Source organism: Bos mutus, chromosome 7 (assembly GCF_027580195.1).
Source record: "Bos mutus isolate GX-2022 chromosome 7, NWIPB_WYAK_1.1, whole genome shotgun sequence".
NCBI classification, from domain to species: domain Eukaryota; kingdom Metazoa; phylum Chordata; class Mammalia; order Artiodactyla; family Bovidae; genus Bos; species Bos mutus.
Window position 1 is genome coordinate 104,095,884 of NC_091623.1, and position 72,089 is coordinate 104,167,972.

General features: G+C 40.5%; 1 pseudogene; it reads left to right on the forward strand.

The window, feature by feature from the left end:
- Nucleotides 1-33,047: 33,047 nt before the first annotated feature.
- LOC102284918 (large ribosomal subunit protein uL22-like) lies at nucleotides 33,048-33,513 on the forward strand (annotated as a pseudogene).
- Nucleotides 33,514-72,089: the final 38,576 nt, after the last annotated feature.

The window sequence follows — 72,089 nt, forward strand, 5'->3', positions numbered from 1 at the left end:
AGCTCTAGATATACTGGAACCCTGTCTCTAGTTCACTGTGGTATCCCCAAACCACAGCACAGGGTCTCAGATATTGTGGAATTGTAGAACTCGAATAATTTTTGCGGACTAGTACAATTAACTTCATTCAGGAATGTGCTTAAGGAAATGCCCTAAGGATTGAGGTAATGAGATGACCCCTGAAGAAACTGCCAGTTACAACCATGACCTGTGTTACTAGCTTGCCATATCATTTTCCACTACTTAGAAAAAGCAGGCATCATTTGGAAAATGAAAACTAGCCTGTACTCCCCTACCCAACCCTCAAAACTACTTTACCCTACTTTATGAGTTTTGTTATGTATATCTTTGTTCTCATATGCATTTGTTTTACATCCATTCCTTCTTTATTCCAAATACCCATTGGAAAGCCAGTGCCACAGAGATCCAGGCCCTCAGAGACCATTAGAAAAAATGAAAACCAAAATGAATTACCAACAGTATTGGCAACAAGACAGTCTCTGAACCAGACTGGCCCCAATCTTCTCAGTCACCAAGGCATTTCCACCCTGATGACTATGATATCACCATTCCAGAATTTGAGTTCAGGTGGGGCCCAACTCAGAAACCTGAACTTTAGGAAAACAAAGAATCTATTGTTATGCAAATTGCTTTAAACACTGAAAAAGAGAGGAAATGAAAAGATAAGCAAACACAGACTGCATAATGCCACCTGGCTTCTAAAATAGTTCCCTCTACAAAGTTTCAATAGGATGTCAGCTCACTGGAAACGAAGTCTCTAATCACAGAGAAAGTGTTTGACTCAAATGATTTCATTTTCTATTTTGGTAGCTCTTGCAATGGTGCCATTGTGCTTTCAGAGAAAAGAATAACAGGAGACCCTGAATGTTTTCCTTGTAGGGAGAGAAATTTCTACTTCTGTTGCCAAATGGGCAATCAGGCCCTGTGCTTATTCAACCAGCACCGATAGTGTATCAGGCACAGTGCTTGGTCCTAGGGCATAAAGTATGGAGAAGAAACAGAAAGGCCTTGTTTCCCTGGAGCTGGCAGCCTCGTATGAACACAGTCCAGCTTAGACATCACAAACACGTTTGCCTTGCTGTTGTAACACATGCAGTATGGCACTTTGTGCTTCACAAAATCCTCTCACATATAGCACATTTTTTTTTTCCTTATCCAACAACCTTGTAAGAACAGCATGAATGTTAAGACTTCCTTCTTTTCTAAAATGAAAGGAAGGCTCATAGCCTAGAAGAACTGGCCATAAGTCACATCAGTCATGTTCTTTCCATTACACCAATAGCAACAGAAAAGCAAATGTTTAATAGCATTTATAAATGCTTTTTCACACAATATCATAGTGAATTCTTGCAACAAATTTATGATTCTCAATTTAAAAAACAAAGGAAACAGGCTTAGAGGTTGAATAACTTTTTTAAGTCATTCAGGTTAAAAAAAAAAAGAGAGAGAGAAGGATTGAAGTAGAGATTTGAATCTAAGCAATGTGACTGTATGTGGCATTTAACCAGTAATTGACTGACATCACAGCATAAGTTGGTCATATCCCTTATTTTAATTGGAGCAACTATTATTACAGTCAATTTAAAAATAGAGTACTGAGGTGCACAGAGGTTTAGAGCCACATTCAAGGTCATACATTTCAAAGTGTTGAAGTTAAAGTAGCATCTCAATTCCCAAGATGTGAATTCAACTCGCTTTTCCACGCGACCAAAGGTTCTCACCCATGCACAATTGAAAGAGAAGGAGAGAGACCATCAGGTCTACACGGCTGCTTCATTTCATGGTGAATTGAGAAGTCCCCTCATACTGGACCTAGACTGTCAGCACTCTGGGTAAAAGTAAGAGCTGAAAGTAGAACATTTATAGTCAGAATGCTGTGGTCCACCCAACACCTCAGAGGTACTGGAGCCCCTATTCTAAATGAAATTTGAGTCTCACCAATGTGTCAAAGTTTGCCAATCGAAAGAGGTTGACAGCTCCTGCCCTTTCAAAGAAAAATGTTAATAGAACAGCTCTCATTAGTAAGAGTGTAATTAACTGGAGCTACATTTGGGTAGAATGTAGGGTTAATTCAAGAGAGAATCAGCTTTCCAGGTGGCTCAGTGGTAAAGAATCTTCTTGCCAAACAGGAGATGTGGGTTCGATCCCTGGGTCCAAAGATCCCTAGAGAAGGAACTGGCAACCCACTCCAGTATTCTTGTCTGGAAAATCCCATGGACAGAGGAGCCTGGTGGGCTACAGTTCATAGGGTCACAATGAGTCAGACATGACCAAACCACTAAACCATCAACACCACCAAGAGAGAATCAGGAGATAAAATGCAGAGCAAGATTAACTCCAAATCATCCATCCATCCAAAAAAAAAAAAAAAAAAATCACTACTTTCTAAAAGACCAGAACTGTTTAGTCCTTGGGAACAAAGATGAACATGAAAGAAATAGTCCCTGACCTCCAAAACCTTACCATTGAGTACACCATGAATATACAACTCAGTTTACACTTCTTTTTCTGCAGGTGCTAGAAAGCTGTTGAAGGTTTCCAAGAAGGAAATGATTGGATGGCAGCTATTCCTCCCACAGACTCAGAAATTCTGAGTTGAAAAACTTACAAGTTATAAATACCCTCCCCATTGGCGTTCATAGCTGCAGTCACATATGGCTGTTCAACACTTGATATGCAGTTAATCCCAGATGAGATGTGTTCTAAGTGTAAAAAGCACACTGGATTTTGAAGATTTGTTATAAATAAAAAGGTAAGATATCATTAAAACTTTTGAAAATAATGATTAACAATAGATATGGTAGCATTTCTGGTACACAGCACTCCCTCATTATCTATGGAGGGATACCAAAAACAGTACAGAAAGCCAAAATCTGCTCAGGCTCAAATCTCCAGTTGGCTGTCCATATTGACAGATTCCAAATCCATAGATTCAACCAATTGTGGCTCAACACAGCTCAAGATCTGAGGTTAGCTCAATATGTGGATGTTGAACACAGAGTTTCAGAGGACTGACTGTATGGGGTTAAGTACATCACTAAAATTAATTTTATCTGTTTGATTTTTTTTAATGTGGCCATGAGAATATGTCTAGAATATGTGGCCACTAGAAAAGGAAAGATATAACCATTGGAATGCAGTTTCAAAGAATAGCAAGGACAGATAAGAAAGCCTTCCTCGGTGATCAGTGCAAAGAAATAGCAGAAAACAATAGAATGGGAAAGACTAGAGATCTCTTCAAGAATATAAGAGATACAAAGGGAACATTTCATGCAAAGATGGGCGCAGTAAAGGACAGAAATGGTATGGACCTAACAGAAGCAGAAGATATTAGGAAGAGGTAGCAAGAATACATAGAAGAACTATACAAAAAAGATCATGACCCAGATAACCACAATGGTGTGATCACTCACCTAGAGCCAGACATCCTGGAATGTAAAGTCAAGTGGGCCTTAAGGAGATCACTATGAACAAAGCTAGTGGAGGTGATGGGATTCTAGTTAGAGCTATTTCAAATCCTAAAAGATGATGTTGTCAAAGTGTTGCACTCCATATACCAGCAAATTTGGAAAACTCAGCAGTGGCCACAGGACTGGAAAGGTCAGTTTTTATTCCAGTTCCAAAGCAAGACAATGCTAAAGAATGTTCAAACTACTGCACAATTGTACTCATCTGACATATTAGCAAACTAAGGCTCAAAAATCTCCAAGTCAGACTTCAACAGTATATGAACTGTGAACTTTCAGATGTTCAGGCTGGATTTAGAAAAGGCAGAGGAACCAGAGATCAAATTGCCAATGTCCGCTGGATCATCAAAAAAGCAAGAGAATTCCAGAAAACCCTCTGCTTTTGCTTCAATTATGCCAAAGCCTTTGACTGTGTGGATCACAAACTGGAAAATTCTTTGAGAGATGGGAATACCAGAGCACCTTTCCTGCCTCCACAAAAATCTGTATGCAGGTCAAGAAGCAACAGTTAGAACTGGACATGGAACAACAGACTAATTCCAAATAGGAAAAGGAGTACGTCAAGGCTGTATACTGTCACCTTGCTTATTTAACTTATATGCAGAGTACATCATCCAAAATGCCAGGCTGGATGAAGCACGAGCTGGAATCAAGACTGCCAGGAGAAATATCAATAACCTCAGGTATGCAGATGACACCACCCTTATGGCAGAAAGTGAAGAAAAACTAAAGAGCCTCTTGATGAAAGTGAAAGAGGAGGGTGAAAAAGTTGGCTTAAAACTCAACATTCAGAAAACTAAGATCATGGCATCCCATCCCATCACTTCATGGCAAATAAATGGAGAAACAATGGAAATAGTGACTGACTTTATTTTTATGAGCTCCAAAATCACTGCAGATGGTGACTGCAGCCATGAAATTAAAACATGCTTGCTCCTTAGAAGAAAAGCTATGACCAAACTAGACAGCATATTAAAAAGCAGAGACATTACTTTGTCAACAAATGTCTATCTACTCCGAGCTATGGTTTTTCTAGTAGTCATGTAAGAGTTGGACCATAAAGAAAGCTGAGCACCGAAGAACTGATGCTTTTGAACTGTGGTGTTGGAGAAGACTCTTGAGAACTCATCGGACTGCAAGGAGATCTAACCAGTCCATCCTAAAGGAAATCAGTGCTGAATATTCATTGGAAGGACTGATGCTGAGGCTCCAATACTTTGGCTATCTGATGTGAAGAACTGACTCCTTGGAAAAGACCCTGATGCTGGGAAAGATTGGAGGCGGGAGTAGAAGGGGATGATAGAGGATGAGATGGTTGGTTGGCATCATCAACTCAATGGACATGAGTCTGAGCAAGCTCTGGGAGTTAGGATGGACAGGGAAGCCTAGCATGCTGCAGTTCATGGGGCTGCAAAGAGTCGGACACGACCGAGCAACTGAACTGAACTGCTGCTGCTGCTAAGTCACGTCAGTCGTGTCCGACTCTGTGTGACCCCATAGACAGCAGCCCAACAGGCTCCTCTGTCCCTGGGATTCTCCAGGCAAGAATACTGGAGTGGGTTGCCATTTCCTTCTCCAATGCATGAAAGTGAAAAGTGAAAGTGAAGTCGCTCAGCAGTGTCCGACTCTTTGCAACCCCATGGACTGTAGCTTACCAGGCTTCTCCATCTATGGGATTCTCCAGGCAAGAGTACTGGAGTGGGTTGCCGTTGCCTTCTCCGAACTGAACTGAGAATATGTCAATTAACATATGTGGCTTCACTGTGTGTCTTTCAGACAATGCTGTTCTGTAGAATTCCTGATAAATGTTCAACTAGGCTTTCTTGAAATCTCTCCAGACTGAACATCCTCCTGTCCTTGAGAAAATCCATTCTGTGGCTTCAGGCTGCATATTAGAAATAATTTTTTTTTAACAATAAAATGTCTTTCTGCATATTTTATACATTGAAAATCATGATGCTCTATGTCAGTGGTCCTGAGCCATTTTAGCACCAGGCACTGGTTTCATGGAAAACAAATTTTCCACTGACTGGAGGGCATGGGGGTGTCGGGTAGGCATGATTTTAGGATGATTCAAGCTCATTACATTTCTTGTGCGGTTTGCTTCGATCATTGTTACATCAGATTCACCTCAGATCATCAGGCATTAGGTCCCAGAGGTTGGGGACCCCTGCTCTATGGCGTTCTTCCAACAGTAACCCTCAACTATCTTTTATCTCCCCCCACTTCCATTTTCCCCAGGTCATCTAATCTTCCCTTGTTCTAAGCAAATACCTCCAATTAGTTTATTATTCCTTGCACAGTATGTTTTCTGGGTCTCTAATGATCCCCATCACTTTTCTCTACACATTTTCTCAATTATCAGCATTCCTTCAAAAAAAAAAAAACAAAAAAACACAACTTTTCTAGTTGTCTCATTGGAGGTAACAATATATGATGGTAAAATGACCCTTAGATTAGAAGTTAGAGATAAGTTATTTCTCATCTCACCCACCCTGTGCAACCTTCTATAAGTAATTTCACCTTGTGGGCAAAAGCTTATGAAAGTGAACTTAACAGGGAAGCCAAACTAGAAGGAAAAAAGAAAAAATAAATAAATAAAAAATGCTCCACATACAACCTCAACAGTGAACCTTTATTTTTAATAGCTGAGCATTCATGTCTCCTGCTAATAGAACCCATCTTCTCCACTTTCAAACTGTGCCATTTTTCAGTTGTTGGAGGGAGGAAGAGTAGGTTCACCCTGTCCCTCAGCTTCAGGGAAGACTGAGGCCAGGATTGGAGAATCAGAGGCACAGAAATTGGTTCAGTGACCAGCACAGTACTCAGCTGAGGCAAGTGCATTACATGGAGATAGCCTGCTGTAGGAGGATGCTAACAAGGGAAGCAGAACTCCAAGACTTTGGGGTGGAGGGAAGGACCCGATGATGCAATTCACATTACTGCAACCCCTGCTTACAGCTGTGCCTCAAGTAAAGTACTTTCTGGCCTTTTTTTTTTTTTTTTTAAAGAAACTGAATTCATGTATTTCTTTTTTCCCCTAACATCAGTTTGAGTCTACAACCAAGAGACCTGTCGCACTTTTTTCAGGAACTAAAATGCTTCCAGATCCTCGACCTCATTTCCAGACTTTTGATTTGTTGTGTATGTACCTGGCCTCATGAATAAGCAGTGATGTTCTGCATATCAATATGGAAGTTTAGGAACTTCCCTGGCAATCCAGTGGTTAAAACTCCATGCTTCCTGTATAGGGGGCACAGGTTTGATCCCTGGCAGGGAAACTAAGACACTACGTGCAACGTAGGCAAAACAAAAAATACACACAGAATGACAGACATGTTGAGTGGTAAAAGTCAAGGATGGTAGAATCCTGATTCTGCGTCTCTTAAGCAGTGTTATCTGTCAATCTTTCTCCCATGTCATGGAAAAGCTACATGGTCAATGCTTCATTTAGTCAGCTCATCTTTTCATATTAAAATGATACTTGCTCTATAGTGTGGCAAGTAATTAAATAACATCACAGCATGCCTTGTTTTATACAATCAATGTGTGTGCAGAAACAAACTGACTTCCATTAGGATTCACAAGCCACTTGATTTTCACTTCTCATGGATCTTCAGTAGGCAACATCTTCCAACACTGCTAGTTCTCTCCTCTGCACCAACCACCACCCCCACCCCCTGCCCGGCCCCAGGTCCTAACACAGGTTTTATTGCAGCATTCGAGATCTAGAAAGGGCTTTAAGACATGGTTGCTTAATGCCATGACTTTATACTATCAGTGTAAAAGGATTTCTAGAGAATGGGAAGAGACTTTCTCAATGTACAATACAGTTGGAAACAGAGCCTAGATAAGACTTTTGTGCTCCCAGAATACGGTATCATATAGCAGCTGTATTCTAAGCGGAGTCATCTGGTTAGAGGCCTCTTTGGGTAAATCATTTCCCAATTTTCTTCTTTCACAAGATCATTTAACTGCATCTCAGTGTTTGTTTATAAAGTGGGCTTAACTCTGTTTGGGTGCATAAGCTGTTATTATTAATAGGTGCATGATGAGTGTGTGTGCTCAATCGTGTCTAATTCTTTGTGACCCCATGGACTGTAGCCCCCTAGACTCCTCTGTCTGTGGAATTTCCCAGGCAAGAATACTGGAGTGGGTTGCCATTTCCTTCTCCAGGGGATACTCCCAACCCAGGGATTGAACCCTTGTCTCCTGTATCAGCAGGTGGATTCTTTACCACTGCACCACCTGGGAATCCCACTAATAGGCCTAATCACTATTTATGGACCAGGCATCTACTACGTGCTTATGAATCCAATCTGGCTTAATCGTCATAAGTATCTCTGAAGTTGGTATTCTAAGGTTTCTCTTTTTTATAGAAAAGGAAGTTGAGATTTAGAGAGGTGATAGAGATAGCCTAAATCAGATATCTGATAAATATTGTCAACAGGATTCAATTCAATTTCTAGATCTGACTCCAGAGCCTGAATTTTTAACATGAATATTCTGTCTTCTCAGAAAGATTAAGCAAATTTTTTCATTAGAACATGTCTGGAAACCGACAAGGCTGTAAAATAGAGTGATCACTTTCTGAGCCCTCATTGACCTGTAAAACATTTCAATATATCACCAGCTATGCTCAAGAACATCCCTGTTCAAGCCCTCTGACCCCCTATTTAAATGTATAATAAACAAAAGTCCATAATTCACTTACATCTTGCTATGTGTTCAATAGCTACAGAAGTTTTTACAGAAATTTTTAAGAGAGACAGAAATGTAAAACAGGAGGCAGAAGAGCAGAAGCCTCTCATTCCCACCGCATCTTCTGCCCTCACATGTTGCAGATACAGTTTCTATCTAGCTGAGTGTCTCCTTTACAACAGACTGTACCTAAAAACCCTAGATTGGCTGTGTGGTCGTTATCTACTGCTGTGTAACAAATTATCCCAAAGCTTAGTGTCTTAAAACAACATTCATTTTTGGCAGAAAGTAACAAACTTATTTTAGAATTCATATGGAAATTCAAGGGACACAGATATCCAAAATGATCTTGAAAAAGAAGTTGGAGGATTCACAATTTCCAATCACAAAACTTACTACAAAGCTAGAGTAATCAAGAAAAGTCTGAAACTGGCATAAGGATAGCCATATAAATCAATGGAATAGAACTGAGAGTCTAGACATAAATCTCCCAACTCAGTCATTTGATTCTTAATAAGGATGCCAAAACAACTCAATGAGGGAAAGGGCAGTCTTTTTAACGAATGGTTCTGGGGCAACTGGATATCCACATACAATAGACTGAAGTTGCGCCAACTTCACACCATTTATGAAAAGTAACTCAGAATGGATCAAAGGCCTACTATTTTATAGCTACAACTATAAAATGCTTAGAAGAAAACATAGGTCTAAATCTTCAAGATCTTGGATTAAGCCATGGTTTCTTAGATATGACAGAAAAAGCAGTGAAAGAAAAAAGAGATAAACCTGACATTACCAAAACTGTAAACTTTTGTGCTTTAACAGGCACCATTAAGAAAGTAAAACAATACTACCTGAAAGTAAAACAACCTGATAAGGGCCTTATATCCAGAATATATAAAGAACCATTACAACTCAGAAGTAAAGACAAAAAAGTGACCAAGGGTCTGGATAGACAATCCTCCAAAGAAGATACACGGTCAGTAAGCACTTGAAAAGATGCTAAACACCATTAGTTATCAGGAAAATGGAAATGAAAACAACAGTGAGATACCAATTCATACCCACCAGAATGGCAATTATCAGTTGGACAGATAAGTGCTGGTAAGGATGTAGAGAAGCTCAAAATAGGCACTTTGGAAAAGTTTGGCAGCTCCTCAAAAAGTTAAACATAGAGACTTAGCTGTTTCATCCATACACACACACACACACAAACAGACCCAAGAGAGTAAAACATATGGAGCAATACCCATCTTGCTCAGAAGTCAAAAAAGCTGAAAGAAAAAGTAATTTTAGTTGCTACAGGCTCACCTGCTATTCCGTGCCAACCTGCAACAGCTCAGTCTAAAAAGGTAAGATAGTTACAGTTCTGACTTCCAAATCTCATTCAAAATGTCCTGCGGTCCATGCTAATCCACAACTAGGTACGAAAGGAAACTCCTGGAAGTTTTGTTTCAGTTTAGCTAGATTAGCATAACAAAATTAACTTCAATTATTATTAAAGAATTTGTGACTTGGAAATGGTGTTCAGTACACAAATTGTATTTCTGCAGAGTTATTTTTTTGCCAACAAAGGTCCATATAGTCAAAGATACAGTTTTTCCAGCAGTCATGTATGGATGTGAAAGTTGGACCATAAAGAAAGCTGAACACTGAAGAACTGATGCTTTTGAACTGTGGTGTTGGAGAAGACTCTCGAGAGTCCCTAGAACTGCAAAGAAATCAAACCAGTTAATCCTGAAAGAAATCAATCCTGACTATTCATCTGGTGACTTTGGCCACCTGATGCAAAGAACTGACTCATTAGAAAGACCCTGATGCTGGGAAAGATTGAAGGTGGAAGGAGAAGGGGACGACAGAGACCAAAATGGTTGGATGGTATCACTGACTCAACGGACAGAGTTTGAGCAAGCTCCAGGAGTTGGTGAAGGACTGGGAAGCCTGGCATGTTACAGTCCATGGAGTCTCAAAGAGCCGGACACGACTGAGTAACTGAACATCAACAAGAAATGGAAACTTGTATTAAATACCCTGGTATAAATTTTTCTTAAATATTAGAAAGCTGCAAAGGGTATATTCTTTAAAAAGGGTTTCTCAACCTCAGCACTACTGGCATTTTATGTTTGGTAAATCTTTTTAACAGGGGGCTTTCCTATGCATTATAGAGTGTTCAGCAGCACCTTGGTATCTACAAATTAAATGGAGTTCTCACAATCAAAAATATCTTCAGACAATGCCAACTATTTCCCAGGGATCTAAAATTGCCTCCAGTTGAGAACTACTGCTTTGAATGATACTAAATATTCCAAAACAAAGATGCTATGTAAACTCAGGTCTAGCTGAAATTAGATTATATGTTATGCTGCTTATATATTTAATTCCTTGTGTGTGTGTGCTTAGTTACTAATATTAATTCACTACATTGGAAGAGACGCTGTCTGGTTGACTTTAAGTCAAAGCTTAATAGCAAGGCTCAGTTGGTCAAGGTCACTAGTAAAAACTATGGATGTGTTAGCTTTAGAAGATCCTGTCTTTTATCTCAGCAAGGGGAAGGAGGCAGCAGCTCACAGATGGCCCAAGGCAAATCTATGCCTGTTTCAAGAAGTTTGACAACTAGTTCCCTTGGTACAAAACAGTACAGAGATGACACTCTTTCAATAGTGAATTGTCTTTCTTGACCATTTCAAATTCTCTTTCATTATTATAAGCAAATTATGTTTTTCTTAAGTAAAATGGTTGGACTCAATCTTGTACTCTTAAATGGCCCACCCTGTAGAAGTTTCACCTATTTCAAAAGTGACTAGCTGTGCCAGATATCATTATCAAGAGAGAAGATTCAAGTGGTTACAACTTACCTTTTGTCAAATCATACTCTAATTCAAGGGCAGAAAACTCAAATATCTTCAGGGATCAATTGGAAAAGTTAAACGCACAGTGGTTCTCAGCAACTATAGTAAACTGGAAAGTCTGTTCCCCCCCCCAAAATGGTATACAAACTCTGCTTAGAGATGTCATTTAGGAAAATGTGATTTTTTTTTTTTAATTTTATGAAGCCAGGAGTCCATATATGTATATGAAATTAGTTGGCAATTAATTCAATTATGAAAAATCATTACAAAACAATACCACATAGGGAGAAGCATGTGTGTGTGTAGGTACATGCCTGTAAGTAAAAGCAGGGCTCAGTTGGTAGAGATGGTGTGTATATATTTGTATGTATGTATGTATACATGAGGGCTTCTCAGGTAGCACTAGTAAAGAACCTGCCTGCCAATGCAGGAGACTTAAGAGATGCAGGCTTGATCCTTGGGTCAGGAAGATCCCCTGGAGGAGGGCATGGCAACCCACTCCCGTATTCTTACCTGGAGAATCCCATGGACAGAGGAGCCTGGCAGGCTACAGTCCATGGGGTCACAGAGTCGGACACAACTGAAGTGACCACATGCACACATGTATACATGTGTGTATATACACATGTGAGTTTGCCTGTAGGCTGCATTCACCCATCAAGAGACTAGATTATCATTTTTATTCTTATCAGCCAACTGAAAGGCAAAACAACTTACTAGTAAGGGAGGTGGAAAAATTAGTTATTTCAGAGGATGTTTCTCTTATTTTATCCTGTGACTTCTCAATACCATCAATAACTCATTGTTGTCCCACATTGTCAAAATATCCATGGTAAGCTTAAAGTTATTCAGACCAGTAATAAAAACTCACTTACACTTTCACGACAGAAAACTGAGGATCAGACAGTTTACATGACCTCAGGTCACAAAGCCTAGAAGGAGTGAAGCCAAGGCTGAAACTCGTCTCCTGAAACACACACCCAGCACCCTTCGGCTACTACGTAATTATGTCTAGGACCTTGTGGAAATCATCTGCCTTAAGTTAACATAAATCTAGTAAGTATTTGTGTGCAATCTTCATTTTTGAAAAAGACTATTTTATCCTTGTACGTCCCCAGGTGGAAATTTGACAAGTGTTGTGCTGAAAACAAATTATGCTGTACTGTGTGCGCATTAATTTCTTGGCTAATATTTCAGTTCACTACATTGTAAGCCCCTTCACAGTCATCATGATCTGGAAGCATATGCTTTATTGCTTCTAAATATTTGAATTCCAATATGAAGGCCTGTCAATCTACCCAGACTCATAAGTTGGCTTAACCTGATTTTCTCTGCTTCGTGACAACATTGTTTAGTATGCGCTGGGTTGTACCTGACATAAGGAAATCTTATATTACATTTAATCAAATAGATTGAAAGCAGCTAAAATGCTCACTCTTCCCAAATTTGCAAAGCATTGCATTTTTCCCCCTTTTCTTTTTTGACTCTGGTGAGTCTGCTATCAAAGTATTTACAGAATTTATGTACATTGGGAAGCTGTCCAATGCATAAAACCCAGCGTGGTGTGAATCTCAGTTTTTGAAGAAAATATTGAAAGAGTTTCCTTTATTCTCCTGAGGACCCTCTCACAGAAGAAATTCTTAGGTCTGTAGGTAACTTGGTTATCTAGTGGCCTATATTTATAGTGTGTGTTATCTTCAAACCAAAATATAAATTTTACATTTATCCCTACCCTGTCCAGTAACTTTCCATGTCTTTTTCCTTTCTTACTTTTTAACAGAAAGAAACATGTTAAAAAAAAAAAAAATTGTTCTCAAAGCCTTGACTCCATGAATAATGGAGAGGGAAATCTCAGTAAACCCTGTCTGTTCCAACTTTAAAATAGCTCTCAAGCTCACCCTTTTCTTCATCTCTAACTTTTTACTCCATCATCACCCCAACTCTCCCTTGTAGCTTGAGCCAAAAACTTCAATCTTCTAGATTTCGATGGTCCCTCTCATTTATACTTTGTCATCTCCAATCCACTGCCCACACTACATTTGTGGTGGAAGCTGCGCTTGCCTTCCCAGTAAGCACCCTTGTGTAGTAACAGAAATTCGGTTTTCTTATGAATAGCACTACAATCAGCTTAAAAAGCTCTATTTCCTGATCTCTCCTGCGGTTAGCAGGAGCTAATTATTAATATTTGGAAGTCAATGAACCAAAGTTGCAGGAAATGGAACCAGGACCAGTCCAACAGCTATCACCCCCTCCCCTGTCTCCCCACTATGTGGATGATGGAAAGGATGCTGGAGTTCTAGCGCCCACTGTGTATGGGTGAGTATGCACACCAGGTCTAAAGACAGTGGAGCAAAAAAGCAGGAGCCTAGGTCCCTGATGACTTCATCAAGTTCCCATGTCAGCCTCAGAATGTGTTCTCTACAGTTTTCCCCCTGTGTATCTAACCCCAGTATGTTTATTGTCACTAGAATTGACAATAATATTCTTTATTCAAGCAAAAAAAAAAAATGATCACTTAAGAAAGTAAATCAGACCAAGTTATGAAGTTTAGTAAATTGTTCAGATTCTCACCTTCTTGCCATGGCTTACACATCTCTGATTTCATATGAATCGCTAGCCAAACTACCTTCACACCACCCCTCTGGCTGCCTTTCAGTACCTCACACTATTTTGTACTTTTTAAAGCTTTCCTCTTCACACTCACTGGCCTCAATGCCTTGACAGTGTGGTTAATTCTGTCCCCATTTTTCAGATATTGCCTCAAATAGCAGTTCTTCTGAGGGGCACTCTCAACTTTCCCAACAAAAAGTAGCTTTTCAACATCACTTTTATCTTGCTCCCGCCCATCAGAGAGTGTATCGCAGTCCTTAATTATCTCATTTACTCACTTATTAGTTGTCTGTTTCCACAGAATAGAAGCCTTGCTTTTTATGGAAGCATATAACATTCACCTGATAGATTTATCACAATTTTAAGTGAATAAAGTTTCCACTTCTCCTGTCTAAAAAGCTTACCTCAAACCCCCTTGCTTTGGTCACATCTTAAACTCCTATACTTATAAAATAAATTCCATCCCCTAGTAAATACGTTCTTTTGGGACATGGCCTTTTATCTAGCCTCTACTACCCATGCTTCTTGAAATGTATATTTTATTCTGATTTGCATGTGCATTTCAAAATCACCTGGCTGGATCCTAATTCCTTGAAAATCTCTCCAAGGCATCACCTTCTCCAGAAGACTTCCTGGAGTTCAACTCTCAAATCTGTGTTTGTTGTCTCTTCTTACAGAGGTATGGAGATTGTTACATAAAGCATCATACTTTGGGAGCGAGTGTTCCATCTTTAAAGTCAGATAATTTAGGTTTAGATCCCAGATCTGCCACTTGATTATGCCAAATGATTATGTGCCTGAGAGCAGTTTCAGTTCAGTTCAGCTGCGTCCGACTCTTTGCGACCCCATGGACTGCAGCACACCAGGCTTCCCTGTCCATTGCCAACCCCTGGAGTTTACTCAAACTCATGCCCATCAAGTTGGTGATGCCATCCAACCATCTCATCCTCTGTCATCCCCTTCTCCTCCTGCCTTCAATCTTTCCCAGCATCAGGGTCTTTTCCAAGGAGTCAGTTCACATCAGGTAGCCAAAGTCTTGGAGTTTCAGCTTCAACATCAGTACTTCCAACCAATATTCAGGACTGATTACCTTTAGTATGGACTGGTTGGATCTCCTTGCAGTCCAAGGGACTCTCAAGAGTCTTCTCCAACACCAAAGTCCAAAAGCATCAATTCTTTGGTGCTCAGCTTTCTTTATAGTCCAACTCTCACATCCACACATGACTACTGGAAAAACCATTGCTTTGACTAGATGGACCCTTTTCAGCAAAGCAGTGTCTCTGCTTTTGAATATGCTGTCCACGTTGGTCATAACGTTTCTTCCAAGGAGCAAGTTTCTTTTAATCTCATGGCTCCAGTCACCATTTGTAGTGATTTTGGAGTCCAAAAAGATAAAGTCACTGTTTCCACTGTTTCTCCGTGTTTTTGCCATGAAGTGATGGGACTGGATGCCATGATCTTAGTTTTCTGAATGTTGAGTTTTAAGCCAACTTTTTCACTCTCCTCTTTCACTTTCATCAATAGGCTCTTTAGTTTTTCTTCACTTTCTGCCATAAGGGTGGTGTCATCTACATATCTGAGGTTATTGATATTTCTCCCGGCAATCTTGATTCCAGCTTGTGCTTCATCCAGCCCAGCATTTCTCAAGATGTACTCTGCATAAAAGCTAATCAAGCAGTTTCAGTCATCATTAATTTGAAACCTAAGATGACTTCAGCCTGGCGCAGTCTATGTAATTGTCATAAGATAACATGTGTAACATACTTGACAAGGTAAATTTTCAATCAAGGGTGACTACATCATCATTAATAATTACCTAAGGTGGCTCAGTGGTAAAGAATCTGGGTCAGGAAGATCCCCTAGAGGAGGAAATGGCAACCCACACCAGTATTCTTGCCGGGAAAATCCCATGGACAGAGGAGCCTGGTGGGCTAAAATTCATGGAGTCACAAAGAATCAGACACAACTGACTCTTAATCAACAACAGCATTCAACACCCTACGTCAGCTACTATCACTTTAATAAATGTCATAAATATGTCCCCTTGCTTCTTTTCCCACTAGTGAGTTCAATAAAAGATTGGCTATGCTTCTTCCTAACTCATAACACTGAGCCCCAAACCTTGACAAAGTAAGTGTTCAAGTAATCACTGAAATCTACTAAGATGGCGATGAAATTAATTAAAACATTATGAAGTTCAATTCTATACCTGACACTGCTCAAAGCATAGCAGCTGACAGACTGGAGCTCATCTTCATAGATTCATAGTCTATTACAAGAAGATAATCCAATGAGTCTTTGCAACTATGAGAAATGTCATGAAGGGGAAAGCACAGGATGCAGCCATGTGGACACACATACAACAGAAGGATGAAACTTTATCTAAAAGGGCAAAGGTTCACTGCCTTTTGCAATTTCTAAGACCACCCACCACAAGGCCCCACATGGCAGGTATTTATCAGGTGTTTTCAGTTTCTTTGTAAGACATGTCTAGTGTTTGCTCTTCTGTTTAAGGTTGTTCCCTTCAAACATCAGGTCTCCAAATACCCCTCAGACTTCACAAACTTAATCAACTTTATTGTTCAATAGATGATTAAATTTCCTCACAACAAGGGAAGAGTAAAATGTGCAAACAAATGCAAGCATCGTTTAACTTGCTTTTATTTAGAAGTCCATTATCCTGCCAGATCAGAGGAGAAAAAAATAAGGAAAATTTAACATTTAACATCTACTCTGACCACAGAGTAGATGCTGGGGGAGTGGGGAAAAAATACAGAAAAGAGAAAAAAGCATAGAGAAATGACCAAAACAAAGTGGAAATCCTGATGGGGTAGGGCTTCCCTGGTGGCTCAGATGGTAAAGTGACTGCCTGCAATGCAGCAGACCTGGGTTTGATCCCTAGGTTGGGAAGATCCCCTGGAGAAGGAAATGGCACCCCACTCCAGTACTCTTGCCTGGAAAATTCCATGGACTGAGGATCCTGGTAGGCTGCAGTCCATGGGGCTGCAAAGAGTCAGACACGGCTGAGCAACTTCACTTTCATTTTAATATGCTAGGACAGTCTCATGACAAGCAGTTTACATTCTCAATCTCTATAAACAAGTTATAGAAACAAGTAATTATAAATATTTGCCAAGGAATAGATTTCAGGTTTTGGAGTTTCCTCCTAACCAAAGATTATGAAGTCACACAACAAGCCCGTTCATCTAGGCTCTGTTCTGAGCGATGAGCACAGACAATAGGATTATGGGTTGAAAATGCACACTTCGCTTTATAATAGCCAGGACATGGAAGCAACCTAGATGTCCATCAGCAGATGAATGGATAAGAAAGCTGTGGTACATATACACAATGGAGTATTACTCAGCCATTAAAAAGAATACATTTGAATCAGTTCTAATGAGGTGGATGAAACTGGAGCCTATTATACAGAGTGAAGTAAGCCAGAAGGAAAAACATCAATACAGTATACTAATGCATATATATGGAATTTAGAAAGATGGTAACAATAACCCGGTGTACGAGACAGCAAAAGAGACACTGATGTATAGAACAGTATTATGGACTCTGTGGGAGAGGGAGAGGGTGGGAAGATTTGGGAGAATCACATTGAAACATGTAAAATATCATGTAAGAAACGAGTTGCCAGTCCAGCTTTGATGCACGATACTGGATGCTTGGAGCTAGTGCACTGGGACGACCCAGAGGGATGGTATGGGGAGGGAGGAGGGTTCAGGATGGGGAACACATGTATACCTGTGGTGGATTCATTTTGATATTTGGCAAAACTAATACAATTATGTAAAGTTTAAAAATAAAATAAAATTAAAAAAAAAAAAAGAAAATGCACACTTCACTGTAAACCAGAATTGGCTTGAATTCTGGTTGTGATACATACTGGCTGTGTGATAAAATTACTTCTGTCATATCTCCTCTGAAAAACTGGGGTAACCTCTAGCTCCTAAGGCTGAACCCAAACCTGAAAGAAAAAAAAAAAAATCATAGAAACCTATAGTGCGGGTTAAATTTCTTGGCAATGAGGCAAAACAGTTTTCTCTGAAATCCAAGCTCTGTAGAGCACAGCAGACCACTTTCCAGCGCCCATGAGGCAGTGCCAGGTGAAGCAATTACCTGGTTGATTGCAGGGGCTGAAATGTGCTGGAATGAGTCACTGATTAAGAGATTTATTTGGATTTCTGTTTGAGCTGTGTTTGATTAGCTTGTCCATGAAAGTAAGCAATTCCATCTCCATGGACACATTCTACTGGACACAGAAGAGCTCTGTATCCCCAGCCCCAATTGTCTTTCAGGAAAAAGGCATGAGTTGGTATCATTAGCACATGTTCATTTGTTTTAATGGGGCATTAAGACTGATTTATATGGTGGCATTTGAGGTGAAAACTCATTCCAGAATTACACCTGTATAAGAACACTTAACATTAGCTTGCCAATGGGCCTTCCAAAAGGATGAAGACCAGTGTTCCTGATTTAGGGAATTTCCATTTCACTTAGCCATCAAGAGGATTGGTCAGAAACAAATGAACAAACAAACGAAAACCAGGAGCAGCAGCCCACAAAGAATCATCTTGTGAGTTTCTCTTTGGAAATCAAGCTCATGTTAGTGCTGCAGAACTCCAAGGTTGGCAGAGAGCAAAGTTAATATTCATTTGCTCAAATTTCTGTATCTATCCTAAAGTGAAGTGAAGTGAAATCGCTCAGTCATGTCCAACTCTTTGCGACCCTGTGGACTGTAGCCCACCAGGCTCCTCTGTCCATGGGATTCTTCAGGCAAGAATACTGGAGTGGGTTACCATTTCCTTCTCCAGGGGATCTTCCCGACCCAGGTATTGAACCCAGGTCTCCCGCATTGGAGGGAGACGCTGTAACCTCTGAGCCACCAAAGGTGACTGTAATTCTTTTTACTAGAAATGCTTCTCTTTCTTTCATTGGTAACACTAACACTTTGAGATACTGATATAATCATTATCGATTTTGCTATCATTCATCATGACGGCCTTAAGAGAGGTCAGTTCCCTATTTCTTTACAATAGCAAAGTCAAGAAAAACAACACTGCAGATTATCATCCTTTTTATACAATTTTCCCCTCAACATTAGTTCCTCTCCAGGTCCTGTTTGCTGTTCTACCTCCCGTTCCCTAATGACTGTCCCTTTATCCTCATCATTAATTGCTGGTGGTTCTGTTGGCAAAGAGAAATGGAGGGGAACATTATAAAAGTCATTCCAGCTAATATCAGCCTCATTCAATTGAAAATATGGGGAAAAATAACTTTCTACAGAGGACTTTGAAACAATCAGGAGAAAGAACTTTTTCAATGCCGGCACTGGTGTTGATGTGAAGAGAGGTAAATATTTAGTGACTTAATACTTAGTGATTTATTTGTAGGTTATTCCTTTAAAATCTGACTTGTTAAGCTTAAGCTATGAAAATAAGATCTGAGTCTCAATATTCACCAATGAATCTCCAGTTTTTTTTCCGTCAGTATTTATCACATAGGGTTTCCCAGGTGGCTGAATGGTAAAGCATTTGCCTACCAATGCAGGAGATGTGAGTTGAATCCCTGGGTTGGGAAGATCCCCTGGAGTAGGAAATGGCTACCACTCAAGTATTCTTGCCTGGAGAATTCCATGGACTGAGGAGCCTGGCGGGCTACAGTCCGTGGGGTCACAAAATAGCTGGACTTGACCTAGCGGCTTTAAAAAAATAAATAAATAAACTCACATAAGGTGATTGATAAATCCATCAAAGTAATGGATAAGAAGGGAGCTTAGTTTGCCAGGACTATTCTTACCTGTTCACTGTCAACCCTCCTTGTTAGGAGAATAAAATTAACAGGCAAGTATATTCCTATCTGTCTTTATTCAAACCTTCCTAAGCTCATGGGATGAATACATAGCCTTGCAAGTGCATCTCTAGACCTTGATGCAAGGATCCATCCATTACACAAACCAACAATATTCATAACAACACAGTTTTCAAAAAGTAATTTTAGAATTTAAGAGCTGGAAAAGGAAGACAGTGCTTAAAATAACAGCACTATTGAAGTCTCTACTTGCATTCTGACCCAACAGGATAAAAACTTTATTTTCAGCCCAGGTATGAAATTCAAACTAAATATTAAAAAAAAATGTATTTACAAAGGCATTCACATTTCAGTACAAGATTCTCTCCAGGTTACTATTTATTATCAAGGCAAGAATATTTCAAGAAGTGGGACATGCTTCCTAAGTGAAACCACCTTAAGCTTGCTTTGAAACTCTGGGGATGTACCAGTGTTTGTATTACCAGCACCTCATCCTTCCAAAAATAAATGCAATCAGGCCTCCAGATACTTCTAAACATATTGCACTTTTACTTTCTACCTGAACACAAAACATCTCCCAGGTGTTTGTGATCTTTATGTTTTAAAAATAAGGTTTAAGGTGTATATCCATCCATCTCTCATATCTGATTTCACATCTTGTTAGTCTGAACTGAATTCTTTATTTTATCTTTCAGTCTAACACCATCAGTAATTTCACATGAGAATCAACTCTAATATGTTCATATCTCATCAAGAAGGATAATGGTCCTGCCAAAAAGATCTATTTCTTTAGGTGTGCTTCTGCAGTGAAGGAGAGCTTTGCACTTGCAAAGCAAGAGGCTAGAAAGATGTTTGATTTTCATGGGTGTAACTGATCCTGTCATATTCTCGGGAACAATAGCTGTCAATCAGAAGAACATTAGATTTAAATTATTTATTTTGTATCACTTCCTATGGCTTCCCTTTATGCCAAACACCTAGGCTGATGAATTTATTAATCTGTAGCTGGTGGTTTCATCCATGCTGCAGAAAGAAAACAATTCAAGTGAGTAATCCCAGGGAACAAACTGTTCTATCATCAAACCTACATCTCCCAACCATCATTTTAAGCACTAAAGTCCTTTGAACTGTCAAAACAATGGGGCAATATTCATGATTTCTCTCCTATTTATAGAAAACTTGTCATTTCATTATTTCCAAGAAAGAAACTGTGCATATCCAAGTAGATTGAGGCAAAAAGGGAGATTTTCAGTGAGAGAGAGGCAACTGGCCATATCTAAATAGTGTGTTGGGGGCGGGTTGGGTTAATAAAACCTAATTTCTTATTCTATCAACAGGACTGATATTCAGATTGAAGTATCAGGTTGATTTTGATGAACTCTAGAACATGACCTCCCAACTCTACAGAGTCAATCTATCGTTTAAAGGGTAAATCTATCGTTTAAAAGAAAAAATCAGGGAAAGGTAAAAATCATGGTTCCCCTAAAGGTATAAAAATTAACATGTGTTAAAGATTTTATTCTGGTTGGATGGCATCACCAACTCAATGGATTTGAATTTGAGTAAACTCTGGGAGTTGGTGATGGACAGGGAGGCCTGGCGTGCTGCAGTCCACGGGGTCTCAAAGAGTTAGACGCAACTGAACTGAACTGAACCTCTTCCAGACCAGACAGAATCCACATGCCTACAAGATATCTGCAATTTACAGAATTTTAAAATAATTCCCATAGAATCAGAATATAAGACAGAAGGCAGAAGGGTGCCGTGTAGGCAATGTCTTCTTTCCCACAGGAGCACAAAGTGTTAACTAGGAAAAGGGCTAAACATAGCAGGCTGCAAACATCCTCACTGGGTAAAATAGGAAGCCTGCCAGCTCATATTAATTGCTTGCCTTGCGTCTTGACTAGCTGTAGCCTCTGTTCCACATACACTTCAGCTATTCCTCCTCAAACTAGCATGTGGCATTTTTCTACTTGTGCTGAAACAGAGAAAGACAGGGAACAGACTCTCCATACATAAAACCCAGTGAAGTTGTTCAAAAAGGCCTCCCTAAGATGTACTGGGTTGACCAAAAAGTTCATTTGGGTTTTTCCACAAGATGTTACAGAAAAGCCCCAGTAAACTTTTTGGTCATCCCAATACTACTCTGGCATGCGGATTTTTTTGAGCTAATGGCAAGGGAGACCATGTGGGCTCGAGACAAACCATGGCTTCTCTTAACTACTGAGAAAAATTTAAATTGGGTTATCTTCCCCAGAAAGAGAGTTATGACCAGAGGTAAAATTTAGATGTTGGCCCATCAGTATGGCACAACAAACGTCTTTTCTTCTGCTGTGAATAACCCTCTTATTCTTGGAAGCCTCAGGGCCCTATCTCATTCCCTAGCTCAGGATGGTGTACAGGTGACTCTTACTAAACTGTGTCAAACCCACAGGTTTGAACTCTGTGGGTCCATTTATACAGGCATTTTTTTTTTCAATAGACACACACCGCAGTACTGCATGATCTACAGTTGTTCAAAAAATTGTGTTCCAGGAATGTGGAACCACAAATGTAGAGGCCAATCTGTAAAATGACATGCCAGTTTTCAACTGTTTGGGGATTGGTGCCCCAATTCCCACATTTTGCAGGTTCAACTGTATATACTTCATTTTACATTTCTGTACCTGAATCTCTCATATTTTGGGGGGCCCTCTCTTTGTGTGGATCACACTAAACTGTGGAAAATTCTGAAAGAGATGGGAATACCAGACCACCTGATCTGCCTCTTGAGAAATTTGTATGCAGGTCAGGAAGCAACAGTTAGAACTGGACATGGAACAACAGACTGGTTCCAAATAGGAAAAGGAGTACATCAAGGCTGTATATTGTCACCCTGCTTCTTTAACTTATATGCAGAGTACATCATGAGAAACGCTGGACTGGAAGAAACACAAGCTGGAATCAAGATTGCCGGGAGAAATATCAATAACCTCAGACATGTAGATGACACCACCCTTTATGGCAGAAAGTGAAGAGAAACTAAAAAGCCTCTTGACGAAGGTGAAAGTGGAGAGTGAAAAAGTTGGCTTAAAGCTCAACATTCAGAAAACGAAGATCATGGCATCCGGTCCCATCACTTCATGGGAAATAGATGGGGAAACAGTGGAAACAGTGTCAGACTTTATTTTTCTGGGCTCCAAAATCACTGCAGATGGTGACTGCAGCCATGAAATTAAAAGATGCTTACTCCTTGGAAGGAAAGTTAGGACCAACCTAGATAGCATATTCAAAAGCAGAGACATTACTTTGCCAACAAAGGTCCATCTAGTCAAGGCTATGGTTTTTCCTGTGGTCATGTATGGATGTGAGAGTTGGACTGTGAAGAAGGCTGAGCACCAAAGAATTGATGCTTTTGAACTGTGGTGTTGGAGAAGACTCTTGAGAGTCCCTTGGACTGCAAGGAGATCCAACCAGTCCATTCTGAAGGAGATCAGCCCTAGGATTTCTTTGGAAGGAATGATGCTAAAGCTGAAACTCCAGTACTTTGGCCACCTCATGCGAAGAGTTGACTCATTGGAAAAGACTCTGATGCTGGGAGGGATTGGGGGCAGGAGGAGAAGGGGACGACAGAGGATGAGATGGCTGGATGGCATCACTGACTCGATGGACGTGAATCTGAGTGAACTCCTGGAGTTGGTGATGGACAGGGAAGCCTGGAGTGCTGCGATTCATGGGGTCGCAAAGAGTCGGACACAACTGAGTGACTGATCTGATCTCATGTAAGTGGGGTTCCCATGCATACGAAATTAAATTTGACTTTTTCCTATAAATCAGTCTCATGTCAACTTAATTCTTTGACCAGACACAAGAACCTAAAAGGATAGTTTTCTTCCTCTGCAACCCAGGATTCTAATAGCTGACATCTATAGATGACATTTAAATAATCAATTATTTCATGAATCTATATCAAGTGCCTGCACCAACACCCTCTCTTCTAGGTAATGGAATCAATGTTATACGATGAAGATGGAGGATCTCAGGAGACTTTATTAACATGAATAGAAGAAAACATCTAGTCACCAAGGCTTCCTTAAATCAAAGGACATTCATGAGGAATCATACACAAGTCACTAGCCAATACATTATGTCTTTTTTAAAAATTTCCTCCAAACTTCAGTTTCCTTCCATCATCATCATAACCAATGTCTTGTAATTAACAGAATAACAGCTATGGTTTTCCCTTTCTGGGCTATTTGTGACATCCCATGACTTAAAGAATGTTTAATTTAGACTTGAGGGTGGGAGACATTGCCAGCCACTCTAGACCTTCCCATTTTCTTGCCATATTCAAATCTGGCACTGTGCTTTAAAGACTCAAGTTATGAATATATTATACAGCAGGTAAAGGAAGCTAGATCTAAAATATAACAGATGAAGGAAATTAGATTTTTATCAGGCAGCCATAAGAAGGCACGAATTGAGAAAATAAAAAAAGTTAGCCAAGTATTCAAAAGCAATTTCCTAAGGAGACAAAGAGAACAATGAAAGACAATTAGTGAAAGAAAAGACTTTCAGTCTATTCCTGACCAGAGGAAATAAATTCTGCTCTAATACTAGGCTTCTAAATTAGTAATATTAATACGAGGATTTAATAGTAACCAATCAAGCCCTAAATCAGTAGTTTTGAACTGGTAAAAGACCTTTTTAAAATTTTTTTTTCAAGTATGCTTCAGTTTAAGGGCTTCCTTGATAACTCAATTGGTAAAGAATTCACCTGTAATGCAGGAGACCCTGGTTCAATTCTTGGGTCGGGAAGATCCACTGGAGAAGGGATAGGCTACCCACTCCAGTATTCTTGGGCTTCCCTGGTCGCTCAGCTGGTAAAGAATCCGCCTTCAATGTGGGAGACCTGGGTTTGATACCTGGGTTGGGAAGATCCCCTGGAGAAGAGAAAGGCTACTTCTGTATTCTGGCCCAGAGAATTCCATGGAGTGCGTAGGCCATGCACATAGGGTTGCAAAGAGTCAGACACGACTGAGTGACCTTCATCTTCACTTTTCAGTTTATTTTAGCAAAAATTGATTTCAAACCAGACAACACCAAACCACAAGTGTTTAGGAGTGCTCCACCAACAGAAGCTCAGTGAAGAACATTTACAGAGAAAAGGAAGAAGAAAATGACTATTGATGGCTATAGCCTAAACCCTACTTTGCTGTTGGTGATCAGTGGCCCATAGCTTTCAATTTCATAACCTTGACCTATTTCCAGCCTTATTTACTGCTTATTAGGCCTCCATGGCCTGAAAAATGCTTATTAGGCTTCCATGGCCTCTAGCCTGGAAAATCCCATGGACGGAGGAGCCTGGTAGGCTGCAGTCCATGGGGTCGCAAAGAGCTGGACACGACCGAGCGATTTCACTTTCACTTTTCACTTTCACTTTTCACTTTCATGCATTGGAGAAGGAAATGGCAACCCACTCCAGTGTTCTTGCCTGGAGAACCCCAGGGACGGGGGCTGCCCTCTATGGGGTCCCACAGAGTCTGACACGACTGAAGTGACTTAGCAGCAGGCCTCCATGGCAGTAGAGCCTCCTTAGTCTCATTGCCTCCTTGTCTTATTTAACAAATCCGAGACAAACTGTCCCTATATCCTTGCCCCAATCACTTATATTTTTCTTAGCTCACATTCTGTACTTTGCCCTCTGATCATCAGCAAGTCCATGAGAGGTGAGGGTGGGGAGAGAAGAATTAGACATTGTGAGTGTCTGACAAAGGATTAGTACAGTAATGCCACAGATTTATAAACAAAATAAGACTCTGGATGATCCTATTCAAGTCTTACATATCTTTTAGAAATAACGTTGGAGAAAAATGGTAATTTGGGAAGATTGCTTGACTGGGAGCCATAAGACCAGGGCTCCAGGGCCAAACATGCCTCTAATTCAGGTGAGAATTTGAGCAGAGATAGGCCAGTCTTAGTTGCCACATTTTTCTGAAACAAAGTAAGGTTTTGGAGAAGTATGGAAAGGATGATGACTACATAAGTGTTCTAAAGACCCTCATGGTCACACGTCTATGCCCATGGGGCTGTGGGCCAGGATGAATAGAAAGTCCACAGGCAGAGTTACTGACCTCAAGCCCACTTACACATGAGCAGAACAGTTGTTACTCTTGACATGATCTGCAAACTTCTGCTTGATCTTCCTCCCAACAGCCACAGTGCCAGTCCCTCTCTTCTTTATCTTCTGTTCTCTAGTTTCCCATGCTTCCTTCCACTTTCACTGGTTCTTATAGCTACTCCCAGTCACCGTGCTTAATAGAACTCTGTGCTGAAAAATTGAATCCAAGCAGGACATGGACACATCAAGTCACTCTGCTGAATAGAACTCTGTGCTAAAAATTGAAACCAAGCAAGACCCTGGGCACAGAAGCCTCTCTGTGTCCCCCTTTCTTATTTGCAGGATAAAAGCTTCACCCTCCTACCATAGAACAGATTTAAACAGTTCCTAACCAGGGAAGTAGGAAAAAAGGGCAAAGAAGGAACAATATTGCAGCTATTAAGACAGAATCCTGATTCCTCTTCAAGGGATATAAACAGCATGTTTTAGTTCTTCTGAAGGAAGCAAGGCTCTCATCCAGATGGAGGGTGGTCATTTCAGGCTGAGCACAAGATTCCTGGAGCACCATCCTGTCACCCACCACCAATCAATGAGAAGAAAATCGTATGTCCTGCAGGCGTCAGCCCACAATTTGCCTATAAATACTTTTCCCGCAGACCATCAGGGAGTTCAGGTTTTTTGAGCATGAGACACTCGGTTTCCTTGCTTGCCCCTAAAATAAACCTTTCTCTGCTCCAAACTCTGCCATTTCAGTTTGTTTGATTTCATTGTGTCAGGCACATGAGCTTTTGCTAACAAAACAAACCTTAGAATAAACTTCTCACTCTTGGGTTTATGTTCCATCCCATTGCCATGGCCTGCAGTCCTTACATGATCTGGCATCTTCTCACTTCTCAATTCATCATGCACTGCTTTTCCTCTCATTTTTAAAACTTTATTCCATACTGTTCTAATTTCCATTTTACAAACATGACAGGCCACTTGAACCTTGGGCTCTTCTGTCCTGCCTGTGTGTGCAACTCTCCTTACCCCTTCTTCATCCAGCTAACAACTACTGATCCTTTATATGCCACCACGAATGCCTCTTTGGGGAAGCCTCCTTACCATGTAGGAAGTCTGCAGCTGCAAACAATAGCACTCTATAATTTAAATAGTTTAAACAAAAATAAATGTATTTCCTCACACAAAAATCCACCTGGGGATAGAGTTCCAGGGCTAACTCCATTGTTCAGTCAGCTCATCAGGTCCCTAGGTTCTCCCCACTGGTCTGCTCTTTCTTAGGTTCCTGAGACAGCTACAAGAGTCCCAGCCATCACAGGGAGACCCTTAGCATCCAGAGAATGGAGAGGTCCCTCCCTCCATGTCTGTCTTTATCAGGATATAAAACATTTCCCAGAAGCACTCAACAGCGTCCCAGCTCCAAGTGGCCAGCATTGGCTACATTTCTTTTTTTCTAATTGAAAAGGAAGTGCAGAAACAAAGTATATTTGTAGCTTCTAGCATGAGAGGCAGAGGCTGCTATGAAAAAGATACATCCATGCAAGATAGACTCTCTTGCTGTAAGCACTTCCTATTCTTTGTTATACTTAACGGTAGTAATCACAAGATAATTGTTAGCTGTTTGATAACTGTTCATTTCCTATGTTGTTGTTCAGATGCTCAGTCGTGTCTGACTCTTTGTGACTCCATGGACCGCAGCACACCAGGTTTCCCTGTCCTTCACTGTCTTCCGGAGCTTGCTCAAACTCAAGTCCATTGAGTTGGTTGATGCCATCAAAACCATCTCATCCTTGCAGTGTGATCTGAGGCAGCTACCTCACTTGGTTGAGAGTCATTTTTCTCAAATGAAATATGGTAACTAAAATGGTGACGTCTATTGATGATTCAGTGAGAGTGTGATTAAAATCTCAGGAAAAAGGGTAACCTTATTTATCTCAAATAATTGTTGCTATTAGCATTATAATCATTACTACTACTGATATTATAGAAAGATACTTTGCTTCATTTTTTTTCCTTATGACGGAGTTCAGGGAAGGCTACCCCAAATATGTCACTTTGGTATATCAATTATTTGCCATTAAAGTTACTTGAACAACTGATACAAGAGGGACACACTGACCCTCCTTGGTCCCGGAAACTGGAACCTAGCAGGATCCCATGGGGCCTTCCCTCATATCCTCTGCTTTAGCTCTTCTCTGAAGTACCTAGACAACAGTATTTGATAAGCATGTCCTGAGTTGTTTAGCAGATGTAAAAAACCTCTCCCTCACCAACAAAGGGAAGATGTTAACTACTTGATGACCATGAGCACATAACCCCAGGCCTTCTGGAGCCTAAGGACTGATGCTGTTCATCCCTGTGGCACCACCCTGTTACCTCACCATCAGCCAGTCAGAGAACGGTGCACAAAATGATCAAAGACCCTACAAACTCTCTCCCTCACCTGTCTTTTAAAAATGCTTTGCCAAAACTCTTCAGTGAGTTTGGGGCCTTTAGAGCATGAGCCACCCTTCTCCTTTCTTGACCCTACACTAAACCTTTCTCCGCTCCAAACTCTGATGTTTGTTTGACCTCACTGTGCACCAGACACATAAACTTGTGTTAACAAAAGCAGGCAATAAACCCCCCAGGTCAAAGGAGCCCTCTTTGTAGCAGGGCATCCTTATCCCCAGAGAGGCTCTATCAACAAACCTTGCTATTTTTTTACCACTTTACTTTCTAATTCACTACCCTTCACCCGAACCCCTCTGTCTTCTCAATTCTTTACAAATGTATTGTTTTTTTCCCCCCAAACAGTAAAAAAGCTGCCTGCTTTGGTCATTTGATCCTCATATTCCTATGAACTCCCATAGGAGTTAATATCTTTTTCCTCCATTGTGTCCATTTAATTACTGCAACAGCCAAAAGAACCAAGAGTGGCAGAGATTTTCCCCCTCCCTGAAACTTACCTGTATGTTCATCACAGCAAAAAGGAAACAAAAAGCCCTAAGTTTCCTCTGATATCAGAGGGGTGTATCAGAAAAACAGGAGGGCAGGAGAACTATGAGACCCAGAAGAAAATGAAATTCTTCATCAGCCTAAGCTTAGAGGGAGAGGGCAAAGTCTAAAGGCTTCTGCGAATCTGCACAACGCAGCCTCATTCTGCTTTCTGTTTGGATATTACGCCTCCCCAGCGGGGGAATAAAAAAAAAAAAAAGAACCTTTTTAACACCTTCCAACTGAAAACCGTGTGAATCTTTTCAAAAAAGGCATCTAGCTTTCTTCCCAGCATATTTATCACCATTGTTATCCTCGGCCTAGCCACTTAGGAAATTCAATTCAAGATGACAGAATCAATGGTATTGTTTTTTGGTTTTGTTTTTGTTTTTTGAAACCGTGATATTCTGAGAAAATGTAAATATATGGAGAGAGAGCAGGTGCACATGTTCTCTTGGGGGGAAGATGACGACGCATTATGGCTTCAAAATCGCAGTCACGCCTCTCAGAATCGCATTTTCACCTGCCACTGAGCCCTGCTTTCAGAGCTCCCTGTGGTCTCTGGAGTCCCCAGTGCGGTTTCAGCCGCCCCTGTAAAAGCCATCTTTCCACTTTGAGAAGTGCTACCAGCCTGGGCAAACATAAGCAAGAATAACTGAGTAAACAAAGCCAGGTGCAATTTGAATGCAAGTTTAAAAAAAGAACACCTTTCAAGGGAAAAGACTACAGATCTGATTTTGTAACAGTCAGGTTAATTACTGTCTAACATCCTAATTAGCAGTGAACACTGGATTTAAAATGGGTTAACAATGGAGGGGGGGCTCCAGGAATTAATACATTTGCATTTTGTAATTCTGAATTTCTCCTTTAGAACATCCTGACCAAATATATATAGTCATGGTTTGGTGGTTCTTCCACGAAACTGGGTGAACACTTGTCATTTATAGTTGGGATGACAGACAGAAATAGTTGGACTCAATGATTAAACAAGTCAAAACATCAACTAACTATGTCTATATACCAAAAATTTTTGTGGAGACAAATATAGAACTGTTTAAATTTAGGGACAACACTTAATTGAAAACTGAAAAAATAAAACCTGACTGTGAACAGAGACTTCACATAAAACAATGAGAATCTGAGTGATTGATGGAAATAGTTGTCACTCATATCAGACTAGTTTAACACTTGTCCTCACAGAGAAAATGTAAATGTCTAGATGAATGTATTTCCCACGCTACCTATACACTACTTGATCTGAACTCATTATATGTAGAGGAGTTCTTTGTATTTATTCATATCCAGGGTTTTGTTTAACTTTTTCAATAGTAGCTAAAATGGAGAATGTCTTTCATAGTGTCAGATATCACTATTGGCTTATACTCAGACTGGATTCATTATTTACACTCAGCTTGAAATTCTAATTATCTAAACCTCAAAGTAGCCAATATATCAGTCATGTAACTTGACATTTATATGCACATAAAACAGTAACAATTTCATGGATCTTTATGTCTGCCAAATCAGAGAATCCAAAATGACACTCAGGGTCAAAAATGATTGTGAACCAGAATTTTTTCTCTCCCCCCAAATATAATGTGCCATTGAGTATATTTTGAAGAAATACTTAAACTATGGAGTATGGAGGCTCAAGAAGAAAATGTGTTATGGAGGGCAAAAGCAAAGCAAAACAAGATGGTAACAACAAAACATATGAAAACAATAAAAAAGAACAACTATTTGATTCATTTGCTGTCTTGCAGAGTTTGTTATTAATAAACAGCAGAGATGAAATCTTATACTCCATCACAGTCTGAGAATAATAAAAACCAAAAGACATCCTTCTGTTGAGTTGAATAAAAAGTAAACAAGCAAAAAACCCTTACCATTAAAGAAGGGAATAGACCTTACCACACTATCCACATGTTTACCCCAAAACACTGCCCAAGCAGGCAATGACAGAAAGAGGGGAGAGTGAGATAGAAGAACAATTCAGTGACAGAGAAGACAGATCGAGGATCCTAGCATGTATTTGGTAGAAGCTCTAAACAAACAAAAAGAGGAAGGTGGAAAAGCAAAATTTGAATAAAAGTAGTTTTTTTTTTTTTTTCTCAAAATGAAAGAAAACTCACATTTTAGATTAAAAGAGAACTGCTACTGCCAAGGATAAATACAGTAAATCTACATATGGAAACATTATCATCACCCTTCAGGAAGGAAAAAAAGCTCAAATTACCAGGGATCAAAAACCAGCTATTCTCAAAGGAAGGACATTTTATATTATATTTTATCCTCAAATAAACTGAAAGCCAATTTTTAATCACTGTCCATTCTGGGTGGTGCTAAAAAAGTGAAAATAAAAGCAACAACAAAAACCTCAACAACCAAGAAATGTTATCCATTCAATAATTCAAAATCCATTAAACAATTATTCACAGGTATATGAGAACTAAGATAATTTATCCAAATCAACTATTAAGACAAGAAAAGTGAACTCAATTAGAAGGTGTAGAGGTTACCAAAGAACAGAAATCTTGATTTAAAATATTGGTAAATTTTGGGGTACCTATAGGAAAAGCTGTATAGTATACTGTACTTAAACTTTTTGTTTGAAATAATAGTGGATCACTACACTGTTTTAAGAAAGAAGACCAATTTAGGAAGGAACATTCAGAATGTTGGACTCCTGTTTATGTTAAAATATTGAAGGCTGACCAGAAAAATGTGTAAAGGAAGCTAGAATAATTGGGAAAATAAAGTCAGTATCTTCATTGAATTACAATACAGACCAATTCATGCAAAAATCATTAATGGGGGATATGATGCTGAGAATCAAGACATGAAAGGCTCTATATTTTGTAATAAAGAGCCTGACTTCAGTATTTGACGTTTAACTAGTGACTGGTTTTAAGTCTCATTCCTCTCTTTTCCCTCTCTGGTCCCCATCTGAGTAAAAGGATAAGGAGGCCACGTAACTCCTTTTATTGGCAGGAGTTTCAAATCCATCAAGCTCCTGCCCACCTATAGGAAGTCTTACCCAGGTCCAAGCCCCTAACCATTGTAAAATGCCAGTCTCCATTCCCTGCTCTCTCTCAAGGGCCTGTTTGGGAAGCTGACTCTCCTGCTGTCTACCAATGAAGTAAAATAAATAAATAAATAAAACATCTTCATTTGAGTAATATATCTTTTCATGCTCCCTTTCTATGTATGTGGCGTCATCATTTAAATCAAATTTTGCATTGAGTCCATCCAATCTCAATTTAATCAGAATTGAGTTGAATTCAAGATTATTCCTGTTAATCAGTTTTCAAGTACCAAGTTGTAAGGTAAAAACATACACTGTGGAGAAATAAGACAACGCTTTGACTGGGTGATCAAAGTTGACATCACTGATGAGGGGCAGACATACTCGTGAGTCCCCAAGAATGACAGGCCACTGTGCAGTTTTCCAGCTCAGAACACATAATTTAAAAACAACCCCGAGGGAAGATAAATTAAAAACAAGAAAGAGCCCATTAAAAAGGAGAGAGGAGAATGCAGATTTTATTCTTCAAATGTGTCGATATCTTAAAAACAGGGAGGGCTAGAGAAATGTATCAAATTAAAGAATACATGACAACTAAATGCAGCACCTGACTCTAGACTGGAGTCTGTATTAAAAGGAGAAATACTATAAATGACACTGGGTCAACTGATAAAAATGCAATGTAGATAATACATTTAACTAATATGTTAATATTATATTTATTAAAGTTGATGTTTGTACATGTGCTCAGCCATGCTTGACTCTTTGTGACCCCATGGACTGTAGCCTGCCAGGCTCCTCTGTCCATAGAATTCTCCAGGCAAGAATACTGGAGCGGGTTGCCATTTCCTCCTCCAGGGGATCTTTCTGACTCCAGAATCGAACCTTCATCTCTTGTGTCTTCTGCATTAGCAGGTGGATTCTCTACCACTGTGTCACCTAGGATGCCCACTGAAGTTGATAACTGCCCTTTATTTAAGAAGGTATCCTGTTCTTAGGAAATATATACTTAAGTATTCAGTTTAAAGGGCCATGACGCAACACTCGCAAATAGTTCAGAAAAAATCGCATGTGTGTACACTCATACAGACTATACTTATTAATGATAAAACACAAAGTCAGTAAAATATTAACAATCCATGAATCTAGGGCAAGAATATATATTCTTTTTATTATTAAAACCACTTTTCTGGAAACAAAAAAATTATTTTGAAATTAAAGGTTGAAACATCTTGCATGTTCTTCCATATGCATAGTTTGAGAAATAGAAGAAAAACTTTGGTGACAGATTTTTAATCCACTTGTATAGTAAAAAATTGATGCCTCTTTTTTTTCCAGTAAGCAGCCTGAGGTGACCCCTAAAAGTGGTACACTATTCACTTGACCCAGAAAACCCCACAAAACCATGCAAATCAAGAGGTTCAAATCGTGTTCATTTTAAGAACACTCGTGAAACTGCCCAGGCCATAAAGGGTATGCATATCTGAAAAGCCACCAAGTATCTGAAGGATGTCACTTTAAAGAAGCAACGTGTGCCATTCTGTCGTTACAACGGTGGAGCTGGTAGGTGTGCACAGGCCAAACAGTGGGGCTGGATGCAGGGTCGGCGGCCCAAAAAAGAGTGCTGAATTTTTACTACACATGCTCAAAAATGCAGACAGTAATGCTGAACTTAAGGGCTTAGATGTAGATTCTCTGGTCATTGAGCACATCCAGGTGAACAAAGCCCCCATGATGCGGCGCAGGACTTACAGAGCTCACAGTCAGATCAACCCCTACATGAGCTCTCCCTGCCACATTGAGATGATCCTTACTGGAAAAGAACAGATCGTTCCTAAACCAGAAGAGGAGGTTGCACAGAAGAAAACGATATCCCAGAAGAAACTGAAGAAACAAAAACATGGCCCAGGAATAAATGCCGCAAAAAATAAATGCAAATAAAAGTAAAAAAAAAAAAAAAAAATTGAAGCCTTACATATGTATAAGACAAATTTATAACAAACTGGGACATATATATCCCTTCACCCAGTAAGTAATAAATATACATGTTTCAAAACTCATGTAACATATAGAAAGTGGGAAGGTTCTACACCACAAAGGACCAATGGCAACAATTTATTATGTTAGAAAACAACAACAAGAAGAATCTTAGAGATGTGGAAGCTTAGAATAATTCATGTGCTATAAAGAAAATCAAACTGGAAATATTCTTGTAAGAATTGGGTATTCTTACAACTGAATGACAATCAAAATATCATATGTTACAACTGAGCTAAAATGGTGCTGAGAATTATAGCCAAACTGAATTCATTTTTTTGAACTTTAAATAAGCATCTCCCTACAAAAGCTGAAACAGAACATAATAAACCAAATGAAAAAAGATGAAAGAATAAATAAGTAATCATCAAAGCATAATACAAAAGATGATGACAAACTTCCCTGTTGGTAGAATCTGCCTGCCAATGCAGGGGACATAGGTTTGATTCTTGGTCCAGAAAGATTCCACAAGCCGCGGGGCAACTAAGCCACTGCACCTCAACTACTGAGCTCACTAGAGAAGCCTGCTTGCCTAGAGCCCATGCTCCACAAGGCAAGCCACCCCAGAGAAGCCCGGGCGCTGCATCTAGAAAGCAATCCTCACTCGCCACCACCACAGAAAGCCTGCTAAGCAGCAAGAAGACTGAGCACAGTCAAAAATAAATATTTTTCTTTTTAAAGAAAACACGATTGTGATTTAAAAAAATGGTAAATAAAGTAAAAAAACACTATCTTATGAGCTAGACAAGCTCCAGCTAAGCTTACTGGAGGGAAAGTACTGAGAAAAAGAAATGACATAACTGGAGATAGGATAGAGTTTCTATGTGTTATCTGAATGACAAAGATATATAGAAAAACATTTTGTTCTATGAAACTAGCTCATTTGTACTGATACAGATGAACCTAGAGTCTGACATACAGAGTGAAGTAAGTCAGAAAGGCTTCTCTGGTAGCTCAGCTGGTAAAGAATCTGCCTGCAATGTGGGAGACCTGGGTTAGATCCCTGGGTTGGGAAGATCCCCTGGAAAAGGGAATGGTTACCTTTTTCAGTATTCTGGCCTGGAGAATTCCATGGACTGTATAGTCTGTGGGGTCACAAAGAGTTGGACACGACTGAATGACTTTCACATTCATTCAAATAAGAAAGAGAAAAACAAATACTGTATAGTAACACATATATATATGGGATATTAGAAAAAAATGGTACAGATGAACCTATTTGCAGGGCAGAGACACTGATGTAGAGAATGGACACGTGGGTATAAAGGGGGACGGCAAGGGTGAGACAAATTTGGAAAGTAGCATTGACATATATACACTGCTGCTGCTGCTGCTGCTAAGTTGCTTCAGTCGTGCCCGACTCTGAGATACTCCAGGCAAGAACACTGGAGTGGGCTGCCTTTGCCTTCTCCCATATATACACTACAATGTGTAAAACAGCTAGTGGGAAGCTGCTGCACAGCACAGGAAGCTTCACATGGTGCTCCGTGATGACCTAGAGGAGTGGAACGTGGGGGTGGTGAGAGGGAGGCTCGAGAGAGAGGAGATACGTATACATATGGCTGATTCACATTGTTGTACAGCAGAAACAGCACTGTTAAACAACTATATTCCAATTTTTTTTAAAAAAGATAAATACAAAAACAAATAAAATGGCTGTTTTTTAAACAAAAATACTAATTATCAAAACCACCCAGAATAAGAGAAAACAAAAATCAGCAATCAGAAATATTCCACTCAATTTCACCTCAATAATTTTTTTAATCCACCATCAATGAGTAGATACTTCTTTTATAATGTAATAGATGCAGAAAGTAGGAAAACAAGAGGAAAAAATGAGATAGTATAGTTTGACACCAAACCAAAGAAGTTTAGAAGAAAAATTAGACCATTTCCTTTGTCTACACAAGTGTAAAAAGACTGGGGATAGGGTATGCTGGGATCTTTACATTACTCATGAACATTCTAACCCCTTAGAAGTCTTAATTGTTGACATACCAGATTCTCCTACTAGGCTATTAGCATCTCAAGAACAAGCACTGTGAATTTTCCATTTCACAACGGCAGAGAAGGTCTTAAATGGGCATGGGCATAGAATCAGCTGTAGAGGACTTTTTGACCTGGTTTTTGTATTATTTTCATTTAGATCTACAAATTGTGTCCCCAAAGAAATCGATGAGGTATATGTAGACCAAGAAAGGACATAGGTGCACTTTTTCAAAAACAAATTCTACAGACAATTCTAATGTCCAGCTCTAAGCAATAACTAATATACTCAAACATAATGCAAGGTTCACACATAAAATATAGTGAATATTTTATGGACCATAAAATATGGTCAGTAAGTGCTTGTTAAATAGAACTTAGTTTGCAACAGTCTACCTTCTCTTTATTTTTGCCCCTGACTTCTCACAGCCTGCTCAGAGAGGCTTACCAATAAAGTTTAGTTTCCTTAGCCCAAATGTGCCTTTCCTCATACTGCTCTGAGCATTCAGGGCTCACTCTTTCTGCTTCCCTATCTCACCAAAACCCCTAAGCCATGTCAAATCCACTGGATTCCTCCTGGAGCATAGTTGCCCCTGGAAGAACCAGGACCCAGAGATGACAAACCCTCAGCCTGAAGAATCAGTACTCAATGACAACATGGCTCAGGCAAGAGGAACCACGTGGGTACATCTGATATTTTCCTGATGACATTTGCTCTCTTTGTGACTATAGTATCAAAGGTCTTCATGGATAGTGCCCTAAGTGATCTGCCCTCTGGAAAGATTCATTTTAGCAACACGTCTGTCTTTTCCTCCTTCCCAACTATGCAGTGGATTGTCTCAAATCTTCAGGAAGGTGTTCATGGGTGCTCATGAGTGTGTCCATGCTACAGAGCACCAAGCTTCAAGGTGTATATTAGCCAGTGTGCTGGAGCCCATTTAATTTGTCAATTAAAAGTTTGACCTCATTTATTCTCACAGGCTGATGATCAAAGAACTCAAGGTTACTGAGATTCAAGTGCCTTCACTAGTGACAGATTTAAATGAGAAAAAAGATACTGACAGGATTTGAGCATTAGACTGTCCTTAGAATCCACCTGCAATGCAGGAGACCCAGGTTCAATCCCTGGTTCAGGAAGACCCCCTTGAGAAGGGAATGGCTACGCACTCCAATATTCTTGCCTGGAAAATCCCATCAACAGAGGAGCCTAGCAGCCTACAGTCTACGGGGTCACAAAGAGCTGGACATGACCAAGTGACTAAGCATGCACGCGTGCATGCACCAGGACAAAATAAGCTGAAAAAATTTAAGAATTGAAGTTTATTAACTGGCAGTTCTTTCTATACAATATCTTTGATCAGGTTTAGAAGCAAATTTACTGTCATGAATAAGCGAAAGATTGGGAGCAAAGAACATCTTCATTTGAGGTTCAAAATCTGATATCTATTCAAGACAAGACTAGTTGGAAGTGTCCATCCTCCCTACTTTCCTTCCTGCCTCCACATTCAAATCTCCCGCATCAGCTTGCTGATGCTGGAAATCCCTTTGAGTAGAAACAGAGAAATGAGAGGGCCAAGGGACCTACTGCAAAACAGCCTATCCCATGAAAGAAAGATGTCAAGCAGAAGCATCTTGACACAGTGACAGTCAACCACAGTGCGGAAGCCCAGACCTTGCACATACTATGACAGCTATTATAGATCCATACTTAATCTGACCCTAGACACATCAAGATGGGGCGTGGAGGGAAATAGGGGGCAGGAAGAAATTTCTTGATTAACTCAGAAAGGAAAGAATGGTGTAGTTAGTTTACTGGAATAAACTTGGGTGAGCCAAGCCTCACTGCTTTGGGGACCACCTAATGGTGCAGTACTGAGGGGCCTTCTGGTCACTTGACCATACATCATTGTATAGCCATGACACCAGGGAGGCTCCGGCACACTGGTTAATACACCCCTTGAAGCTTGGTGCTCTGCAGGGTGGACACACTCACAAGCACCCATGCATACCTTCCTGGAGATTTGAGAAAATCAACTACATAGTTGGGAAGGAGGAAAAGACAGAGGTGTGGCTAAAATTAATCTTCCCAGAGGGCAGATCACTTAGAAATTTAATTTGTCAATTAAAAGTTAGTTTGACCTCATTTATTCTCACAGACTGATGATCAAATAACTCAAGGTTACTGAGATATCAAGTACCTTCACTAGTGACAGATTTAAATGGGAAAAAAGATACTGAGGATACTATAGAGCAGCAGTCCCCAACCCAACCTTTTTGACACCAGGAGCTGGTTTCTTGGAAGACAAATTTTCCACAGACTGGGGGAGAGGGGTGGAGGGGACAGTTTGGGGATGATTCAAGTGGATTACATTTACTGCGCACTTTATTTCTGTTATTTTTACATCTGCTCCACCTCAGATCATCAGACATTAGAGTTTGGAGGTTGGGGGTCCATCGGAACTAATTAATCTCTTTAATTAGTCCATCTGATAGACACTGCCATTGTGCAAAAAACATAATTGCAAGAAGACGCTGCCCCACAATTTTTTAAATAAGTGTCCACATGTTCTACTCCAACTATTACTACCCAGGAGTACAAGAAACTTCTTGGGGAAAAATTCTAGATGAGTCTGCTGCTGGGCCAGAAACATATTTCTTTTATGTAAATATTATCTTCCAGTCATTTTGAAAGTGATTTCATCATTAGATTAGGTGTCATTATTCTAGGTCCCTCTCTAAAGTTGATTTCTTTTATGACTGAGTCCATGCTATGTTTCCTTCTGATCTTTCTTATTTATTATGTTCATATTCATTTTACACACTGCAGGCAATTGATATTTTTCTGCTTATAATTGCTTAAGCCCATCAACAAGCATTAGCAGATGACCCCCAACAGAGCCACACATGCTCCCCAATACCCAACTGTGTAAGTAGTCAATAGAGACTCAATTCTAGAGTTACTGATGATTGATTTTGGGGAGAATAGATGTATGCACAAGAGACGATAGGCAAAGAGACCAAAATGGTTTACAATTAGATTTTGTGTTGTGTGACTCAGTCTATTAGTGAGATAGAGCAGAAAAGAAAGATCAATGCAGTTTGAGTCACTAAGAAAATTTTAGAAAAGGCTAAATGTGTATTGGCACTTGAAGGATGGGTAAAAACTGTAAAAAAGGAAATAAAGAAGTTGGAATTAAAACAAAATGTTTGACAACCAATGGAAAAGGAACCTTTTTCCTGTGTTTGAGGAGTTCCCTACTATGTAAGAAAGAATTGGCCAATACAGAAGTTGAAAATACCACATGATATTATTTCCAGTTAGCTCTTTCAGTTTAAGCATGGACACATGACCTGGGTTTGTCATATCAAATGATCTAATCCCAGCTCTTCATCAGAAGCTGGATGCTGAAGTAAGGACCATTTGTCACATAACCAGCTGCAGAGGATATCCTCTAAATCAATTTTAGACAAATTTGGGGCATTTTGTTTTTAACTTCATGACCTCAAAGCTTGGTTTTCTGGCTCTTCTGAATATTCTTTATAAGCTATTATCCATTCTTTTAATAAATATCGTTTTCCTTTGAAACTAACCAGAGGTGGTTTCTATTGTTTTCTACTAACAACCCTGAATGAAGGCACATAACGGAACACTAGGTATTTAACAGAACACTAGGTATAATACAGAGACACATTAGCACAAGGAGGCTTGGGAAAAATAACAGAAAAGGGAGTACCACCTTTTCTTAAATCTACCTGACAAGTTCACATGGGCTGATCAAATTAACCAGTGAACACCAGGCACTTAAAAAATATATTGCCAGTTTGGATGAAGAAGTGATACCAATCTCTCGTTGTTCTCCCAAGTTGATCCCATTACATGATCAGATCATTCTATCTAGTTGGACAGGCTAGGAGATGATATAAAGTCAATTACTTTTTCCATTTGGATCTTAATATCCCATCTCTGGATCCCATCAAGACAATCTTCTAGAGAAAAGTTGAAGGTGATGAACCTTAAAATATGCTACATAAACATCCTGGAAAATAATACTGGGAAACTTACTTACAAATTCAGATTCCCTGGCCAGTTCTACCAAGATTTTTTTCAATAGATTACTGTGGAAGGCCCCAGGATCTTAACCTTAGTAAGTCACCTGGGTTGTCCCAGAACACTTTTACGTCAGGGAACCAGTGACCTATGGGCTCAAAGTGAGTTTAGCACATCATGGAAAAGTACCACTTCATTTCCAGACACAAACTAGATCTTATACAGGGTTTTCCTTCAAGTCCTGTCCAGCAGAAACAGATTCTGTTTCTCTGTGATTTGTTTCCTTATTGATCATGCACCAGAATTAAGATTTCTTTATTCTTAACATTTTATCAAAACTGAATCTAATTATCACTTTATCCTCTTCATTTTAATTAGGGATTTCAAAATTAACATTAATATAGAGACATTATGTCTTGGCAGAAATAGTTTGCCTTGTTAGAAATAGTTTGAAATGGTCAACAACTACTGAAGCAGACAGTTTAAACCAGAATGTATCCATCATGACTCATGTTTATCCTTTCCAAATATGCTAAGGACATGATTCCCATTCACAAGGGATCCAAAGACAAGAGGAAATTAAGTTTGGTGAAAAGGAACCAGGTTTATGGGAAAATTTAAACTAAATATCATCACACTGAGCTTTTGTGGGTATAAACAATACAGTGAAAACTACACTGTCACCTTCCCATCACATGTTTCTTAATCATGGTAGTATGGATTCTCAAGAGCCTTGTATTTACTTTCTGGAATAGGAGGCTGTATTTGTTTGCCTTGAGTGCTGTAACAAATTAACATAAGCTGGATAAGTTAAAGCAACAGAAATTTCTTCTTTCACTGTCTTGGAGGCAGAAGTCTGAAATCATGGTGCCAGCATCTCCAAACTCCCCCCAAAGGTGCTAGGAGAGAACCCATTCTCTGCCTCTTCCAGCCTCTGGTAACTTGTTAGTATTCTTGACTTAGGGCCATATCATATCCACGTCTGCTCCTCTGGTCATATTGTCTCCTCCACTATGTTGGTCAAATCTCCCTCTGCTTCACAACCTGTAAGAACACTTACTATTCTAAGGTCCACCTAGATAATCCAGGATAAGATCTTTCTCTCAAAATCCTTAACTTAAACACATCTTTTGGCATATAAGGTAATATTTACTCTTATAAATAATATTCACAGGTTTCAAGAATTAGGACACTGATGCAACTTTTGAGGGCCACCATTCAGGGGTCTTTAGATTTAGGGGGAGACTATATTCCTTTAAATATAAAATTATTTGTGCAGGTGTTTTTTCATTTTTATTAGATTCCCAAAATGTTCTTGATTCAAAATTTTTTTTAATTACTGCTTTAGTAAAAGATGGGGTTGAATAATACTTGGAGAATATATTGAGAAAGTCTAACTTCCTCAATTGCCAATACAAGATTTATTGAAAGCTTTCATTGCATCTCTCCCCTACTTCCTTCTCTCTCCCCCAAGAACCCCTGGGATACTCCAGGACAGCTTATATAGAATCCACCATTAGCTCCCAAACTAACAAAAAGGGCAATTTGCCTGTCACTGTGCTGCTTTACTCATGTCACTGCTTATCTCTGAGCCTCAGACACTCTCATCTCCAAAGAGGTGAAACAGTCCTGAATGAAGCAATTTTCTAAGGTCTTTCCTTGTATCTCCCAAGACTAAGAGATCATTACGGAGTGATACCTGTCCCCAGCCCACGATGACTACTTCATGACTTTTACTGGATCAATAAACATGCCTCCAGATTTCCTGCAATCATTCCTTCCCCATCTAGCTCCAACTCAGAGGAAAAATGAACCAGTTTTATTTTGTTCTAAGCAACTAGGATGGGATTTCTCTCAACAATTAACAGCTGTGAAACCCTTCTAATATTGGTAAGGGAGCTTCCAAGGCAGGATGATTATAAGAGCTCAACAGAGAGAGTAGAGAGGTTAAACCTACAGATAAAACATGGAAAAGATCAGTGTTACACAAATTCATAGTGTCAGGTGGTTCCTCTGGATGCCTTTCTCCTTTCAAGGCACCCCTCTTCATTTTAGTGTTCCCTGCCTTTGCATACCACATCTTTTTGGGGTGTCATGCCATGAGGTTTGTGGGATCTTTGCTCCCCAGCCAGGCATCAAACCCAGGCCCTCAGCAGTGAAAATGCAGAGTTCTAACCATGGGACTACCAATGAAGTCCCATGCCACACATTTTTTCTATTCCCATTTTAAATGATCAAATTTAGTATCTTACTACAAACTCACCTATTGTTTCTAAAGATGAACTGCTATGTAAAGCATGCATATATGCCATACTTGTACAACTCATATTTAATTACAATTACTCACATCTACTGCAATTTATATCCTAGTGTACAGCTCAATGTGCTAGTTTTTCTGTAATACCAATTAGAGGTAACTACTAAAATTTGAAAAATTCCCATGAATCCACCCAAATTGTCTTGCATACCTATGGTATTCATTCAATCTTTGGGAAATACTGCCTTCATTAATTCATTTACCTATTCCATATGTACCTGCTGTGTACCATAGTCTGTTTCACATCCCAGTAGTAAGTCTCTTAATAACCCTGAGGGATTAAAAGGTATGACCCAGATATGAAAGGAATCCACCAATCATGAAAAAGAGGAGAGCAGCCTTTAAGGGTCATTTGGGACACATCTGCTATTACACAGCTGTGTATATCCCATCTCTTGGGAAAACTATTTAAAAAAAGGAAAAGATTCCACAAAATCAACTCATGACTCATAGATTCTTTGTCAGTTTTTCAGCTCCCCACCACCCTCACCCCCCACTTAATGATGCCCTACCTAGCAATCAGGTTTGTAACTCAGTCAGTCTCTTTAATGTGAATTGGGCAGTTCTGAAAAGCCTAAGTCTCTAGGCTGATCACACACCTGCAAAGAGATAGGTTATGCCAAGACAAATGCAACATATGCTTTATTGAATGAGTTAGAGGTGTAGAATCAAAAGAGAGCAACTTTCCACACTGGGATGGAGAATGAAAGCAACATATCATGCATATGAGAAGTCCTTGTGTTCTTACAGAAGACAAGACTAGAGACAGGATGGACTATGGCAAGCAGTCTGTGGCCTACATGTGTACAGATCAAGCACTTGGAAAATAATCCAGGCTGAAAAAGGAGTCATAGAAAGGTTCTATCACTGTCTATAACATTATTGGACTTAGAGCCTTCTCTTCCACTCTTCCAGACTCAATGCTTTATCTATATAATCTTAAAAGATCATAGATGAGTCTTGATACATCATGGTTATCTAAAGTGTAGGACCTATAGTCAAATATACTTGGGTTTAAATATTGGCTTCATCACTTTCTAACTATGTCACCTGGAACAAATAATTTTGAATTTCAGTTGCCTCGAGCACAAAACCTATGATTGGGAGAATCAAAGAAGGCCATGCATGAACAAATGGTCCAGACCTGGCAACCAGCAAATGTTCAGGAAATGCAGCCAAATCGTCACCACTCTACCAATCAGCCCAAGTCAGGAATCAAACCTGAATAACAGAGAGACTGCGGGTGACCTGGAACAGCAAAAACTGGAAACTGAGGGGACACTTGTAGATAAATCCCAAATTTGAGTTGTAATTAGACATTTCCTGTGGACTAAGTGCCAAATGTATCCAAGCGCATCCATCAATTTCTATAGCAGCTTTTAATAATAGGATTCCCTGGATCATACCTTTGGAGAGCAGATCTCATACAGTAGGACTGTAACTGAGCAGGACCCTATGGGGCCTTCCCAGGACAGATACCCAGCCCACTCCACCTGTCCCATGTCCTCCATCTGCCTTTTGTCTGTAGAAAAATTTTAGTCAAACACTAAACTTATAGAAGTGAACAAATGCAGAAAGAAAGGGCAACAGTCAAGCAAGACAAAATAATAAACAAACTCAATAAAACAAACTCAAGAACCTTATCTACTCAAGGGCTATTGGTAATATTTTGAGCCATGTCCTTAATGTTTTACAGATACTGAAACCCACACCAGGTGGAAGAAATTAACTATATGCTGCCTCAAAGCACGTAATGGACCTCGTAGGGGCTGAAGCTAGAAGGTTGTTGATGCTGACTCCTGATTACCTCACCAGCAACCAATCAGATGAACATCTACAAGCTGATTATATACTCCACATCCCCCTTCACCCTACCTTTAAAAACTTTTCCCTGAAAGGTTTTGAGAATTTTGGGTCTTTTGAGCACCAGCTGCCCTGGACTCCTTGCTTGGTGCCCTGCAGTAAACACTGCATTTTGTTTCATCACAACCCAGAGTCAGTAGATTGGCTTTACTGCTTGCAGGTGAGCAAACTCAAGTTTAGTTCGGTGACAGGTCTAAATGGAATTGCTGAGACTTATTTTTACTTTTATGGGCTTCCCTGGTGGCTCAGAGGTTAAAGCTCCTGCAATGCAGGAGACCTGGTTTTGATCCCTGGGTTGGGAAGATCCCCTGGAGAAGGAAATGGTAACCCACTCCAGTATTCTCACCTGGAGAATCCCATGGACGGAGGAGCCTGGTGGGCTACAGTCCATGGGGTCGCAAAGAGTAGGACACGACTGAACGACTTCACTTTCACTTTCATTTTTACTTTTGAGCATATAAGGAATTAAGGATAAACACAAAGGACATACAAAAACATTTCTGTCTGTATATCTACAGATGAAACAACTCATTCCAGGATTTTTTGAAAAGGAATTACAATCTCATAGACTCTTGCCCTCCTGTTTGCTCGATAGGCTATTCCAATGGCCATCAAGAGAGGACCCGCCCGCTATCTAGGACAGGTCTTCTCGCATAAGCTCACCTGGTCTCCCAATTATACACATCCCTGTGCCTCAACAAAAAGCCATGCACATCACAGCCCAATCACACGCTACCTTCAGGTTTAGAGACTTGGAAGGAGCTTGCTTTGTGGTCATACACTCTTTCCCTACTGGCTAATTCTCCACAAGGGTCCATACACTTCAATGTAGCTTTCTCTCATGGCCCCACACGCTGGGAAGCTGATTCCTGGCAATGGACTCATCAGAGGAGAGCCAATCCCAGAGCACTGCTCTCCTACAAATGGTCTGCAGCATTCAGACTGGCTTTTTAGTAGTTCAGCCGCACCTCCCTCACACTCTAACGCAATTCCTCCCCAGAGAAACCCTGACAAAGATGTAAAATCGGAAGAACACATCAATGAATTGGACCTGGTGACACACCAGAGAGTCAGAATAGATCAATCTCCTTTCTGTCAGTCTGCAAACTTAATTACAGAACCTCCGCTGCTCATTACCCATCTTTCTTTGCAGACTGTGTAAGCAGAGGGAGCAGGGAAGACTTAACAAATGCAGAGGTTACGGGGCTCCGAGAGTACACCCTTGGGACTCTATGAAGTATGTTTTAAGCAGTGGTGAAAAGAAAATCAGCCTGTAAAGTTATCTGGATGAAAGGCACCGTAAAAATGCAGCTCATTATCATTATCATTAAGCAACTGTTCGGGTGAGATGAGCACAACTCGGCCTCCCCATCCTTCCCTTCTTGGGTGAAGAAAAGGATTGAATTGGTCCCTGTCCAGTGACAGGAGAAAATGTGGCACAGGAGGAAATTTTCACATCTGATTTTTCAGCTCACGGTCCTTAACAGACAATGTACCTTATTCTCCATTTACAGATGCCTTGAAATTCTTAGGCCAGATTCTGACCCAAGTCCTTGCCTCCTTGAGGAAATGATACACTGTAAAATCTAATAATTAGAAGTGACTCACCCTGGTGTTGACACTGAAGAGGCAAGCACGCTGTGGGCACCGAGGGAGAAGCTGGACAGACAAGCAGACTCCAAGGCCCAAGGAGCAGACTGGAAAAAAGCAGAACCCCGGCTCAAGCTTCAGTTAAGTAGAAGCACAATTATGCTCATGGACAACACCTGGCTAAAGGGGGCTGGGTCATGCCTCATCACCATGGAGACGCCTAACACCTCTAATAAGGGCCACATGGTTACCTTTTGACTATTACATACTGAAAGTAGCAGCTCACCAAGAGATGGGGGGTAAAGCAGGGATTCTCAAATTAGCATGCATCAGAATCACCTGGAGAAGTTACAAAATACAGATTTCAGGGTCTGGAGTTTCTGACTCAGTAGACGCTTTCCTTGTAAGATTGCAGGGGATACTAATGCTGCTGGTCCAGGGAAGACACTGGCAGAGGGTAAGAGGCCAGAGCTGGAAAGGGAAAAAAGACTGGACCTATCCTCCTGGCACACTTGGTAACCTTAAGTCCATTACTTCCCCTTTCTGGCCTTAGCTGAGACGTCTGAATGAGATCATGCTTCTCAGAGAACGTGTCTTTTCATCAACGACTGAATCAGATGCCTGGACCCAAGCCCATTTATATCAGAATTCTAGGACTGGTGCCTAAGATTATGTATTTTCACCATCATACCAGCTGATTTTTATAATCATTAAAGTTGGAACATGGCTAAACTCCAAAACTTCTATTGTATCTGTTAGCTCAAAGAGGCCATAAACTCTGTTGATAGAAGAAAAAAAAAAAAAAAAGTCATTTTCTGCTCCTGAGGAGACAATAATCATCATCTCCATGGGTAAGTAAACCTTGGGGATTCAAATCCAGACAGATTATTTTGTGTTTTTTTGTTTTTTTTTTTAAATTTAAATTTATTTATTTTAACTGGAGGCTAATTACTTTACCATATTGTATTGGTTCTGCCACACATCAACATGAATCCACCACGGGCATACACGTGTTCCCCATCCTGAACCCCACTCCCACCTCCCTCCCTGTACCATCCGTCCAGGTCATCCCAGTGCACCAGCCCCAACAATAAACCAAATATTGGCTGTCTATTAAGATCCACTGCATTGCTTATAAAAGAAACACATGCACTGATTCCCAGTATTAAATCCACATTTTTGGAATCAGAGTGGAGGAGAAAGAGGTAAGAAGATTCAAGGAGGAGATCAATAGATTTTCAATCGCCTTTCTCATTTTCCTATTTTTCTCATAATGTTTATTACCTATGTTAGGGCTGTCCAGCAACACAGAGCCAACAGGATATACTGAGAGAGAGGAGAGAGAAATAGAGAGAGGAGAGAGAGATAAAAGTTTTATTTGAAGGGATTGACTTAGAAAATTATAGAGGCAGATAATACCAAAATATGCAGGCTGCAGGCCTGAGTTCCACGGAACTGCAACTGATGTTGCAGTTTAAGGTCAAAGATCTTCCGTTGATATTGGGTTGGCCAAAATGTTCATTCAGGTTTTTCCATATTATTGTGTGGAAACACCCAAACTTTTTGACCAACCCAATATAGTTCTTTTTCTTTTGAGTGAGGTCAATCTTTGCTCTATTAAGGCCTTCAATTTACTGGATATGGACAACCCACACTATGGAGGGTAATCTGCTTTACTCAAAGTCCACCCATTTTCATGTTCATCTCATCTTAAAAAGAAAAAAAAATAAAAAACAAGCCTCATAAGAACATCCAGAATAATATTTGACTAAATATCTGGACACTGTGGCCCAGCCAAGTTAGTGTATAAAACTAACCATCATATCACCCTCTAACCCACTACATAGCATACTTATTATGTTTCTTCCCTGTCATATACTGAGAGAATGTAAGTGGCTCCACCAGGGCACTGTTTGTCTGCTTCATTCACTAACACGTCTCCAGAGTCAGGAATGCTATCTGATGCACTGCAGAAATGTTATAACTGTCTACTGAATAGATCTTTATCACATTATCATCCCCCTCACCTTCATCCAATGTCATATGGTTATTTTGGAAAAAGCAAAACTTCAACCCCCATCCATTTATGCCTCACATGCCATGTTCTTTGCATTTCTATTATGAATCATCCATCTTCAGAAATACTTGTAAGTCTCAGGATTCTTCCAAATACAGTGGATGTATTTAGGCATTGAATAGGTCTGTGTACTTTAGAACCCAAGGAAGACCATTGGGCTGTGCTATGGGTATTCTCTCTCTTCTGCCAGAGAAGATGTGGGGGCTTTTCTTCCACATGCTGAAGGAACATCCCAGCTCTCATTACCAACAGTAATCTGGGTGCTAGGCAGCCCAGGACATAGATAATGGTGCTAATTGGAAATTATTTACAGCTTTAATATTCCTTTTATATCTTGGCTGTCTGAGTTACGGAATTCCTACTGCCAAGATTCACAGTGACAGGCTGTGGCTCCTGTGGTTTCTTTCCCTTCTCCTTTCCTCATCTGAGATTCATGGCCCTAAACTTGCCAGTTATTTATGGATAATTCCTGGGCAGGGCCTTCAGTGGAGGAGGAACAGCGCTCACTTCCAAAGGGCTATAGATATTCATAACTTGTGCAGGAAGATGTTTCAATAACTGACTGTCCAATCCTGTCAAAATGAAACAGAGTGAAAATTGATTCAGCCTTTTGGAAATCGATCGGTGATAACATGGATCAAGAAATTTAACAGTGACCTTTTTATTTGACCCAGTAATTTCACTATGGAGAATCTATTTTAAATGTCAGGAAATATTTATATTCAAAATGTCTATCATGATATTTGTTCAAACAGCAAACATTGGTAACAGTTTAAATGTTCAATATAACAGTTTTCCTTGAATTGCAGTTACTCAGTAGAATAAAACAGGCATCCTAAATATCATTTACAACATGTAAATAAAACGCTTCATTATGTTGAGTGAAAATTCAGTACATAATGCTTCTTCATAAAATATTATCCAATATAAAAATGAAGAAAAAATAAACTTGTCTAAAAAAAATGAAGAGAGGGTAAAAAAGACAGTATAACATTATTTTTATTTGGTTAAACTGTGAGTGATTGTCCCTCTTTAAAAATGTCTCAGGTTTTAAGTACAAGGCATATATACAACGTTTTGACCTGCATGCTAAGTAAAGATGCAGTCTACTTGTTAATTTTCAGGAGATACATATTTTATTAGTGTTCCCTGATGGCTCAGTGAGTGAAAAATCTATCTGCAATACAGGAGCCACAGGAGATAGAGGTTTGATCCCTGGTTTGGGAAGATCTAAAGGAGGAAATGGCAACCCATTCCAGTATTCTTGCCTGAATAATCCCATGGACAGAGGAGCCTGGCGGGCTACAGTCCACGGGCTCACGAAAGTGTTGGACATGACTGAGCAAATAAACACACAAATCTCTTTTACCATAGTCAAGGTCAAAACGGATATTTTCTTTCTTTTTCAGCATCTCCCAATCGCTCTGTCTGAAGCTGGATGCTTTCTGTCTTTCCTTGCCCATTCTTCCACTAAAGAGCCCTTCAGTAGATGAACAATGTCATTCATGCCCAAGCCTGGGTATTGATGAAAGGGAGGCAAGTACTATTAGTAGCAATACAGAAACAACAGGTATAAACCAGGAATGTCCAGGGTAAGCAAGAATGTGGGGTCCCCTTTCCCAGAGAGTCTCTACCAGGCAAGGGTTGGAGTGGAATCTCATCCACAAACATCCAACAGCTGCATATGCAGGCTTTGTTCTCCTGCTCTTGTGTGACTGCTGGAACCCCAGGCTGAGGTTCCTAGTGTCCCTCAAGGCAGCCACTCTTTCAGGCTTAATTCGTTGCTTTAGTAGACTGGATTCCCTTGATCTTTGTTTTTGGATCCTGTAAATTGTCCTCAGTTTAATCACATGGACCACAGCCTTGTCGAATTCAATGAAACTATGAGCCACGCCGTGTAGGGCCCCCAAGACAGACTGGTCATGGTGGAGAGTTCTGACAAAATGCAGTCAAATGGAGAAGGGAGCAGTAAACCACTTCAGTATTCCTTCCTTGAGAACCCCATGAACAGTATAAAAGGGCAAAAAGATAGGACACTGAAAGATGAACTCTTCAGTTCGGTAGGTGCCCAATGTGCTACTGGAGATCAGTGGATAAATAACTCCAGAAAGAATGAAAAGACAGAGCCAAAGCAAAAACAACACCCAGTTGTGGATGTGACTGGTGATGGACGCAAGGGCCAATGATGTAACCAGTAATACTGCAAGGGAACTTGGGATGCTAAGTCTATGAATCAAGGCAAATCGGAAGTGATCAAACAGGAGGTGGCAAGAGTGAACGTTAACATTTTAGGAATCAGCGAACTAAAATGGACTGGAATGGGTGAATTTAACTCAGATGATCGTTATATGTACTACTGTGGGCAGGAATCCCTTAGAAGAAATGGAGTAGCCATCATAGTCAACAAAAGAATCCAAAATGCAGTACTTGGATGCAATCTCAAAAACGACAGAATGATCTCTGTTCATTTCCAAGGCAAACCATTCAATATCAAAGTAATCCAAGTCTATGCCCCAACCAGTAATGCTGAAGAAGCAGAAGTTGAATGGTTCTATGAAGACCTACAGGACTTCTAGAAAAAATCCCCCAAAAGATGTCCTTTTCATTATAGGGGACTGGAATGCAAAAGTAGGAAGTCAAGAAACACCTGGAGTAATAGGAAAATTTGGCCTTCGAGTACAGAATGAAGCAGGGCAAAGGCTAATAGCGTTCTGCCAAGAGGATGCATTAGTCATAGCAAACACCCTTTTCCAACAACACAAGAGAGGACTCTACACATGGACGTCACCAGATGGTCAACACTAAAATCAGATTGATTACATTCTTTGCAGCCAAAAATGGAGAAGCTCTATACAGTCAGCAAAAACAAGACCAGGAGCTGACTGTGGCTCAGATCATGAACTCCTTATTGCCAAATTCAGACTGAAATTGAAGAAAGTAGGGAAAACCATTAGACTATTTAGGTGTGACCTAAATTAAATCCCTAACGATTATACAGTGAAAGTGAGAGACAGATTTAAGGGACTAGATCTGATAGAGTGCCTGATGAACTATGGACATTGTAAAGGAGACAGGGAGCAAGACCATCCTCAGAAAAAGAAATGCAAAAAAGTAAAGTGGCTGTCTGAGGAGGCCATACAAATAGCTGTGAATAGAAGAGAAGAAGCAAAGGAGAAAAGGAAAGATATACCCATTTGAATGCAGTGTTCCAAAGAATAGTAAGGAGAGATATGAGAGCCTTCCTCAGTGATCAGTGCAAAGAAATAGAGGAAAACAATAGAATGGTAAAGGCGAGAGATCTCTTCAAGAAAATTAGAGATACCAAGGGAACAGTTCATGCACAGATGGGCTCGATAAAGGACAAAAATGGTACAGACCTAACAGAAGCAGAAGATATTAAGAAGAGGTGGCAAGAACACACAGAAGAACTGTACAAAAAAGATCTTCATGACCAAGATAATCATGATGGTGTGATCACTCACCTAGAGCCAGACATCCTGGAATGTGAAGTCAAGTGGGCCTTAGGAAGCATCACTGTGAACAAAGCTAGTGGAGGTGATAGAATTCCAGTTGAGCTATTTCAAATCCTAAAAGATGATGCTGTGAAAGTGCTGCACTCAATATGCCAGCAAATTTGGAAAACACAGCAGAGGCCACAGGACTGAAAAAGGTCAGTTTTTATTCCAATCCCTGAGAAAGGCAATGCCAAAGAATGTTCAAAGTACCGCACAATTGCACTCATCTCACACGCTAGTAAAGCAATGCTTAAAATTCTCCAAGGCAGGCTTCAACAATACATGAACCATAAACTTCCAGATGTTCAAGCTGGTTTTAGAAAAGGCAGAGGAACCAGAGATCAAATTGCCAACATCACTGAAAAAGCAAGAGAGTTACAGAAATACATCTACTTCTGCTTTATTGACTATGCCAAAGCCTTTGACTACATGTATCATAATAAACTATGGAAAATTCTGAAAGCGATGGGAATACCTGACCACCTGACCTGCCTCTTGAGAAATCCGTATGTAGGTCAGGAAGCAACAGTTAGAACTGGACATGGAACAACAGACTGGTTCCAAACAGGGAAAGGAGTAGGTCAAGGCTGTATATTGTCACCCTGTTTATTTAACTTTTATGCAGAGTACATCATGAGAAACACTGGGCTGGATGAATGAAGCACAAGCTGGAATCAAGATTGCCAGGAGAAATATCAGTAACCTCAGATACACATATGACACCACCCTTATGGCAGAAAGTGAAGAAGAACTAAAGAGCCTCTTGATGATAGTGAAAGAGGAGAGTGAAAAAGTTGGCTTAAAGCTCAACATTCAGAAAACAAAGATCATGGCATCCAGTCCCATCATTTCATGGCAGATAGATAGAGAAACAGTGGAAACAGTGGCAGGCTTTATTTTGGGGGGCTTCAAAATCACTGCAGATGGTGACTGCAGCCATGAAATAAAAAGGCGCTTTCTCCTTGGAAGAAAAGTTAAGACCAACCTAGACAGCATATTAAAAAGCAGAGCTATTACTTTGCCAACAAAGGTCCGTCTAGTCAAAGCTATGGTCTTTCCAGTGGTCATGTATGGATGTGAGAGTCAGATTATAAACAAAGTTGAGCACCGAAGAATTGATGCTTTTTTTAAAAAATATAAATTTATTTATTTTAATTGGAGGTTAATTACTTTACAATATTGTATTGGTTTTGCCATACATCAACATGAATCTGCCACAGGTATACACGTGTTCCCCATCCTGAACCTCCCTCCCTCCACCCTCCCTGTACCATCCCTGTGGGTCGTCCCAGTGCACCAGCCAGAACTGATGCTTTTGAACTGTGGTTTTGGAGAGGACTCTTGAGAGTCCCTTGGACTGCAAGGAGATCCAACCAGTTCATCCTAAAGTAAATCAGTCCTGAATGTTCATTGGAAGGACTGATGTTGAAGCTGAAACTCCAATACGTTGGCCACCTGATGCGAATAAATGACTCATTTGAAAAGACCTTGATAATGGGAAAGATTGAGGGCGAGCAGAGAAGGGAACGACAGAGGATGAGATGGTGGGATGGCATCACTGACTCAATGGACATGAGTTTGGGTAAACTCTGGGAGTTGGAGATGGACAGGGAGGCCTAACATGCTGCAGTCCATGGGATCACAAAGAGTCAGACACGACTGAGCAACTGAACTGAACTGAAAATGTCCTCAAGGTCTAACAAGGTCAGCTGTGTATTTAAATAACTTCCGGCATTTTATCGAGGACCCTTGGTAGACAGATGTTTCTCCCCAACTCCAGGCCAGCTTTCAGTCCATGGATTGCCCGAATTTTGCAGAGGTCAATTAGTGATTATTATATATCTCCTGGGAAGCTTTTGGAAAATACATTTCCAAGAGTCTCTCCAAAGATTCAGCAGGTGATTCATGGACCTAAAGTGAGATACTTACATTATATTGGACAGTCAATGGGGCAGGAATCAGTGCTGAATTCACAAAGTCAGGCACTTTGGTTCAAAATATATGCTCAGTAATTATTTATAAAATAAATGAATAAAAAGTCATTTACAAAACTACCTGATGATTTATTGTGTTTTACAACAATATTCTACTTACTTTATAGTTCAAAAATTATGTAGTTCAATTACTTAACCTCAAAATAGCTTAAATAATTACATTATATTATTACTCGCTTATAGTCATTAGAGGATTAAGTAAGTACCTAGATGCTTTTTGGTTTTTTTTTTTCTTTTTTTTTGGATAGCTTCCTAAATCATAATGTTTTATTTGATATATATGTGTGTATACACACACACACACATATATATATATATATACACACATACATATACATATCCTCTGGAGGAAGAAATGGCAACCCACTCAATATTCTTGCCTGGATAATTCCATAGACATAGGAGCCTGGCATGCTACAGTCCATTGGTTTGCAAAGAGTCAGATATGACTGAATGGCTTATGTGTGTGTGTATGTGTGTATATGTATATATATATATGTGTGTGTGTGTGTTTATGTTTCTTAAACTTCCATTGAAAAGTGGCTTAGCAGATTTCAAATACAATAGTTGGAATTAAATAAAGCCTGATAATTTTCTATCTACCTAAACATGCTTTTTGATTAGTTCACTTTATAGAATGTAGCTGTTGTAAAAAAGAAAAAAAAAAAAAGTTAATTTACAAAAGATCTAATGAAGAAAGAAAACTGGCCTTGGTTCTCCAAAGACTGAAACACACATTCTATTAGCAAACTAAGTACATCACTTTAAGAAAAATATTTATTCAACTTTCCTAAAGACATTTTATTATGGGGAAAAAGCTATAGGCTGAGATAATGCATTTGACAATGAAGTATTTCATAAATGCCGTTGAAAGGAAGGGTTAAATCAAGACAACCCTCAGGTGTCTGAAGTCTGTGTCAGATATTTACACCCATGACTTTTTCTCATCTTGTTTCTTTAACTAATAGTCTATGCCTGCTTCCCAAGGTCCATGTCATATGAATTTTTTCAATTCCTCCCCAGTTTGGTTGGCCTTTAAACAACAATAAAAACCCCTTCCCACCCACAGTTCTCCTTGCCATTCACTTAAGTTTTTGACTTTTATTATAAGATAATCTTATTATATCTTGCAAATGAAACCAAACTCAAAAACCAAGATTTTCATTTATGGGCAAATAAAAACACATAAACACATCCACTATATTTTGTTTTAAATTTATTTCAAAAAATCTAATATTGACAGTGTGCAATCATAATTCTAAAAGTGTCTTAAACACAAATGGGAACAAGGAAGCTCCTTTCTCCAATGGAATCTACTCTCTACTTGGAGGGAGGATGGATAAAATAGGAGGGAATAGAGATAAGATACAAAACTGGGGAATTAACAAATGTAATTTACAAATGCATCAGTTTAGTCTGACAGGAACAAATGGTATGTATTTTGGGGTAATAGAGAGACTGCTTCCTAAAGGTATGAGTAGAGGAAACCCACAAGGAATAGTGCAGTGCCCTGAAGTTAGACAGCATATTAAAAAGCAGAGACATCACCTTGCTGACAAAAGTTGAGTTCACATAATCAAAGCTATGGTTTTCCCAGTAACCATGTACAGATATGAGAGTTCGACGATTAAGAAGGCTGAGCGCTTGAGAATTGATGCTTTCGAATCGTGGCATTGGAGAAGACTCTTGAGAGTCCTTTGGACAGCAAGGAGATCAAACCAGTCAATCCTAAAGGAAATCAACCCTGAATATTCACTGGAAGCTGAATATTCATGCTGAAGCTGAATCTCCACTAACTTTGGCCACCTGATGTGAAGAGCTGACTCATTGGAAAAGACCCCGATGTTGGGAAAGATTGAGGGCAGGAGAAGGGGGCAACTGAGAATGAGTTGGTTGAATGATATTACTGGCTCAAGGGAGAGGAGTTTGAGCAAACTCTGGGAGACAGTGAAGGACAGGGCAGCCTGGTGTGCTGCAGTCCATGGGGTTACAAGGAGTTGGACACAATTTAATGACAGAACAACTGAAGTTAGAGGAGCTGGGAGCTCTTATGATGTCTGAGTCTGAAAAGCCAGTGGAAAGGGTGATTACCAAGGAGAGAGCTGTGCAGAGGCAGCTGCATGATAGAAGCTATAGCCTGGGGAGAGACAGGAACAACCCACAGCAGCCCACCCTCTTCTTCCCTTGCCTCTCATCTCCTGCCTAGTAAAACTGAACCAGAAGCTGCAGGGCAAAGATCCTATTACAGTATAGCCTGAAGATCAGCCTTCTCTGACACATAGGAGGAGGGGGAAGGGTCAATCTGGATCAGAAGTGGGGCAAACCAAAGATACCCAGCACAGTAGACCAGGGTTCTATGAGAGCTCTTATAATGGTGCTTAAACACCCAATTGGAGGTTCAGAGGAGGAGATGCTCCCTGGAGAAGGCAGCACATCTCAGTGTAGATTTGAAAGCTGGGAATCAGTTATTCAGCAAGAGCATCATGAGGTGTCTTGTGGGGAAGTCTCTACATGTGAGGGAACACGGCCAGTACCACCATACATAAAAGAAGGGCACCACGCATAGAAAAGGAAAAAAAAAGCAGGAAATGAAAGGTGAGGGGGTGTGACAGGAGGCATGTGTGTCCGTGGGAAGCTATCAGACTGGTTTGTGCAAGAAAATGACACGTATGACTTTATCTGGTGCTATGATAGTGAGAGGAAACTGAAACTCAGATGGGAAAACCTCTGGATGTCACAGACCAAAAAAGTCATGAGATCATGTTTGGGCTTAAGAAATATTCCATCCCCTAGTGAGGTCTTTTCTAATTTCTGTACTAACCCATCATGTATAGATAAAGGTACTGAGTTCTAAGAGAACAGGTACATCTTTAACTCCCAGCTTCTTAAAGGGTAACTCACTATGCAGCCCTACAGCCTCCCTGGAGCCTTGCAGTTCTAAAGGGCTAGGCTCCTGTAAGTTGATGACTCCTGAATGTTATGGAGGGCTGTAGGAAAAAAGGAATACCATGAAGTCCAACACAAATCATAAGGGTGGCAATCTCTACCCTAGTTTGTGAGTTTGTACTCTGTTCCTGAAATAGCTATTGAAGTTCTCCACCAGATGAGAAAGTTCTGGTGTTTCCAATTTCATTGTCATGAAAGTTACATTTCCCTGGTTCAAAAGCAGTTCTTGGGGAGGAGAAGAATGGAAAACCTCAATTCTAAAAGTCCAACCAGCAGGGGCTGCCCAGTCTCCCTGGAGAACTGAATTTTTCCACTTTGTCTCTATGTTAACCTGTGAAAGTAAAATGCCACTCTGTAATCTTTAAGTGCATAGCCATTGAATAACATCAGGGCACCCTATTTGGAAATACATACTAATGTGGTGAGATGTGAACTGAAGTCAGAAGACCTGGGCTCCATTAGGTGATAAATTCTCTCTGCCAGGACACTTCTCCAGTCACCTTGGGAAAGTGACTTCATTTCTCTGGGCCTCCGTCTACCCATATATCATATCAATAAGGTTACTTGTTCACTCATTCATTCAACAATACATATTAAATAGTCTATGCCTGTTACAGAGGCCATGTGAATATAGCAATGGCCAAGACAGATGATAAGGGTCTGCTCTCACAAAGTGTATGTTAGTAAGGGGAGAAGGCAATGATCAAAGCAGAGCAAACTAAAAACATGGTATGTTAGATGGTGTTGAGTGCTATGAAGTAAGATATAGCAAGGGTGTATGGGATACAATAGACAGTAGATATGGAAGTTCTCAATGAGGGGATGATATTGGCATGACTATTTGAAGAAGGTAAAAGGCTGAATCATGTGGATAATTGGGTGAGGACTGCTCTAGATAAAGGCAATAGCCACTGCAAAAGTCCTGAGACAGGAATATGTCAGGCATGGTTGGAAAACAGCCTGAAGACCAGGGCAAAGCAAAGGAAGTGGGGTAGGGATGGATGGAAAAGAAGAAAGCAAGAAGAATAAGAAATGAAGCCAAAGAAAGAACAGGGAGTCAATACAGCACAGTCTCGGGTCAGAATAAGAAGTTGGGTTTAACTCAGAGAGTAATCAATAGATAACTTCTATTGACTTCTGTATTACTCTTGTTTTTTCCTGAAACAAAGAAGACTGGAATGAATATCCACTGCTCCTCCTCTGCCCAAGGAAGAAGGTAGGAATCGTGCTCCCAGACCTTGGCATCCCAACATTGTCCCTTGGGCAAAGTTTTACAAATGAGAATGACCTCTGCCATTTAAAGTCAGGAAACTGGCTAGGCCCCATTTTCCACTGCATACTTAGGCAAGCTGGTTAAGTGGGTCTCCCTGCAGTGTGCAAGATGGCCATTCTCCAGCTGCACAGTGGTCCATTTTGCCCTTGCAGCTAGCCTCAAGGTCTGCTCTGTGGACCCAGTCCTGCCAAAGACTTGGTGGAAAGGATGGTTTGGGAAGGAGAAGATCCTAGTCAGTCCCTCGGTCCATCCTCTGAGACTGCCCCACCCTTGGTGGAATACTGGGTTGCTTCCATGGATGTTAAAAACACTGTCAACATTTATTACACTGAACTAATGCCCCTTGTATATATTCTTCCTTGGTTCAGAATTAAGTTCCAACATTTGTTCCATCTTTAAGTTCTCTGGTCTTCATTACAAAGGATCTACAGTTTACAAATGTTAGAGGAGAGGACTACTGTTTATATGACTTGAAAATCCAAAAACAAATAAGCATATATTAAAGTTCAGCCAAGTGCTGTGGTTTTGTGCTGATATGAAACCAGTTTCAGTTATGAAATCAAGAAACCAACATTTTAGTCTAAGATCTGCAACTAATCCACTGAAAATCATTTTAGATGGTTGCTTAATTTCTCTGTATTTTATTTCTCTTATCTGTAAAAATGGAGAAAGTTCCTACTCATTTACCCTACTCACTTCAATATTCTGAGGATTGATGAATATAAGTGAACATGATTTGGAAGAATACAATATTTATACAGTGTTCACAAACACAGTATTACTCTTTTACTATTGTAAATATTGAGTAATACTTTCCATTTGCCCTTGGGTTTATGGAATATAGTTTGACCAACATATCATCAAAGTCAAATCTTATCAAAACTCAAACTCCATCTCTCTAAGAAATTCTCCCTCAGCCACCCAACAATTGTGTTAATGATGGTAATGACAATAAGAAAGAGAATAACAACCTAAAAATCATGTAAAAGATGGATCCTGGATTCAGGGTTTAATCAAGTTTGAGGGAAAGACTCATACATCATTAGAAAACAACGTAAAATGTCCTGCAATCCATCTAAATCGTACAGTATAAAAATAAATGCCCTGGGAGTTTAAAGAGGAAAAGAACAAAGCACACTGGAATTGCCTTGGGGAAGGGGAGGAAGAGTTGTACTTCTTGCTCTTATTCCTCCTTGAGAAACAGAGGCAACCTTCTAATGAAAATGCTCCCCTTCAGTCAGTACAGTGGGACGTTTCAGGAGTTGAAAGAAGACAGGGTTTTAGACGAAGTGAAAGAATCCATTGCCAATCCACCACCAAGAGTGTTTTATCAAGGGAACAAAGGTAAGAGAAGGGGTATTCTCCAAAGAAGAGTGAAATCCATTTCCAATCCATGTTTCTTCAATACTGCCAAGTACTGTTAGGTGAGATTTGTTATTTTTCCTCCAATACCTACTCCCTTATCTTTTAAAATGTATTTTCTTGTTTTACACGCAACACATACTCACTGTAGAGAAATCAGAATAAATACAAACACAAAGAAAAAAATTAAATAACATATTATTCCACCAGTGAGAAATTCCTCTTAGCCCTTAATATATATGTTCCAGACTCTTTAGATATATGTGTACCTAAGCTGGTTCCATTTCATTTTTCAAAAATGTGTGGTGTTTGTAACCTATTTTCTATTTAAAAGATGCTCAATTCCCCCTACTAATTAAAGGGATTTCCACAATATTATATTTATAGTTTGCATACCACTTTGTATAAATGAACTAAAATGTATTTAACTGGTATTAAATCGATAAACATCTACATCTTTGTCAATTTTTCACTCTAACAGAAAGTGGGGTAATGAACATCCCTGTAGCTAAACCCTTTCATACAACTGTGTTTAGTTCATTAAGATAAAAGTCTAAAATAGATTCATTATTATAACAAGAATGAATTACTAGATACGACTCAAGTACAAGAGATAACACATGGTTTTATTTTCTTAGAATCAAAACAACCCAGCCCTGAGTCACCAGTGGCTTTAATATTCATCACCCTCCCTGTTGCTCTACCACTCCCCTGAGTTACATAGCTCCCTGGGCCTTGTGTATTCCAGAAAAACGTAAGCAAAGGCTGTGTAGTCCTCAGAGCTTTAGTAATGCTGCCATCATGCCTTCATTGTTGCAGTCAGCAACTAGGGTCTCCCACCTGCTTAGGGTACAGCCACTTTGGGGGTCCCACTCAAGCCATGACATGAAAGTATGTGACTGAAGGTCAATTACCCTTCAAAGTACACCAGAGGCAAAAGTCATGGAGTCCACGGTTCCTTTGCTTCTCCAACCTGGAGGGTCCCTCACTCCCTGCAGACTCAAATGACCCTGGAGGCTGCTCATGTTCCCTTGTGCCTTTGGTGCACTTTCCTTATACCACACGTTGCCTGGCAGTTCAACAGTAATTTAAAATGAAGGCAACTTGAACTGTGATTGAGCTATCAATCTCCCCAATTTTGCAAACAAGTTCCAGCTGCCAAGGTCAAGGGGACAAATTCCCAACCCTGGTAAGCATCCATTTCAGGTATTTCCGCATTGGAAAGTGGTACCACCTAAAGGGCGCTGCATCGAGAGATTAGGGTTTCTGCCTCAGAAGCCCACAAAAATCATAAGTCCCCTGTCAGAATCCCTAGGAGTACAATCAACTCTATCTTTGGAAGAGGGCCACCTATGTTCTGCTCTTGAAACATGAATCTGCTCCTCTCCCCAGATAATAAAGCTTCAGAGATCTCCTGGAACCTTTCAAAGCTTCAAAATCAGTTGTTTCTTTGGTGTTTGCCTTACTGATGTCAGGCACAACTTCTCTGCCTCCACTTCTGCTACCATTTCCATCATTTCAAATCATCTGCAAAAGGCTACTTAACTGTATCCTTCAAATAAAAGAAAAATCGCCAACTATTATCTCCAAAATTTCATTATGCATACATTTTAAGAATTTAATGCATTCTTATCCTCAGTTTTCTATTCATTGACATCTCCCTAATGAAATGAAGATTTCATTACATTGACACCTCACTGTAGAGGCTTTGATCTCTGTAAACCACAAATGTTTTCAAGCAGGGGCAATCTTACTCCCCAGGGGCCAGATAGCAATGTCTGGAAACATTTTTGGTTGTTATAAACTGGGAACAGGCACTGCTGGCATCTAGTGGGTAGAGGCTAGGGATGCTGTTAAATATTTTGTGATGCCCAGGGCAACCCCCACTACAAATAATTGTCTATGGTGACAAGGTTGAGAAACCCTGCTCTTAATTTATTTGACAGTTAATGTATGCAATCCATATTTTTTATTTTGCCAGGTCCTGGGGGTAAGAGACCTGTCTGAGAAAAATTTCTGCCATCTTCCCCAAAGCTTCTATCCCCAGATCTCAGATGTGGCTGGCTTTTAGAGATTGTCGATTGCCTGGCAATATCACTGCAAAATCCCCAGATGATGAAGGGCATGTCTTGGAACAAGCTGTGTCTTCCTGGATCCCTCTCTTTAGGCATCCCAACTCTGGCTGCATTATATAATTCATCTAGGGAGATTTCAGAAAGTATCTTAGCCTGGGCCACCCCCCAGAGCAACTTGGAATGAATTTGGGTATGAATATCTTTAAAATCTTCCCAGTGGCTGTAATGTGCAGCCAGGCTTGAGAATCCCTCTTCATGCTGTCTTTCAGGGTCTGCCCCTCTGTCCTCACCTCCCATCTCTCAACACACACTTAAACCTACTCATGCTAATGTTAGTCACAAAATAAAAGAGCTACAAGCCTTACTCCCCTCAGATGGATTTGCTTTAAAAATAAGGATCAAAGTCTTAAGCTACCCCCTCAGGCTCTGATGCTCTGATGGAGCGTGGTTAAGACCCCATCCAGGGAGTCCAGGAAGCACTGTGGAGCTGGAAGCCATTTCTATCTCTTTGAAACTGCATCCTTTCTTCTCTGGCTGAAATTCTTTACTTAGGTGGCATCACATTCCACCTGTTAGGGCTCAGGCCTCTCCAACAGCTTGCTTAACTAACCTCTCTAGGTTTTGAAGCCACCAAAGACTGGATTCAAACAGAGTGCTTCTCCATTTCTATGCGGTGTGGTATAAAGATTAAGTTATATCACAAGACTGATAAAGAAAAATATTCAGGACTATGCCTTGTCAGTAGTGTGACTTTCTCTCACCTATATCTCCTTTACCCTTTGTTGCCTTTTGTCCCGCACTTTCTTCCATTTTCCATCCATTTATCCAACTCATATTCCCTGAGCACCTACTTTAGAGGTACATGCACTACTCTAGAGGCAAGACAACAAAGTTCCTGGTCTCAGAGCTCTTGTATGTTAGGGGTGCAGAAAGCACACAGGAAGAAATGGTAAGTAGTGTAATACCAGGTCATGATTAATGCTATAAAGACAACAAACCAAAGAGCCAGAGGATGACATTGTATGGGGAGTGCCTGGGCTGGTGTGGTCAAGGGTGGTCTCTGATGAGGCATCACTTGCACTGAGAACTGAACAAGAATGAGCCTCACGTGTACAGGTCTGGAGAGAGGACATTTCAGGCAACAGTAACAGCAAGATCAAAGGCCCAGGGGTAGGACCAAGCTTGGCATTTTCAAGGAACAGAAGACAGATGTGGATGGGTAGGACACAGTAGACTTGGGATGAGGGTAAGTATTGGTTTAGGAGGAAACAGAACATGCTGTATCTTGAAAGCAGGACTCCATCTTGGGCGAGACTCTGGACTTTGAGCTATATGCCCAGTATCTATGGAAATGACACACCAACTGGAAAACCAGGCCCCCTGAAGGAAGAGCCTCAGGGCTCTCCATTGCTAAAAGAATACCCTAATTATCTGTGTAACCGAATAGAATCATACATTCTATTATGCTACTGGGGTATGACCACAGGCCTACTGATAATTGTCCACTGTGAACTACCCAGGCTTAAGGCATATGAATCACGGGTTAACTTTGACTGTCAGGGAATTTGGGGAAGTGGGTTTGTGCACATACACTTAGGGTATATAAGGTTTTCACAAAAACTAGTCGGGATCCTTGGCTAAGAGGAGACTCTGCCTTGGGTCCACCAGTGTAATAAGCTGCACTCCACTATCTGCACTGTCCTTCTGAGTGAGTTTGTTTCCTGGAATGCATGGATACAACATTGGGACTTCAGAGGCTAATGGGGGTCAGAAGGTAGAGGATTTTGTAGGCCACATGGGAGTTTGTATTTTACTGGACACATAAGGAGGCCAATGTAAGCAGGGAGTGACGCCATCTTAGTTACATGACAGAAGATCTCTTGGACTACACCTGGATAAGGAAGTGTCGGGGTTACAAGAGTGCCTCCAGAGTGGCCAGGAAACTGCTACAATAGACCCAGCATGGATGATGGTGGTTTTCAAAGCACAGTTCCCTCTCTGAAAGCAATGAAGTTTCAGGGGACTTCCCTTGGGTCCAGTGGCTAAGACTCTGCACTACCAATGCAGCGGGCTTGGGTTCAATTCCTGGTCAGAAAATTAGATCCCACAGGCTGCAACTAAGACCTGGCACAGCCAAATATATATATAAAAGTTCAGGCTCAAAGCCTGAATAAAGACATATTTATCTGGATAGTTATCTGATCAGTGGGAACAAACATACAGATTCTGAGGTTACCGAATTCAACCACAAATCTAATTGTACAGGAGAAGTGGCAGGTGGAGGTGCTGAGGATGCAAGAGGTGATCTCTGTTAGATATCGATGGGACAGGGTAACTGAACTTCAACATGAAAATTTAATCAGAGACTCTTCAAGTGAGAAGTCACCTAAGAAATCGTGCCCAACACTCCCACCACATAGCTGGGAAAACTGAGTCTCAGAAAGAGGCTGACCTCCCCAAGGTCACACTATGAACTGGTGCCAGAAGCCACTTCTCCCAACTGACACCTGAGGCCCCTTTTTAGTGTGACCACCTTTTGGCATCACATTAACTATTTCAGTATAAACCTATGCTCAGCCAGAGGAAGATTGCACCCCTGGATGTTTCCTCCTTCCCCTGCCCTCTCCCCTTTTCCACAGTCCTTGAATCAAGCTGCTTTCCGCTTAGCCCCTTGTTATTCAGGGATGGGAACACCTCCTGTCTCCTTCCGGGTGGCTGGCTGTGTGTTCAGGTGTTCTTTTCAGAAACCTAATCCCTGCCTGGTACAGATGTAGATTGCATCCTCTCTCCACCCACCTGCTTTTCCTTCCCTGACTCACTGCTTCTGGCCTGTTGGGAGCTGAGCGGGGGCGAAGGTGCTGCCTCTGCGGCAAACTCACCAGCTTCCTGTTTGCTGGAGCTTCCAAATAGACCCCAGCTTTCCGCCAGGGGAGTAAATCTTTCATCAGCGTGGTGCCCACAGACAGCTGTGTATGGGAAGCCACAGAGAAAGCAATCACGGAGAGAGATGAAGTAGTCAAGATTACTGATCAAAATAATTCCTCTCCAGTCCCCACAGCTGTGCCTCCCTTGGACAAAGGAATTCTTGAATGTCCATGGAGATAAAGAGACTCCCTTTATACGTACATTTGTCAGTTTTCAGCACTTGTTCACAGGGTCTGTGACTTTCCGACATCTATACCATCACCCTCCCACCCTCATCAATTCAGTCACTCCTCTCTGGTTCTGTGGCATCTCATTTCCTTGTAACAAACTTCCACTTTGTTATTTCTCATACTATTTTGAAATGCTCTACTTGTCTTGCTTCCTCATTGGAATGTATTTCTAGTTGGTAGAACCTGTGCCTTCTTTATCTCAGTGTCAACAGCCCTTAGCAGAGTGCCCAGCACATAAGAGGAAGCAAATAATGTGTGCTGACTTCTAAGAATTGGCCTTTGAAACTAGGTCTTGATCCTCAAAGTACATCCAGGGGTCTAGTTTCAGTATCACCTAGAAGTTTGTTGAGATGAAGACTCTCAGTCCTCACATCAGATCTACTGATTCAGAATCTGCATTTTAAAGAACTATCCAAGGCATTCATAAACACATCGCAGCTTGAGAAGTAGTCCATCTAAAACAGCTCCATCTTTCAGAAGGAAAAGCTGAGGCTCAGAAAGGGGAATGCATGTGTCCAAGTTCATACAGCTTATGGGTTATCGATGGCAAAGCTGTGGGCAAGATCTAGCTCTTGCGTAGGTGTCTAATGCTCTTGTCACTTCTCTCTGTTTACAATCCCAAGTCTGACTCATCTCCATAAGGAATTGGTACAGATTTAAAAAAGAGAGCTAAAAAAAAAAGCAGGGAAAGATCTCATAAGCCACAGAATAATGTCCTATACTGTGTAATTTGAAGAGCCCCTCAAGGCCCTCAGCTTAAATCTTTCATCTCTACCTTAAGCAGGGTCTGAAATTTCATCATTAGAAATCAAATATTTGGTTCTTAAAGGTCAATTATTAGCTTACTGGGGCTTATCTGATCCCTAGCTAAGAGGCAGGGGTTGCTGTCTTTAAGAGCACACACGTTTACAAACTGGATGGATCAAGGCATCATTGGGCAATATGGCAGTCACTAGTCTGTTCACTAACATTCTAAGTTCTTCCTGGATTAGATTATGAGATTGGACTTCCCTTCCCCCTTGGGAGGAAACGTGGCCTTGTGATTTGCCACGCCCACTGGAAGATGAGAAGTAACACCTGTCATTTCTGGGTGGAATGCTTCAGAAGCAGCACACCACACACCATGCTTCCTCTGACCCTCCGCCTCATGGGCAGATCATCAGTGGGAACGTCCATTCTACTGGCCTGAGTGCCAGGCTGAACACATGTCAAATGGAGCTACCAGACAACCCAGGATGGAAAGGAACATGAGAAAGGCAAAGAAACACATGGTTGTTATTTTAAAACTGAAATTCAAGGGTTTTTATGTTACTATGCTTTTTATTTCTTATCCTGACTTCTACTGACAGAATACTTAATTTTTCTCAGCTGCAATTTCCTAAACAGTAATGAGATAATACTACCTACCTATACACCTGTGATAGGGCATATAAAATGCTCCCTATAGAGTCCGGTTCATAGAGGGAGCTCAGTAACTCCACCATCTTCCTTTCATTGGCTGGAAATTTAGTCCTACAAAAAAGATTATAAATATTTCAATGTCATTCTCCCAAATCTTCCCACCCTCTCCCTCTCCCACAGAGTCCATAAGACTGTTCTATACATCAGTGTCTCTTTTGCTGTCTCATACACAGGGTTAAATATCATGTAAGAAACGAGTTGCCAGTCCAGGTTCGATGCACAATACTGGATGCTTGGGGTTAGTGCACTGGGACAACCCAGAGGGATGGTATGGGGAGGGAGGAGAAAGGAGGGTTCAGGATGGGGAACACATGTATACCTGTGGTGGATTCATTTTGATATTTGGCAAAACCAATACAATTATGTAAAGTTTAAAAATAAAATAAAATAAAAGATTATAAATGATTAGGGGAAAGGAGAAAGAACACTAGGGAAGGCTATTGGAATGTGGGTAGTAAGGAGCTCAGAATGTTATAGGAAGAGCCTTGCAGTATATATATATGTAGGTGAGAGAATATTAAAACAGAATATCACTGACTGTCCTCAAGGAGATTCAAAATTACCAAGAGGCATCATGTAATTCACTGGAAGGTAAATGAGGGAAAGATGGGTAGATTGGAGGATGGTGGTACCTGCCTCATACATACAGCATATAACACATACAGCTACCTACTCCCTCCCCTTAACCCAATTCTTCCATCCCTCATTACTCCGATCCAGCATCACCTGCTCTATGATTTTCAGATTCTCCATTTTTCACTTGAAATATATGCTTTCTCTGCATTTCCATGATGCTCAGTCTGGAGGGTATATGTCAACCATCAGACAACATATAGACTGCTATAGAAGATGCCCTCACCGCATTCAACTTTGCATGCTCCAAAATATCAGGGAGAGTACACCCTCTGAGGGTAACCGCTTTGTTCAACAACATAGGCCTATCCAGGAGCACTTTAAATGCCTTAATCTTCCAGTAACCCTTTAAAGCACATACATTTATCATTTCCACTTTTACACATGAGGGCACAAAAACTGGGAGAAGTTAAGCAAGTGTCTGTACAAGTTTATGCGAACCGTCTTACAATACAGCTCACACTCAAACCCATTCTGTCTGACTCCATGTTATTGTTCAGTCACTCAGTTGTGTCTGACTCTTTATAGCCCCATGGATTGCAGCACTTCAGGCTTCCCTGTCCTTCACCATCTTCCAGAGCTTGCTCAAGCTCATCTCCATTGAATCAGTGATGATATCCAACTATCTCATCCTCTGACTCCAAGAGAGCAAAGAAAGAGGTCCATTGTATAGATGTACCACATCTTCTACATATGAACCTATATAGAGACACAGATGTAGAGAACAAATTTATGGACACAAAGAGGGTAAAGAGGGGTGGAATAAACTGGGAGATTAGAATTGATATATATAAATGATTATGTATCAAATAGATAGCTAATGAGAGCCTGCTGTATAGCACAGGGAATTCTACTCAGTGCTCTGTGGTGATCTAAATGGGAATGAAATCCTAAAAGAGGGAATATATGTATACTATAGCTGATTGACTTTGCTGTAGAGCAGAAAGAATACAATATTGTAAAGCAGCTGTACTCCAATATTTTTTTAAATGTCCTGAAAATGCACTCATGATAACCTCTTCTTTTTCCTGTTTGGCTAAAATGTGGACCTGTTTCCTTACCTCCCAAGTATTTTTCTACAAAGCATGAAGGCTTGTAAAGATGTGAAGGGAATGGCAACAAAGTTATAGGAGAGAGATGTAAAGTAAAATATGACTCCAGCTAAAGAGAAGATCTCATTAAAAGATTATAAAATCTGATAGATTAAAAGCAAACAGGGAGATTTCCATGGGGTGGTTCCAAATTTTCTTCTCACGCCCAAACCCTTGGTTTGATCTAATTTTGATCAGATTTCCTCAGTACAGTTTCTTCCCACCTGCTTCTCAGTTGACTATGATGGCTTTATTGACTTTGCCCAGAGCAAGTTGGCCTTAAGATGATTCTAAAGTCCTGAGGCTGAGTCTTTTCCTGAGGGAAAGACTAGAGATCTCTTCAAGAAAATTAGAGATACCAAGGGAACATTTCATGCAAAGATGGGCTCCATAAAGGACAAAAATGGTATGGACCTAACAGAAGCAGAAGATATTAAGAAGAGATGGCAAGAATACACAGAAGAACAGTACAAAAAAGATCTTCACAACCAAGATAATCATGATGGTATGATCACTCACCTAGAGCCAGACATCCTGGAATGTGAAGTCAAGTGGGCCTTAGAAAGCATCACTACAAACAAAGCTAGTGGAGGTGATGGAATTCCAGTTGAGCTATTTCAAATCCTGAAAGATGACACTGTGAAAGTACTGCACTCAATATGCCAGCACATTTGGAAAACTCAGCAGTAGCCACAGGACTGGAAAAGGTCAGTTTTCATTCCAATCCCAAAGAAAGGCAATGCTAAAGAATGCTCAAACTACTGCACAATTGCACTCATCTCACACGCTAGTAAAGTAATGCTCAAAATTCTCCAAGCCAGGTTTCAGCAATACGTGAACTGTGAACTTCCAGATGTTCAAGCTGGTTTTAGAAAAGGCAGAGGAACTGGAGATCAAATTGCCAACATCCGCTGGATCATGGAAAAAGCAAGAGAGTTCCAGAAAAACATCTATTTCTGCTTTATTGACTATGCCAAAGCCTTTGACTGTGTGGATCACAATAAACTGTGGAAAATTCTGAAAGAGATGGGAATACCAGACCACCTGACCTGCCTCTTGAGAAACCTATATGCAGGTCAGGAAGCAACAGTTAGAACTGGACATGGAACAACAGACTGGTTTCAAATAGGAAAAGGAGTACATCAAGGCTGTATATTGTCACCCTGCTTCTTTAACTTATATGCAGAGTACATCATGAGAAACGCTGGCCTGGAAGAAGCACAAGCTGGAGTCAAGATTGCCAGGAGAAATGTCAATAACCTCAGATATGCAGATGACACCACCCTTATGGCAGACAGTGAAGAGGAACTAAACAGCCTCTTGATGAAAGTGAAAGAGGAGAATGAAAAGGTTGGCTTAAAGCTCAACATTCAGAAACGAAGATCATGGCATCTGGTCCCATCACTTCATGGGAAATAGATGGGGAAACAGTGGAAACAGTGTCAGACTTTATTTTTCTGTGCTCCAAAATCACTGCAGATGGTGACTGCAGCCACGGAATTAAAAGATGCTTACTCCTTGGAAGGAAATTTATGACCAACCTGGATAGCATATTGAAAAGCAGAGACATTACTTTGCCAACAAAGGTCTGTCTAGTCAAGGCTATGGTTTTTCCAGTGGTCATGTATGGATGTGAGAGTTGGACTGTGAAGAAAGCTGAGTGCCGAAGAATTGATGCTTTTGAACTGTGGTGTTGGAGAAGACTCTTGAGAGTCCCTTGGACTGCAAGGAGATCCAACCAGTCCATTCTAAAGGAGATCAGCCCTGGGTGTTCTTTGGAAGGAATGATGCTAAAGCTGAAACTCGAATACTTTGGCCACCTCATGTGAAGAGTTGACTCACTGAAAAAGACTCTGATGCTGGGAGGGATTGGGGGCAGGAGGAGAAGGGGATGACAGAGGATGAGATGGCTGGATGGCATCACCAACTCAATGGACGTGAGTCTGAGTGAACTCCGGGAGTTGGTGATGGACAGGGACGCCTGGAGTGCTGGGATTCATGGGGTCGCAAAGAGTCAGACACAACTGAGTGACTGAACTGAACTGAACTGAGGCTGAAAAATCACCTCCGTCTTTCAGAAAACCAATTATCAATTTCACAGAGCTCACTGGTAACTAAGCTCTAGAGAGAAAGTTGATCTCCAGACTCCCCATCCAGTGCTCTTTTTACAAGTAGCTTCTGGCGACCAAGATCTATCCTCAGAGAAATGTGCTCGCTGATTATCCATGGGATTCAGAAACAATTCTAACTACAGGGAACAGCTGTTGGCAAATTCTTTCATCAGAATCCTCATGATAGTTCTATTATGAATGATCATAACGTATCAGCTAGAATCAGATCCTGAGCCTCCCCCAAAACTGTCATCCCCCCAAATATTGATTGAGGCTGGGCTCCTACTAAGAAATGCAAGTGAAATTTGAGTACTTCATTGCTTCCTGGCAGGCGGTAAAGACTGTAATAAATTAAAATGAGCTCAATCCCAACAGATGATTTTAGACACCAATATAAATGTAAATAGGTTTCTCGTGTCTAAATGTGCTAAATGTTATCCCTGTTAATGGACATTGGCTCGAGCTCAGTAGAGATCCAGATGTAGCTCTAGATATGTGTTCAGGCATAGACAACAAAGTATGGGATACTAGTCTGGGTTTCATCTGTGGTTTATTCATTCCATGCTTAATACTGAATACATAAAAATACTCTGCTAAGTGTTGTGTACTTAGAAAAACATAAATTGAAGGCTAATCCTACATTCAAAAAGCACCAAGTCTATTTAGAAATTAGATTTTAAAATATACAGAGATAACAAAAGGGAGTGGTGGAAAGCTTCTTACAAATTTATCTACCTTTGTTCTTTTGAGTTGAACATGAGTGTGCACATTTGGGCTACAAACTGGTGAGATGAAACTGCTCAGTGAGATAGATGGAGAATGCTGTGGGGTTCCTAGGGACAGTTCAATTTCAGGAACAAATGACGATGAAATCTGAATCATAATTGTTTCTATGTTCGCATCTCTAGCCCTAAGATCTCAAATATAACACTTAGATATATAAATATACCATGATTTCATCTATCATTCTGTACAGAACTCCTAGTCTCATCCAATCAAATGATACCTACCTTCTGATGCTCTGATCAGATCTCTCAGCCTCTGCACAGGCTCTAGAACATGACCTTTGGGCTGCCAACATGATAAAATCTGCAACCCTGAATCTGGCATTCTAGGCTTTCCATACTAGATCCTATCTTCCTTTATCTTCTATTGTCTCCTGGCTTCTGTTCCTTAATCCTATTTCTTTATAGATGGCCTGCCCTGTCCTACTGCAGTGATTTTCTCAGGCTCTATTCCTGCCTGATCCCTCTTACTCCAAGATGTCTGCTGAAGCCTGACCCTTCTTCTGGATCACATACCCTACCTTTCCCAAAAGGCTTTCCATTGCCTCCGGTGCTTTCTAACAATGCAATTGCAGGCAACTTGCTTATCCTCAGTTTTTGTTTTGTTGTCTAGTCGCTAAGTCATGTCCAACTCTTTTGTGACACCATAGACTGTCGCCTGCCAGGCTCCTCTGTCCATGGGGTTTCCTAGGCAAGAATACTGGGGCAGGTTGCCATTTCCTTCTCCAGGGTATCTTCCTAACCCAGGGATCAAACCTGCATCTCCTACATTGGCAGATGGATTCTTTACCACTGTATCACCTGGGAAGACCCATCCTGTTTCCTCATACAAAAATCGATGACAGTAGCTAGTTCACATTGATGTGATGATGACTGAATGAAATAGGATATCTGAAGCACTTAATAAATTATTAATACATGTTTCACAATGAGCATTTAAAGCAGTTTTAAGTGGAGCAACCATATTACTATAATTTATCTGTTATCTCCCTGAGTTTGATTCCTCTGATACAGCCTCTGCATACCCAGTGGGCCTTGGGTTATGACTACAATCATTCACTCAGTTGTGAGAAAGCCCACAACGCACAAGGGCCATGTCATATTCATTTCTTCCCCCAGCACTGCCCAGTGTCAGTCATGCTGCTGCTGCTAAGTCTTTTCAGTCATGTCCAAGTCTGCACGATCCCATACATGGCAGCCCACCAGGCTCCTCCGTCCACAGGATTCTCTAGGCAAGAATACTGGAGTGGGTTGCCATTTCCTTCTCCATGTCTGGCATAGCCCTGCTCTTAGCACAGACTTGACAAATGAATGCTAAACATTACTGAACATGCATATTATGTGTGTCATAAAAGCTACAACTTATATTCAAGAAGAGACCAATAGCAGAAACAGTATGAAGGATAATGTTTCACAGCCCAAATTGAGTCAGGCAGAAGAAAATATATTTTCATCAATGCATAAGAATTTAATTTACAAGGTTAATTAAGAAAAATACAACCATGGGATAATGTGTGTGTATGAATTTATTGCTTCTTTCTATTTTAGTGGTTTGCTTTCTCTAGAATCTCTATTTTGTGTCAAAGGCTAGTCAGGACAGGGGTATAATTTTACCTGAGAGCAAGAAGAATGGTAACAGTTAGGACAGAGAGAATCAAAAATTCTTATTCTCTGCTGCTGAGAATATAATTTAGTGCCCCCTATAATCAGTTATATGTATTCAGTTCAGTTCAGTTCAGTTCAGTCACTCAGTCGTGTCCAACTCTTTGTGACCCCATGAATCACAGCACGCCAGGCCTCCCTGTCCATCACCAACTCCCGGAGTTCACCCAAACTCATGTGCATTGAGTTGGTGATGCCATCCAGCGATCTCATCCTCTGTCGTCCCCTTTCTCCTCCTGCCCCCAATCCCTCCCAGCATCAGGGTCTTTTCCAATGAGTCAACTCTTCGCATGAGGTGGCCAAAGTATTGGAGTTTCAGCTTCAGCATCATTCCTTCCAATGAACACCCAGGACTGATCTCCTTTAGGATGGACTGGTTGGATCTCCTTGCAGTCCAAGAGACTCTCAAGAGTCTTCTCCAACACCACAGTTCAAAAGCATCAATATTAGGAGGCTTAAATAAGGACATGGAAACAACCTACATGTCCATCTGCAGATGAACGGATAAGGAAGTTGTGGTGCATGTACACATCAGT